Source organism: Rutidosis leptorrhynchoides, chromosome 8, assembly GCF_046630445.1.
Source record: "Rutidosis leptorrhynchoides isolate AG116_Rl617_1_P2 chromosome 8, CSIRO_AGI_Rlap_v1, whole genome shotgun sequence".
Classification (NCBI taxonomy): domain Eukaryota; kingdom Viridiplantae; phylum Streptophyta; class Magnoliopsida; order Asterales; family Asteraceae; genus Rutidosis; species Rutidosis leptorrhynchoides.
The window spans coordinates 201043723-201107500 of NC_092340.1; the positions used below are offsets into that span (position 1 = coordinate 201043723).

General features: G+C 34.2%; 2 protein-coding genes and 1 long non-coding RNA gene across 3 annotated transcripts; 1 reads left to right on the forward strand and 2 right to left on the reverse strand.

Moving 5' to 3' along the window:
• Positions 1-33633: 33633 nt before the first annotated feature.
• Positions 33634-41599, reverse strand: LOC139861585 (uncharacterized). The gene is made up of 3 exons (XR_011763819.1): positions 41527-41599; positions 34155-34223; positions 33634-33755 (listed from the first exon to the last, which is right to left on the reverse strand). It is a non-coding gene; the product is annotated as an uncharacterized lncRNA (long non-coding RNA).
• A 7057-nt stretch (positions 41600-48656) lies between these two features.
• LOC139861111 (protein THALLO) lies at positions 48657-58614 on the reverse strand. The gene is made up of 15 exons (XM_071849412.1): positions 58250-58614; positions 58009-58100; positions 53981-54071; positions 53035-53168; positions 52764-52892; positions 52558-52685; positions 52344-52431; positions 51360-51539; positions 50615-50806; positions 50283-50500; positions 50066-50186; positions 49687-49961; positions 49480-49543; positions 49327-49395; positions 48657-48925 (listed from the first exon to the last, which is right to left on the reverse strand). The coding sequence occupies exons 1-15, from the start codon at positions 58350-58352 to the stop codon at positions 48797-48799; spliced, it is 2013 nt and encodes a 670-aa protein (XP_071705513.1). The 5' UTR covers positions 58353-58614; the 3' UTR covers positions 48657-48796.
• LOC139862000 (uncharacterized) lies at positions 56470-57915 on the forward strand. The gene is made up of 3 exons (XM_071850537.1): positions 56470-56838; positions 56914-57382; positions 57906-57915. Exons 1-3 carry the CDS (start codon positions 56472-56474, stop codon positions 57913-57915), a joined length of 846 nt encoding a protein of 281 aa, XP_071706638.1. The 5' UTR covers positions 56470-56471.
• Positions 58615-63778: the final 5164 nt, after the last annotated feature.

The window sequence follows — 63778 nt, forward strand, 5'->3', positions numbered from 1 at the left end:
TTGTTACAAATTTTCACGTAGCTACAACAAGCAAATGAGTGCGTTACGAGAAGAAATGGATAGGAAGTATTCCGAACTTCAAGGTAGTAGTGGAATGGAGCGTTGTCTTAAGAACTTCATGAAGACTAAACCCCCAATGTATGACGGGAAACCAGATCCTTTGATAAGCACAACTTGGATTTCGAATGTCGAAAGGTGTTTTCGTACTATTGAATGCCCTCCCGAGAAGAGGACAAGACTCGCTACTAGTTTGTTGCGGGGTAGGGCGAAGGATTGGTTGGATGGTAAGATTGATCTTGTCGGTGGTGAAACGTTTATGGCGTTATCATGGGACGAGTTTAAGGAGGAATTCTTCGAGGAGTTCCGAACTTCAGCCGATTTATCGAAAATGCGTAATGAGTTATGAAATTTGCAACAGGGTTCTATGGATTTGAATACTCTCAAGATGACCTTTATGGCGAAGGCTCGTGTTTGCCCGGAGTATTTGGGGAATTACCATTTGTTGATGCAAGATTTCTATCGAACTTTGAATGATGACTTGAAGAATAAGATTAGCCGGGGTTATGCGAAATCGTTTTCGGAATTATTTGTCGTGGCTAGAGGTTTCGAGTCGTATTCGCGATCAAAGATGGGTGAACCTTCAAGTGAGAGAAGGGTTGTTTCTTATGGTGCTACAAGTAAGAGGACTAAGGGTTCGAGTGTGAGCACGGGTGGTACGCGGACGAGTATATCAGATTCTACCGCGTCTAGATGTTACAATTGTGGCGTGAGGGGTCACAAGTCTTGGGTATGTTTGGTGCCAAAGGGTGATGACATGGTGTGCTTCAATTGCCAAGAAGAAGGACATCGTAAGTCAAAATGTCCCAAGTTGGTGGGGACGGGTGCGGCAAGGAAACGTTAAGGTACGTTTCATTTTGATAAATATGTCCTTTGATTATTTATTAAGTACCGTTTATGTTTGAGTTGTAAAATGCCTTGTGTTGTGCATATTGTTGTTATGGGTGACGTTCCTAATGGAAGTACCCTATGGTGACATTTAATTATCGGGCGAAGGGCGTAAGACTTGTTGCAACCAAGTATTCCTTTGTATTTGGGAAATGTTTCTACCAAACCATGGAAATGGGTTTTGGTGTTCGTCGTTAAGCGCATGTTCGCTTTTAGGTTGAAGTTGATGAACCATGAGGTTCGACGGGTGAGATGAAGCCCGAGAAATCGATTGTATATCTCGATGTATGTTGGTAAAGGAGTCTACGTGACGCGACATTAGGTGCCTCTTTTATACCTACTAGCGTGGTGTTCGACTCCGATTTTGTTACGGTTACATTGTACTTAGGGTACCGAAGTGAAACCCTTAGGTACATGAGCGATCAGGTGAAATTTGACAAACTAAAGCAATTGGATGATTGTGAGGGTATGGTTTGTGTAATCGTGGTACACTTTTCGTTCGAAGTGTTTAAGGATTGATTGAAATCCTTCGTGTGCTCAAGGCTGGAGCAAGATGTGGTGATGGGTCGTGTGAACCCAATTGGTTGGTAAAGTCTACCTTTGGTAGCATTGTACGGTTGTACAAGTTGCGGTAATGGAACGTAGTTCCAAGTGGGGGAGTTACACTCCTGCACAAGGAAGTTCTAGTGTGAGATTTCGGATGACACTTTTTAGTAGATCTGAAATTTGTGTTGGGACCTAGTTTTGGTCGATTTGTGGTAGGGTACAATTTCGGTTAAATTGTACCTATGGTTTGGATTGAGTTATCACCGAGGTGGTAATGTGGTGAATCTCGTTGAGAGATAATGGACGTGTTTGACGAGCAAGGTGAGATCCCTCGGCTAAGGGATGTGCGTGTCGAATTCTCTTCTAGAGAATTATTGTTTGTGCCTATGTGCGATATAGGTGGTTCTTGCTCGATTGTGTTGGCGTTGTGTACGTGTACGTATGGTGATGGTTAATGGTATCCATTAGGATTTGCTATAGTGTAGCAGTGTGTGATGTTACACTACTCGTTAACCGAGGCCAAAAGAGCGTGTGTTGATGGTTGGTGTATTCCGTTAGAATGCACTATGGTGTAGCAGTGCGCGATGTTACACTACTCGTCGTGATGGAGGCCAAAAGAGCGTATGTGTTGGGAGTATTGTTATATCATCATGGTATAACATTATCGGGAAATGCGAGTACCGGTGGGAAATGAGAGTACCATTCCTTGTGTTGTGATTTGGGACGTGAACTATTGGTTGTGTTATACGCCGATGGTGGGGTCGTGAGGACCATGTTGTGGGAGTAGTGATGCGATAGCCGTGTTTCGCTCACATGTTATACGGGTGTGACAGTAGACGACTTTGTACACCTTGGGATTAGCGTTGCCATAGTCGTTTGGGCACTCTCAGTTTTACCCATTTGTTTGTGATGTTACGGTAGTTGCGTATTGGTCGTATTGCGCACTACAAGGGATGTTTAGTGATTTGTGTAATCCGTAAGGATTCGTGTGGTTCGATCTTCATTGTTTAGATTGTTGACGTTTAGGTTGAAGACTTGGTAGCTTTTAGCGTTGTCCTTGGTAAAGGAACGCTAAAGGGTTGATATCTCGGTTCGAGATTGGATGAGTTTTCCCGATGTGAGGGAATGAGTAAGGTTTTTCGTGCTCGGATTGTGATTTGATAAATCGCGGGTGACGATTTCGCGGTTAAAGGTGATTCATTAGGAAGAGTTACCTAGGAAAGTCGGATTGGGACTTATGTTTGAGGACCGTTGAGTGTGGTCCGTTTGGTTAAGTGGCAAGGATCACGAGGACGTGATCGATTCTAAGTGGGGGAGAGTTGTAACACCCTGTTCCAGTTTCTGTTTTGTTCAGCTAAGTGGGACGCCGTCCAGATTTGGGGGACGCCGTCCAGTAATGAAGCGTTGGACGCCGTCTAAAATGTTGGACGCCGTCCAACTTGTCTGACGGGCCAGCTGTTTAAATTTAAGATATTTAGAGGGGCAAAATGGTATTTTCATATGTGGAACGAGTTAAGGCCACAAGATCAGTTCTAGGAGCCTCATTTGCTCCATTATCACCCACACAAACACTCTCAACCTTATCTAGAGAGAGAGGAGGAGTTTTAGAGAGAGAGAGAGAGAGATTGATTTGGAGAAGAAGGAGTCGGATTCTCACCAAAGCTCGTGTTCTAAAGTTGTTCATCTCGTTCACAGCTACGTTGTGGTAGTATTGGTAAGCTCAAACTCCGAATTTCATTTGTTATATTTGATATTCAAGTTAGGGTTTTGAGCTAGATGATTGTAAAACCCTTTTAGATGATGAAATGGGTTTGTGGTGACTAGTTATTCTTGTCACTTGGCGGGTTTTGGGTTGGTTGACGATTTGGCCTTGATTAGGCTTTAATCTTGAGTTTAATCACTAGGTTTAGTGATTATGGAAGTGTTGGAACACTTTTGGGTGTGTTTGATTAACTAACCTTGAAATGGGTCAAATTAGGGTTTTGGTGTCAAAATGGGTGAGACACGTGTTTAACATTTGTGTTCGGGTTTAATTGGTGTATTAGGACCATTTTCAACTGTGCTAGTGATTATTGGTTAGTTTAGGAGCTTTTTGTGCTTGGAAGTGCTTTTGGGTCGAAATTGCACTAAGTGTCAATTGGGTTGGTTTGTAGATCCATCCTAATTGTGTTGTTATGTTTGTTTTAATGGAATAGGTACATTCCATCGGCGAGTTTCGGATGATTCGGTAGCATTCATCAAGGCAACAAAGTGAGTGTTAATATCCTATATGCATATGTATGTGTAGGATGGGTGCGGGTCGGGTGAAGTGGTTCTCGGTTATAGAGCTCACTTCACATATAGGTGGAATTGATGGACTTGTGTACATGTCCAATTAGCACGGTTGTGCGTTTTGGTTGACCACCTTTGGCGAGGTGCACACTTCGTGTGTACATTATCACATGGGCTTGTGAGTAGAATAATTATATATGTATGTATATGATTTATTTACTTGTGGGGTAAGGGTTTAAAGTTCGTTGTTGACGATACTGTACCCTAGAGTATATTGTGGTGTTGATGAGGGTTTATAGTTCGTTGTTGACGATACCTCATATGTGGGTTTAATGTTCGTTGTTGACGATACCACATTAATATAAATGTATGGAATTTAAGTTCGATGTTGACGATGCCATACGACTATGGTAGTGACGTTGGATGAGGGTTTAAAGTTCGTTGTTGATGATAACTCATATGTGGGTTTAAAGTTCGGTGTTGAGGATACCACATTAATATAGGCGAATGGGTTTTAAGTTCGATGTTGACGATACCATTCGTTGGGCTAGCCTTGAGATCTTGAATACATTTGGATGTTGTGAACATCGATGTTTGTCGTATTATTGTTATATATATATATATATATATATATATTGTCGTATTATTATTATTATTATTATATATATATATATATATATATATATATATATATATATATATATATATATATATATATATATATATATATATATATATATATATATTGTCGTATTGTTGTGATGTAGCTAACCCTCTGGGTGTAGCTTAATGGCGTTGTTTACATCGTCGTTGGTGAATTTACCTTATTGTTGATATTGTTAGCTTGTTGCTTAGTGATCGTACGGTATGCTTAGATTAGCTTGCCCTTATGCTTGGATGATCCGGTATGCGTTATTTGATATTTGTGTGGCGTGTCCATTTTATGCATATATATGTATGTAGTATATTCTCACTCACTAAGCGTTAGCTTACCCTCTCGTTGTTTACATTTTTATAGATTTGCATGGAAGCGGTGGCTCGGGTAAGCGTGGGAACTAGTGAGCTTGCGTAGTTTGCTTTAGAAGACTTGCTTTTGGATATGATTAGGATTGGGTAGCATATCCCCAGTCCCATGCTCGGTCTATGTTTTGTATAAACTAAAATGGGTCGAAATGGTCACTTTGTAGAAATATGGGTCGATGGGGGCCCGGTGTTTTAAGATTCGGTTTTATTGTGGAAAACTCTTAGGTTTAACTATTATAACATATTGTGAAAGTGTTTTGGTTTAAAAGTGTCGGCAAGCGGGTTTTTCGCCCGCATGTAATTGTAAAACTGATCAGAACTTTTTAGTGTATTTGGACGCCATCCCAGATGGCTGGACGCCGTCCAGTCCTTCAGAGCTGGACGCTGTCCAGATAGCTGGACGCCGTCCAGATGAACTGTCCCAGAAAATTTTTTTATTGGCAAGTTTTTGGATGGATAACGGGTTGGGTCGTTACAGATGTGGCTAAAGCTGCACCTGTAGTGGTAAAAACAGATGATGCAGCAGCTGTTGCTTGTTTGTTCTTGTGTGTCTCCTTAATTCTTAGCAATAGGCAGACATGTTCGGAAAGTTTTCAAGCCTTTTTTAAAAACTGTTGTTGTAAATAGATGGTGCGAGAATGTTTGTTGTCTTGAAAGATGTTGGCAAGAGCAGTCCATGCATCCGTGGCAGTGGAGTCAGTCTTCAATATTGTGTGTAGCAAGTTATTCGATATCGTGCCATAAATCCACTATAGAACAATTGTGTGAAGACCCGTCCTAATCTATCCGGACGAAGTCCATATCGATTATAAACGATTTACAACAGTTGATTTCATCGCGAGGTACTTGACCTCTATATGATACATTTTACAAACATTGCATTCGTTTTTGAAAAGACAATCTTTCATTTCATCGAAAGTTGACAACATGCATACCATTTCGTAATATATCTTACTATAATTGACTTAATAATAATCTTGATGAACTCAACCACTCGAATGCAACGTCTTTTGAAATATGTCATGAATGACTCCAAGTAATATCTCTAAGATGAGCAAATGCATAGCGGAAGATTTCTTTCGTACCTGAGAATAAACATGCCTTAAAGTGTCAACCAAAAGGTTGGTGAGTTCATTATTTTATCATAAATAATCAATTCATAATTTTAATAGACCACAAGATTTTATATTTCCATATCTCATAAACATACGTCCCATGCATAGAGACAAAAATATCATTCATATGGATTGAACACCTGGTAACCGACATTCACAATATGCATATAAGAATATCCCCATCATTCCGGGATCCTCCTTCGGACATGATATAAATTTCGAAGTACTAAAGCATCCGGTACTTTGGATGGGGCTTGTTGGGCCCGATAGATCTATCTTTAGAGTTCGCGTCAATTAGGGTGTCTGTTCCCTAATTCTTAGATTACCAGACTAAAAAGGGGCATATTCGGTTTAATAATCCAACCATAGAACGTAGTTTCGATCACTTGTGTCTATTTCGTAAAGCATTTATAAAAGCAGCACATGTATTCTCAGTCCCAAAAATATATATTGCAAAAGCATTTAAAAAGGGATTAATGAAACTCACCATACTGTATTTTGTAGTAAACATACATATGACTATATTGAACAATGCAGGGTGGGCCTCGGATTCACGAACCTATATTCAATTATGTATATTAACACATGTAATGGTAATCGAAAAAAATATATATATTATCAGCGATCATGTGTTTTATTAATATCTTAATTAGTTATATTTATTTTTATATAGATAATTAACATTTATTACTAAAGTTTTAATAGGATTAGGTTTTATGTCATAAATTTTATTTTTATAGAGAAATATTTATTTGATATATTAATAGTAGTAATAATATTAATGATAAAATAATACTAATTATGATAAAAAATTATGATAATTCTAATAATAATAAAAGTGATACTTTTAAATAATAAGAATGATAGTTTACATAAAATGTTGATTTCAATAATAATAATAATAATAAGAATGATAAATAAAAAAAATGCTTTTAGTAATAAGGATCATAATAATCATAATACTTATAATAATAATAACTATAATAATAATAATAATAATAATAATAATAATTATACATCTAAATGTTAGGAAATAATAACAATTATCATCATAATATAAATAATAATTAGTAGTAGTAGTAGTAGTAATAATAATAATAATAATAATAATAATAATAATAATAATAATAATAATAATAATAATAATAATAATAATAATAATAATAATAATAATAATAATAATAATAATAATAATAATATTAATAATAATAATAATAATAATAATAATAATAATAATAATAATAATAATAATAATAATAATAATAATAATAATAATAATAATAATAATAATAATAATAATAATAATAATTAAAACTACCTTAAAAGCTTTCCTAAAAACAATATGCCTCTGCCTAGGCTCGAACCCACAACTTCCCAATCGCCCAACACCATACTCAACCACTGCTCCGCTTATCTCTTTGTCATATTATCCCGCATTTTTATTTATTTAATATATATAAGAACCGTTTTTCATTTCTCAACATATTTGATTATCTCGTCTGCCTTAATCCCTTTCGGCCCATATACAGTTTTCAAGCCCAACAACAGAAAATACAGCCCAACACTCAATAAATCTCGGCCCAACCTGTATAAGAAAAGATATGTGCTTGTCTCGGCCTACAACTTAATACTCCATCTAGCGAAATAAAAAAAAATATGACAGCTCCAATCCTTCTGTTGGTGTTCGCTGGAAGGAAAAAGAAAAGAAAGGAACCCAGCTGGTCCACGATTAACAACAAAAAAATATTCGGTGTCTGGTAAAGTCACAAGGCAGGAGTCGACAACAAGAACATATCATTATCAATTTCGGTATCATATCATAATCATCGAACATCATCTTTATCATTATCAAACTCATCCTCAATATCATTATTAATATGTAAAGTAATTTAATCCCACCTAATTATCAACTCTTCCCACTAGTAATCTACACCACCTTTTGTTTTAGTTAATTCCCCAAGACCCTACCACGCCCAAGTAGATAATGAGTATGTCCCCAAATGATTTATCAACTTTATTATTTGTCGATCAATCAATGAAACCAGGATTAAAAACAGAATAAAGTATAGCGCTGGCCCAACAGCAATATAGATATAACCAGGCCATCGAACATGTTTCTTTTCTTTGCATTAGAATGAAATAAAAAATAAAAAAGTAGTTACAACGTATTGCAACCAGTATCCATCATCTTTCCAGCTCATCATTCCATTTGCCAACACCTCCACTCAAAATTCTGTCGGTTGCTTTGTTCTTATATTACTAAACTAGGTTGTTTAGTTCTAATAGAATATTACAACAGCTCACTCAGTTTATTCAACAAAATAAACACTGCTGTAGCAGTTTTGTTCCTGCATTTCACGATGAATTCATAAATAGAAATGAGGTTAAAATAATTAGTAGGAAAGATGAGGTTGTATATTCAACAACAAGTAACTAAAGGGTTGATTTAAGGTGAATGGTGATTATGAGGTGGTAGTGTAGTCGAAGGTTGTGGTTTAATGGTTTCATTGTTGTTAGATGGTTAGTCGACAACAACAAGAATGGAAGTGGTCTTCGACAGAAAGGAAGAAACAGGAACAAAGGAAGCAACATGTTGAGGGCAAAGTTCGTTGGTTCGAACAAACAACAAGAAGGATGGTATTGGTGGTCATGTGGTGATGAACGATGGTGACCATAGGTGGTGAGAGTAATAGCCATGAGATTACTGTTATTCGAAACAAGAAGAGTTGTCGGTTGTTAATGGTGTATGCTATTCTTCTATTTTAAAAATCGAATTTCAATGTGTAATGGGTTTTGGTTTATGACCGAAAGAAGAAAGAATAAAAAAAATAAAAAAAACGCGAATGATTTAATGGAATAGCTGAGGAAGATAATTTGGTACGATTTGTATGCTTAACTCCAAAGTATTAGTTAATCAGTTTCTTCATGTAGGGTTGATGATTTTGACAGCAAGAATCACAAGTATACAGAAAGTCAGATGCAGATAAAACTGATAATGATATATGTTTCATATGCGTATTTATGTATCTATTATATATATTAGTCTTATTTAATAATATTACTCTTTATATACTAACAATACTAATATGGTTATTATTATTGATAGTGATAAAGTGATAATAATAACTATAAAGTTTATCTCATTAATATTATTAATAATACTAATATTAATTATAATGATGATAATAATATTAATGATAATAATACCACAACAATTTATATATAGGTATATCAAATTTCATATCTGTAGATAACAATATTAATAACACATAGTTTGATTTTTAATATTAACGGTAATAACAGCCTATTATAACAGTTATATTTAATATATTAGTTTTTATATATTATGTATTGTAACTATGTATTATATAATAATGAGTATTAAATTTTTAATAGTAATATTTAATATAAATCATAATAATTAACATTATAATTTTTCTACTAGTTATAATTATAATAATGACCACAATAATATTATTAATGCTGATACAATTGATGATTATTAATGATAAAGGAATTAATAATATCTAATGACAAAATAGTTTATTAATCTATTTTAATTTATAATATAATTATTTACATATATAGTTATTTATATATAAATATTTCTATTTACGATTACTGGTTCGTGAATCGTCAAGAGCAGTCGAAAGGTAATTGCATACATGAAAACAGTTCAAAGTTAAACTAACAAACTTTGCTTATCGTGTCGGAATTAGTTAAAGATTAAATTTAAATTTGGTTGGAATTTCCAGGTCGTCACAGTACCTACCCGTTAAAGAAATTTCGTCTCGAAATTTGAGTAAGGTGGTCATAACTAACAACAGAAATGTTTTCATGATGAATATGAGTTGATAATAGAGTTTTATCATCATTGAGTAATATAGATGAAACAATTCGATTATTCGAAGAGTACGAGTGAAGCTATCTCAAAAGATTGAGATATATATTTAACTTTTGACGTAGTCCCTGTTGAATTTTTAGAAAATAAGGTGCGTCTTAACTTTTGACGTAGAGAGTTGAATTCCGGAATTCAAGGAATTTAAGACAATTTTTCGAAATCTAAAAGATTTGATTCTTTGGCGAATAAGGAAATTAAGATCTCTCGAATTAAATACGGTGATCTACCTCGATTACACTGTCTGATATTTCCATTATAAATTAAACTCATCCGTTCCATTATTCTCACCATTCCTATAATTTCTTTCTTAGTTCATACATCCAAAAGATTGCAATAATGCTTAATCCGGTTCTAATCCTTGTTCTTATTCTAACTATCGCAATGATCGTTCTTCTTTTCCAACTCCCACCGGAAGAACCTGTTTATTTCTACTATGCTCTAGGGATTATTGTATTCATAATCCTCCCGTGTCTTTATATTGCTATACGCACTGATATCCATAGTTTGTAACTTCGGTGTTGTCATTGGGCTTTATATTTTCTCTTATACTTCGAAGTCCTTGCTTCTATCTTTCTATAATCATTGTCATCCCCAGTTAATACTCCCCCTATTTTCTGCGATTTATACTCCAATTTCTATTTCGGAGCTTTGTCCCTTCGTTTTTTCTTCTTGCAATTGGACATCTCTTGTAATGGTCCAGAATTTGCAGATATATGTTTCAGAATGAACATCGTTAATGCCCTAAGAAAGAAATGATAATAGCACAATTTGACTTGTCAAATTACCAGAATTCAAGGAAAGATAGGACTATCAAGAAAAATATGTTCTTGATATGTTTATAGATTAGACAGAACGTAAGAGTCGTGTAACATGGCACATGATGACGTTATGATCTGTGAATCATCATGTTTCATTTAGAAACTCAGCATGACTTACTGTAATATAATCACGTTGATCAAGTGTCATTATATTATACTAACTCATGCTTCAGTTCCCAACATTACTTCAATAACATTCATATTTTAAGCTCGAAAGTTTACAGAATATAGAAACTAACAGTTTCTATATGATGTAATACTGATAGCACGAAGAGATTAATTATTTCAGATAAGAATAGTTATAAAAATATCTCCATAAATATGGAGGATATTTATAATGAAAGATACGATAATATCTCAGAATATCTAATATCAGAGGATGATAGAAACTATTGTCTGCAAGGGTTTAGAGTAAGGAGCAAGATATTCACTAAAGACTTTAGCAGACATTGAATCATTTAGATTCTTTGAAGTCAAACTTATTCTTTGTGATTTGTCCACGGCTTTCTTCATAGTTTCGCATAATCTGATTTTCGGTACTAAATTTTCTATTGAATGTTTCCAATATAATGATACACAGGAAGCACGAAGAGGTATATAATTTCGAACAAGAATATTTATGAAAATATCCTCAGAAATATCGAAGATATTGATGATGATATTTTGGAATTTCTAAGTTCGATGGTTGATGGAGAAAGATTTTCCACAATATTTTAACATGACTTCGGAGCAAGATATTCTCTAAAGATTTCAACGGATCCAGAATTACCTGAATCCTTTGAATATAGGGTTTAGTCCTTGTATTTGTCCTTAGTCTCCTTCATGGGTAGCTAAATCTGTTTTTCAATACCCAATTTTCTATAGAGCGTTCCAAACACTCCTTTCTTTATCATCAAACTTTTGGTCGTTTAGACCATCTACCATTTTTCTGTTTCCTCTACATTTAATGCTATGATATCTGAATCATCGGTTATTAATCCGAGTTGGTTTCAGGAAAATTGTGTTTTTAGATGATTAAACGCTGATGGTAATATGGTGGAATATGAAAGGTTCCCTGGTAACAATAAAAGAGCACGCGTATATATCAACGTTATAATAAGGTTGTTTCGTACGAAAAGTCGAAGTTGTCTTGCTGGAGCTGTGACAAAACTGGCTATCTCGAACAGCAGATGCAAAGTTATTTTTGGTGATAATAACGCTAAAGGAATTAGCACAGCTACGTGTTAAACGTTTACTCAGGTTCCGAGTGTTTTCAGGTGCATAACTATATGCATCAATCTTTCCTCCCGTAAATGAAGTGCGGTTGGTTCATCCTCTCGATTGAGGTGTTTTCAAGAATCATGAAAGTTTTAAACGCAGAATGTAATCGTGAAGATACAAATGATGTTTAAGATGAATTCAAGTGGCAACTTGAAGAATTGTTTAGTTTCATATGTTATAATCAATATTTTAATTCATTTTAATTGTCCAATGTTATTAGTCCACAGTCGATAGTCCACAGTTGACAGTCCAATAATTCATATATAGTTTAATATATAATATTCAAATTAATTAATACGTGTCGTGACCCGTATACGTCTCAGACTCGATCACAACTCAAACTATATATATTATTGTGAATCAACCTCAACCCTGTATAGAGAACTCGATCATTACTGCATATAGAGTGTCTATGGTGATTCCAAATAATATATATAGATGCGTCGATATGATATGTCAAAACCTTGTATACATGTCCCGATATTTAAAGTGCGTAAAATAAATAACAGAAAATTAAATAATGATAAATAAAGTGTGTAAAGTAAATAACAGAAATTTAATGACGATAAATAAAATTGCGAGAATGTATAAAATTGCGAGAATGTAAATTGCGATAAATAAAATGTAATCAGTTAGCTAGGATTTTGTTAGCGTGGATTCTTAACAAAATTTCTCATAGTTAATTTGTTCGTTTCTGACAAATTTTATTTTGTCCAATGTTTTCTTCATTATGCCACTTGTCGGATTCTGATAGGTCAAAATTCAAATATAAAATTGAATGAAAATGGTTATTCTTGTGATGAACGGATTTGTATAGCTGTGGTTGCAAGTAGGATAGTAAATGACTGTTGAATCAGATTCGAAGAATGTACAGTGTAACTTATTAATGCGAAATCTAAATATTCCTTGGGTATTACCTACCCGTTAAAATATTTTCACCATTAACAGTTTGTATAATAAAAATTTTAATTACAATCTTTATGAAAACATATATACATATATATTTTCTTCAGACGTAATTATGGATTTAATGAGTCAATGTGACATTAAACTCATCAGATTTACAGCTAGAACTAGAGTACATAATCTCTAAAATATTAAAGATTACATAATCACCATGAAGGACGAAGATAGTTTATGTAGAACGATTCGTAAAATGATTCGTAGAACGATGATTATGCTTGAGGTATAGATTGTGAGGTTGAGACATGTGATGATGTTGTTGTTGTTAGTACTCCTTGGTATCCATGGTGCGTATGACGTTGATGTTCGAGGTATAGATTAAGATGTTGAGGTGTGGGATACGGATGTTGATGTTGGTGGTAGTGATGGTACTGTTGACATTGGTGGTGGTACTGGTTATGCTGCTGGTGCTGCTGCTGGTGTTTGTAACCTTTGTACCATATTCTCTAAAGCTACTACCCGAGGGCGAAGCTAGTTGACTTCTTCTATTACACCGGGGTGATTTTCGGTTCGGATTAGCGAATAAATATAATCTAGAATTTGGTATAGTATATAATCGTGGCGAGATACTCTGGAAATGAGAGAAAAGATGGTGTTTCGAACAGGTTCACCGATAAGTGCTTCAGGTTCTTCGCCAATAGGGCAATGTGGCGGATGGAAAGGATCACCTTCTTCTTGTCTCCAATGATTGAGGAGGCTACGAACCCATCCCCAATTCATCCAGAATAGATGATGACTGATTGGTTGATCCATTCCGGTCACACTGCTTTCGGAGCTTGAGTGGGATTCCATTTCAGAATCCGAGTGACTTGAACTAATGACGAATTCCATTTCGTACGATTGAATAAAGAATTTTTAGATATGAAATGATTTTCTTGCTAACGGATGGTATTCTTAATTACATATAATATCCATATATATAGAACAAAAGGTTTCGTAGATTACGGAGGAATTTACGGGATACGCCAGGTAAGGTTTACAGTAACAGATACGCTAAGATATGAATCTTGTCTATACACTATTCATGCAATCAATGCAGCAAGACGTGTCGAGACTAAGAATGATAAGCAGATAAATTTCGACACAAAATGATAAGCAATACCTTTTGACATGCAGACCAGGTCGAAGTACAGACTCACTAATGCATCCTAATGACTACTAGTTAGACACACTAATGCAAGACCTGGTTCGCTACGACCACCGCTCTGATACCAACTGTGAAGACCCGTCCTAATCCATCTGGACGAAGTCCATATCGATTATAAACGATTTACAACAGTTGATTTCATCGCGAGGTACTTGACCTCTATATGATACATTTTACAAACATTGCATTCATTTTTGAAAAGACAATCTTTCATTTCATCGAAAGTTGACAACATGCATACCATTTCGTAATATATCTTACTATAATTGACTTAATAATAATCTTGATGAACTCAACGACTCGAATGCAACGTCTTTTGAAATATGTCATGAATGACTCCAAGTAATATCTCTAAGATGAGCAAATGCATAGCGGAAGATTTCTTTCGTACCTGAGAATAAACATGCCTTAAAGTGTCAACCAAAAGGTTGGTGAGTTCATTATTTTATCATAAATAATCAATTCATAATTTTAATAGACCACAAGATTTCATATTTCCATATCTCATAAACATACGTCTCATGCATAGAGACAAAAATATCATTCATATGGATTGAACACCTGGTAACCGACATTCACAATATGCATATAAGAATATCCCCATCATTCCGGGATCCTCCTTCGGACATGATATAAATTTCGAAGTACTAAAGCATCTGGTACTTTGGATGGGGCTTGTTGGGCCCGATAGATCTATCTTTAGAGTTCGCGTCAATTAGGGTGTCTGTTCCCTAATTCTTAGATTACCAGACTAAAAAGGGGCATATTCGGTTTAATAATCCAACCATAGAACGTAGTTTCGATCACTTGTGTCTATTTCGTAAAGCATTTATTGTAGTGACCCGAACTTTTCCATGTTTATATATATATTAAATGAAATTGTTATTTATATGATTAAGTGTTTCCAACATGTTAAGCAATCAAACTTGTTAAGACTTGATTAATTGAAATAGGTTTCATATAGACAATTGACCACCCAAGTTGACCGGTGATTTACGAATATTAAAACTTGTAAAAACTATATGATGACATATATATGGATATATATATATATATATATATATATATATATATATATATATATATATATATATATATATATATATATATATATATATATATATATATAGTTAACATGATACTATGATAAGTAAACATATCATTAAGTATATTAACAATGAACTACATATATAAAAACAAGACTACTAACTTAATGATTTTTAAACGAGACATATATGTAACGATTATCGTTGTAAAGACATTTAATGTATATATATCATATTAAGAGATATTCATACATGATAATATCATGATAATATAATAATTTAAAATCTCATTTGATATTATAAACATTGGGTTAACAACATTTAACAAGATCGTTAACCTAAAGGTTTCAAAACAACACTTACATGTAACGACTAACGATGACTTAACGACTCAGTTAAAATGTATTTACATGTAGTGTTTTAATATGTATTCATACACTTTTGAAAGACTTCAAGACACTTATCAAAATACTTCTACTTAACAAAAATGCTTACAATTACATCCTCGTTCAGTTTCATCAACAATTCTACTCGTATGCACCCGTATTCATACTCGTACAATACACAGCTTTTAGATGTATGTACTATTAGTATATACACTCCAATGATCAGCTCTTAGCAGCCCATGTGAGTCACCTAACACATGTGGGAACCATCATTTGGCAACTACCATAAAATATCTCATAAAATTACAAAAATATGAGTAATCATTCATGACTTATTTACATGAAAACAAAATTACATATCCTTTATATCTAATCCATACACCAACGACCAAAAACACCTACAAACACTTTCATTCTTCAATTTTCTTCATCTAATTGATCTCTCTCAAGTTCTATCTTCAAGTTCTAAGTGTTCTTCATATATTCTACAAGTTCTAGTTACATAAAATCAAGAATACTTTCAAGTTTGCTAGCTCACTTCCAATCTTGTAAGGTGATCATCCAACCTCAAGAAATCTTTGTTTCTTACAGTAGGTTATCATTCTAATACAAGGTAATAATCATATTCAAACTTTGGTTCAATTTCTATAACTATAACAATCTTATTTCAAGTGATGATCTTACTTGAACTTGTTTTCGTGTCATGATTCTGCTTCAAGAACTTCGAGCCATCCAAGGATCCGTTGAAGCTAGATCCATATTTCTCTTTTCCAGTAGGTTTATCCAAGGAACTTAAGGTAGTAATGATGTTCATAACATCATTCGATTCATACATATAAAGCTATCTTATTCGAAGGTTTAAACTTGTAATCACTAGAACATAGTTTAGTTAATTCTAAACTTGTTCGCAAACAAAAGTTAATCCTTCTAACTTGACTTTTAAAATCAACTAAACACATGTTCTATATCTATATGATATGCTAACTTAATGATTTAAAACCTGAAAACACGAAAAACGCCGTAAACCCGGATTTACGCCGTCGTAGTAACACCTCGGGCTGTTTTGGGTTAGTTAATTAAAAACTATGATAAACTTTGATTTAAAAGTTTTTATTCTGAGAAAATGATTTTTATTATGAACATGAAACTATATCCAAAAATTATGGTTAAACTCAAAGTGGAAGTATGTTTTCTAAAATGGTCATCTAGACGTCGTTCTTTCGATTGAAATGACTACCTTTACAAAAACGACTTGTAACTTATTTTTCCGACTATAAACCTATACTTTTTCTGTTTATATTCATAAAATAGAGTTCAATATGAAACCATAGCAATTTGATTCACTCAAAACGGATTTAAAATGAAGAAGTTATGGGTAAAACAAGATTGGATAATTTTTCTTATTTTAGCTACGTGAAAATTGGTAACAAATCTATTCCAACCATAACTTAATCAACTTGTATTGTATATTATGTAATCTTGAGATACCATAGACACGTATACAATGTTTCGACCTATCATGTCGACACATTTATATATATTTCGGAACAACCATAGACACTCTATATATGAATGTTGGAGTTAGCTATACAGGGTTGAGGTTGATTCCAAAATATATATAGTTTGAGTTGTGATCAATACTGAGATACGTATACACTGGGTCGTGGATTGATTCAAGATAATATTTATCGATTTATTTCTGTACATCTAACTTTGGACAACTAGTTGTAGGTTACTAACGAGGACAGCTGACTTAATAAACTTAAAACATCAAAATATATTAAAAGTGTTGTAAATATATTTTGAACATACTTTGATATATATGTATATATTGTTATAGGTTCGTGAATTAACCAGTGGCCAAGTCTTACTTCTTGACGAAGTAAAAATCTGTGAAAGTGAGTTATAGTCCCACTTTTAAAATCTAATATTTTTGGGATGAGAATACATGCAGGTTTTATAAATGATTTACAAAATAGACACAAGTACGTGAAACTACATTCTATGGTTGAATTATCGAAATCGAATATGCCCCTTTTTATTAAGTCTGGTAATCTAAGAATTAGGGAACAGACACCCTAATTGACGCGAATCCTAAAGATAGATCTATTGGGCCTAACAAACCCCATCCAAAGTACCGGATGCTTTAGTACATTGAAATTTATATCATATCCGAAGGGTGTCCCGGAATGATGGGGATATTCTTATATATGCATCTTGTTAATGTCGGTTACCAGGTGTTCACCATATGAATAATTTTTATCTCTATGTATGGGATGTGTATTGAAATATGAAATCTTGTGGTCTATTATTATGATTTGATAAATATAGGTTAAACCTATAACTCACAAACATTTTTTGTTGACGTTTTAAGCATGTTTATTCTCAGGTGATTATTAAGAGCTTCCGCTATCGCATACTTAAATAAGGACGAGATTTGGAGTCCATGCTTGTATGATATTGTGTAAAAACTGCATTCAAGAAACTTATTTTGTTGTAACATATTTGTATTGTAAACCATTATGTAATGGTCGTGTGTAAACAGGATATTTTAGATTATCATTATTTGATAATCTACGTAAAGCTTTTTAAACCTTTATTGATGAAATAAAGGTTATGGTTTGTTTTAAAATGAATGCAGTCTTTGAAAAACGTCTCATATAGAGGTCAAAACCTCGCAACGAAATCAATTAATATGGAACATTTTTAATCAATAAGAACGGGACATTTCAGTTGGTATCCGAGCGTTGGTCTTAGAGAACCAGAATTTTGCATTAGTGTGTCTTATCGAGTTTATTAGGATGCATTAGTGAGTCTGGACTTCGACCGTGTTTACTTGAAAAATGATTGCTTAACAAATTTTGTTGGAAACTATATATTTTTAACATGTGAATATTATGTGATATATTAATCTCTTAACGCGTTTGATATTATGTGATAGATGTCTACCTCTAGAACAAGTCCCATTGACTCACCTAATAATAATGAAGAGTCAAATGTAAATTGGAATGATTCGTGGACTGATTCACAAGTTCCCGAAGAGGAACCAGAAGAAGAGTCGGAACCGGAAGAAGAATCGGAACCGGAAGAAGAATCGGAACCGGATGAAGAAATAGAACCGGTGGGGGAAATAATAAAACGGTTAAGTAAAAGAAAATCCTCAACCAACCGACCAAGGTTAATTATGGTCAATGGTGTTTCCGCCAAGGAAGCAAAATATTGGGAGGATTACCAATTCTCCGATTAATCAGATTCCAACGAGAATTCCGATGATGTTATAGAAATTACCCCAACTGAATTTAAAAAGGCAAAAGAAAATAATAAGGGAAAGGGCATAAAAATAGAGAAATCTAATTCCAACCCCGATGAACTTTATATGTATCGTCAACCTCCGAAGTCCTTAAGTTGTAACAATGACCCGGGAACCTCTAAACCACCAGGTTTTTCTAAACCAATGTGGAAAACGATGGCTTGTATTAGGGGAACATCATATATCCCTAGAAACTTGGCAAAACGAACCAAAACCGAAGAAGAAGAAGAAACAAGCGAGTCGGAATAAGATAGTTGTATTTGTGTGGTGTAATAAATGTAATATAGTGTGCTTATGCTTTATGATATATGTAAAAATTGCTTGTATTAATAAGTATTTTTTTTTTATGAATCTAACTCTTGTCTATTTTACAGTATAAAAACACAAAATGGATAGACAACCCAATATTTTAAGAGACCTACCCGGAGACATGATTGATGAAATCTTGTCTAGAGTCGGTCAGAATTCTTCGGCACAACTATTTAAGGCGAGATCAGTTTGTAAGACATTCGAAGAACGTTCCAAGAATGCCTTGGTTTATAAAAGGCTTTCGTTCGAAAGATGGGGGATATCACATTGGGAAATCCATAAGTTACGATGTGTTTACTTTGACGCATATATTGCGGGGAACCCAAATGCTATTTTACGCAATGGGTTAAGAAATTATTTTGACTCAATATATCCGAATATTGGACTTCCTGATTTAGAAAAAGCGGCTAACATGCAACATAAAGAAGCATGTTATGCTTACGGATTAGTAATGTTCGCTTCTCACCAAAGTGAGAACAAGAACATCGGGCTACAACTATTAAACAAAACGTTCCCACAAGTGACGGAGTCGGTAATTGGGGTAAGAAATGAGGTTTTTAGATTGTTACGGGACTGTTAGACATTACGTAACCCTCGTCCCTTTGACGACGTTACAACACGCTGTCTTATCAACGGCCATAACGGTTATGTTCCACAAGACCAAGGATGGGAAGTAATCCTAGTAAAACCAGAATGCATGACTTGTTTCTGGACGTATGAATTACGTGTCTTTATTGCCTTTGCTGAATGACTTGTGTACTAGCTAGAATTATGTTCACAACCATCTTGTATCAAATTTATTGTGTGCTATATTTCATGCTATATGTAAAATAAGCGGTATTGTAAGTTTGTAAAATATTGTGTAAAAGTTTGAACGCGAAATATTTTTATAATCAGTTTTTCATATAGAATTTTAGTAGTTGAATTGTATATTAGCTACTAAGTATGAACTTAACGGGTAGGTACTACCCGAATTTAAACTTATAAAACGCTAATATGAAGAAAAAGCTTTTATAAATGAGTTCATATTATGCTACGAAATACTATTAACTACTCTTAATATTCTGTATGATTAACTTGTTCCATTTGACTATTTTGAAGGAAATGGCACCGACTACTCGACACACCGTGAATATGAATGAAGAGGAATTCCGTACTTTTCTAGCTTCAAACATAGCCGCAGTACAGGCTGCGCTACATACCAACAATAACCTTGGATCTAGCAGTACAGGAAATCGTGTAGGATGCACCTACAAAGAATTCACTGCCTGTAAACCTTTGGAATTTGATGGAATCGAAGCACCGATCGGATTGAAACGGTGGACCGAGAAGGTCGAATCGGTGTTTGCCATAAGTAAGTTTACTGAAGAGGACAAAGTGAAGTACGCTACGCATACCTTCACAGGTTCTGCGTTAACATGGTGGAATACCTATCTAGAGCAAGTGGGACAAGACGATGCGTACGCACTACCGTGGTCAGCATTCAAGCACTTGATGAACGAGAAGTACCGTCCCAGAACCGAGGTCAATAAGCTCAAGACAGAACTTAGAGGGTTACGAACCCAAGGATTTGATATTACCACGTACAAAAGACGATTCACAGAATTGTGCCTATTGTGTTCGGGAGCATTCGAAGATGAGGAAGAGAAGATCGACGCGTTTGTGAAAGGATTACCGGAAAGAATCCAAGAAGATATAAGTTCACACGAGCCCGCCTCCATACAACAGGCATGTAGAATGGCTCACAAACTAGTGAACCAGATTAAAGAAAGAATTAAAGAACAGACTGGTGAAGAGGCCAATATGAAGCAAGTCAAAAGAAAGTGGGAGGAAAACGGTGATAAGAATCACCAATACAACAACAACAGCAATTACAACAATAATCGCAACAATTATTCCAACAATCGCAACATCAATCGCAACTACAACAAACGGCCCAACAACAACAACAACAACAATAACAACAACAGCAACTACAACAATCATCCCAACAACAATAATAACCGCAACAACAACAACAATCAGAAGCAACTATGCCAAAGGTGTGAAAAGTATCACTCGGGGTTCTGCACCAAATTTTGCAACAAGTGTAAAAGAAATGGTCATAGCGCGGTGAAGTGTGAGGTCTACGGACCAGGGGTTAATAGAACAAAAGGAACAAATGGTGTCGGAACGAGTAATGGCGGAGCAAGTAGTATCGGAGCAAGTTATGCCAATGTAGTTTGTTATAAATGTGGAAAACCGGGCCACATTATTAGAAATTGCCCGAACCAGGAGAACATGAATGGACAAGGCCGCGGAAGAGTTTTCAATATTAATGCGGCAGAGGCACAGGAAGACCCGGAGCTTGTTACGGATACGTTTCTTATTGACAATAAATCTGCTTACGTTTTATTTGATTCGGGTGCGGATAGAAGCTATATAAGTAGAGATTTTAATGCTAAATTAAGTTGTCCATTGACGCCTTTGGATAGTAAATTTTTACTCGAATTAGCAAATGGTAAATTAATTTCAGCAGATAATATATGTCGGAATCGAGAAATTAAACTGGTTAGCGAAACATTTAAGATTGATTTGATACCAGTAGAGTTAGGGAGTTTTGAGGTGATAATCGGTATGGACTGGTTGAAAGAAGTAAAAGCAGAGATCGTTTGTTACAAAAATGCAATTCGTATTATACGAGAAAAAGGAACCTTAATGGTGTACGGAGAAAAGGGCAACACGAAACTACATCTTATTAGTAATTTGAAGGCACAAAAACTAATAAGAAAAGGTTGCTATGCTGTTCTAGCACATGTCGAGAAAGTACAAACTGAAGAAAAGAGCATCAATGATGTTCCCATTGCAAAAGAATTTCCCGATGAATTTCCGAAAGAATTACCGGGATTACCCCCACATCGATCCGTTGAATTTCCAATAGATCTTGTACCAGGAGCTGCACCAATAGCTCGTGCTCCTTACAGACTCGCACCCTGCGAGATGAAAGAACTGCAAAGCCAATTACAAGAACTTTTAGAGCGTGGTTTCATTCGACCAAGCACATCACCGTGGGGAGCTCCTGTTTTGTTTGTCAAGAAGAAGGATGGTACATTTAGGTTGTGTATTGACTACAGAGAGTTGAACAAACTTACCATCAAAAACCGTTATCCACTACCGAGAATCGACGACTTATTTGATCAACTACAAGTCTCGTCTGTTTATTCAAAGATTGACTTATGTTCCGGGTATCATCAAATGCGGGTGAAAGAAGATGATATTCCAAAGACTGCTTTCAGAACACGTTACAGTCATTACGAGTTTATGGTCATGCCGTTTGGTTTAACTAATGCACCAGCTGTGTTCATGGACCTTATGAACCGAGTGTGTGGACCATACCTTGACAATTTTGTCATTGTTTTCATTGATGACATACTTATTTACTCAAAGAATGACCAAGAACACGGTAAACATTTGAGAAAGGTGTTAGAAGTATTGAGGAAGGAAGAATTGTACGCTAAATTTTCAAAGTGTGCATTTTGGTTGGAAGAAGTTCAATTCCTCGGTCACATAGTGAACAAAAAAGGTATTAAGGTGGATCCGGCAAAGATAGAAACTGTTGAAAAGTGGGAAACTCCAAAAACTCCGAAACACATACGCCAGTTTTTAGGACTAGCTGGTTACTACAGAAGGTTCATCCAAGACTTTTCCAGAATAGCAAAACCCTTGACTGCATTAACGCATAAAGGGAAGAAATTTGAATGGAAGGATGAACAAGAGAAAGCGTTTCAGTTATTGAAGAAAAAGCTAACTACGGCACCTATATTGTCATTGCCTGAAGGGAATGATGATTTTGTGATTTATTGTGACGCATCAAAGCAAGGTCTCGGTTGTGTATTAATGCAACGAACGAAGGTGATTGCTTATGCGTCTAGACAATTGAAGATTCACGAGCAAAATTATACGACGCATGATTTGGAATTAGGCGCGGTTGTTTTTGCATTAAAGACTTGGAGGCACTACTTATATGGGGTCAAAAGTATTATATATACCGACCACAAAAGTCTTCAACACATATTTAATCAGAAATAACTGAATATGAGAAGTGTAGGTGGATTGAATTATTGAATGATTACGACTTTGAGATTCGTTACCACCCGGGGAAGGCAAATGTGGTAGCCGATGCCTTGAGCAGGAAGGACAGAGAACCCATTCGAGTAAAATCTATGAATATAATGATTCATAATAACCTTACTACTCAAATAAAGGAGGCGTAACAAGGAGTTTTAAAAGAGGGAAATTTAAAGGAAGAAATACCCAAAGGATCGGAGATGCATCTTAATATTCGGGAAGACGGAACCCGGTATAGGGCTGAAAGGATTTGGGTACCAAAATTTTTAGATATGAGAGAAATGGTACTTAGAGAAGCTCATAAAACCAGATACTCAATACATCCTGGAACGGGGAAGATGTACAAAGATCTCAAGAAACATTTTTGGTGGCCGGGTATGAAAGCCGATGTTGCTAAATACATAGGAGAATGTTTGACGTGTTCTAAGGTCAAAGCTGAGCATCAGAAACCATCAGGTCTACTTCAACAACCCGAAATCCCGGAATGGAAATGGGAAAACATTACCATGGATTTCATCACTAAATTGCCAAGGACTGCAAGTGGTTTTGATACTATTTAGGTAATAGTTGATCGTCTCACCAAATCAGCACACTTCCTGCCAATAAGAGAAGATGACAAGATGAAGAAGTTAGCACGACGGTATTTGAAGGAAGTCGTCTCCAGACATGGAATACCAATCTCTATTATCTCTGATAGGGATGGCAGATTTATTTCAAGATTCTGGCAGACATTACAGCAAGCATTAGGAACTCGTCTAGACATGAGTACTGCCTATCATCCACAAACTGATGGACAGAGCGAAAGGACGATACAAACGCTTGAAGACATGCTACGAGCATGTGTTATTGATTTCGGAAACAGTTGGGATCGACATCTACCGTTAGCAGAATTTTCCTACAACAACAGCTACCATTCAAGCATTGAGATGGCGCCGTTTGAAGCACTTTATGGTAGAAAGTGCAGGTCTCCGATTTGTTGGAGTGAAGTGGGGGATAGACAGATTACGGGTTCGGAGATTATACAAGAAACTACCGAGAAGATCATACAAATTCAACAACGGTTGAAAACCGCCCAAAGTCGACAAAAGAGCTATGCTGACATTAAAAGAAAAGATATAGAATTTGAAATTGGAGAGATGGTCATGCTTAAAGTTGCACCTTGGAAAGGCGTTGTTCGATTTGGTAAACGAGGGAAATTAAATCCAAGGTATATTGGACCATTCAAGATTATTGATCGTGTCGGACCAGTAGCTTACCGACTTGAGTTACCTCAATAACTCGCGGCTGTACATAACACTTTCCACATCTCAAATTTGAAGAAATATTTTGCTAAAGAAGATCTCACTATTCCGTTGGACGAAATCCAAATCAATGAAAAACTTCAATTCATTGAAGAACCCGTCGAAATAATGGATCGTGAGGTTAATAGACTTAAACAAAATAAGATACCGATTGTTAAGGTTCGATGGAATACTCGTAGAGGACCCGAGTTCACCTGGGAGCGTGAAGATCAGATGAAGAAGAAATACCCGCATTTATTTCCAGAAGATACGTCAACACCTCCAACTGCTTAAAATTTCGGGACGAAATTTATTTAACGGGTAGGTACTGTAGTGACCCGAACTTTTCCATGTTTATATATATATTAAATGAAATTGTTATTTACATGATTAAGTGTTTCCAACATGTTAAGCAATCAAACTTGTTAAGATTTGGTTAATTGAAATAGATTTCATATAGACAATTGACCACCCAAGTTGACCGGTGATTTATGAACGTTAAAACTTGTAAAAACTATATGATGACATATATATGGATATATATATATATAGTTAACATGATACTATGATAAGTAAACATATCATTAAGTATATTAACAATGAACTACATATAAAAAAACAAGACTACTAACTTAATGATTTTTAAACGAGACATATATGTAACGATTATCGTTGTAAAGACATTTAATGTATATATATCATATTAAGAGATATTCATACATGATAATATCATGATAATATCATAATTTAAAATCTCATTTGATATTATAAACATTGGGTTAACAACATTTAACAAGATCGTTAACCTAAAGGTTTCAAAACAACACTTACATGTAACGACTAACGATGACTTAACGACTCAGTTAAAATGTATTTACATGTAGTGTTTTAATATGTATTCATACACTTTTGAAAGACTTCAAGACACTTATCAAAATACTTCTACTTAACAAAAATGCTTACAATTACATCCTCGTTCAGTTTCATCAACAATTCTACTCGTATGCACCCGTATTCGTACTCGTACAATACACAGCTTTTAGATGTATGTACTATTAGTATATACACTCCAATGATCAGCTCTTAGCAGCCCATGTGATTCACCTAACACATGTGGGAACCATCATTTGGCAACTAGCATGAAATATCTCATAAAATTACAAAAATATGAGTAATCATTCATGACTTATTTACGTGAAAACAAAATTACATATCCTTTATATCTAATCCATACACCAACGACCAAAAATACCTACAAACACTTTCATTCTTCAATTTTATTCATCTAATTGATCTCTCTCAAGTTCTATATTCAAGTTCTAAGTGTTCTTCATATATTCTACAAGTTCTAGTTACATAAAATCAAGAATACTTTCAAGTTTGCTAGCTCACTTCCAATCTTGTAAGGTGATCATCCAACCTCAAGAAATCTTTGTTTTTTACAGTAGGTTATCATTCTAATACAAGGTAATAATCATATTCAAACTTTGTTTCAATTTCTATAACTATAACAATCTTATTTCAAGTGATGATCTTACTTGAACTTGTTTTCGTGTCATGATTCTGCTTCAAGAACTTCGAGCCATCCAAGGATCCGTTGAAGCTAGATCCATTTTTCCCTTTTCCAGTAGGTTTATCCAAGAAACTTAAGGTAGTAATGATGTTCATAACATCATTCGATTCATACATATAAAGCTATCTTATTCGAAGGTTTAAACTTGTAATCACTGGAACATAGTTTAGTTAATTCTAAACTTGTTCGCAAACAAAAGTTAATCCTTCTAACTTGACTTTTAAAATCAACTAAACACATGTTCTGTGTCTATATGATATGCTAACTTAATGATTTAAAACCTGGAAACACGAAAAACACCGTAAAACCGGATTTACGCCGTCGTAGTAACACCTCGGGCTGTTTTGGGTTAGTTAATTAAAAACTATGATAAACTTTGATTTAAAAGTTGTTATTCTGAGAAAATGATTTTTATTATGAACATGAAACTATATCCAAAAATTATGGTTAAACTCAAAGTAGAAGTATGTTTTCTAAAATGGTCATCTAGACGTCGTTCTTTCGACTGAAATGACTACCTTTACAAAAATGACTTGTAACTTATTTTTCCGACTATAAACCTATACATTTTCAGTTTATATTCATAAAATTGAGTTCAATATGAAACCATAGCAATTTGATTCACTCAAAACGGATTTAAAATGAAGAAGTTATGGGTAAAACAAGATTGGATAATTTTTCTTATTTTAGCTACGTGAAAATTGGTAACAAATCTATTCCAACCATAACTTAATCAACTTGTATTGTATATTATGTAATCTTGAGATACCATAGACACGTATACAATGTTTTGACCTATCATGTCGACACATCTATATATATTTCGGAACAACCATAGACACTCTATATGTGAATGTTGGAGTTAGCTATACAGGGTTGAGGTTGATTCCAAAATATATATAGTTTGAGTTGTGATCAATACTGAGATACGTATACACTGGGTCGTAGATTGATTCAAGATAATATTTATCAATTTATTTCTGTACATCTAACTTTGGAAAACTAGTTGTAGGTTACTAACGAGGACAGCTGACTTAATAAACTTAAAACATCAAAATATATTAAAAGTGTTGTAAATATATTTTGAACATACTTTGATATATATATATATATATATATATATATATATATATATATATATATATATATATATATATATATATATATATATATATATATATATATATATATATTGTTATAGGTTCGTGAATCAACCAGTGGCCAAGTCTTACTTCCTGACGAAGTAAAAATCTGTGAAAGTGAGTTATAGTCCCACTTTTAAAATCTAATATTTTTGGGATGAGAATACATGCAGGTTTTATAAATGATTTACAAAATAGACACAAGTACGTGAAACTACATTCTATGGTTGAATTATCAAAATCGAATATGCCCCTTTTTATTAAGTCTGGTAATCTAAGAATTAGGGAACAGACACCCTAATTGACGCGAATCCTAAAGATAGATCTATTGGGCCTAACAAACCCCATCCAAAGTACTGGATGCTTTAGTACTTCAAAATTTATATCATATCCGAAGGGTGTCCCGGAATGATGGGGATATTCTTATATATGCATCTTGTTAATGTCGGTTACCAGGTGTTCACCATATGAATGATTTTTATCTCTATGTATGGGATGTGTATTGAAATATGAAATTTTGTGGTCTATTATTATGATTTGATATATATAGGTTAAACCTATAACTCACCAACATTTTTTGTTGACGTTTTAAGCATGTTTATTCTCAGGTGATTATTAAGAGCTTCCGCTGTCGCATACTTAAATAAGGACGAGATTTGGAGTCCATGCTTGTATGATATTGTGTAAAAACTGCATTCAATAAACTTATTTTGTTGTAACATATTTGTATTGTAAACCATTATGTAATGGTCGTGTGTAAATAGGATATTTTAGATTATCATTATTTGATAATCTACGTAAAGCTTTTTAAACCTTTATTGATGAAATAAAGGTTATGGTTTGTTTTAAAATGAATGCAGTCTTTGAAAAACATCTCATATAGAGGTCAAAACCTCGCAACGAAATCAATTAATATGGAACGTTTTTAATCAATAAGAACGGGATATTTCATTTATAAAAGCAGCGCATGTATTCTCAGTCCCAAAAATATATATTGCAAAAGCATTTAAAAAGGGATTAATGAAACTCACCATACTGTATTTTGTAGTAAAAATACATATGACTATATTGAACAATGCAGGGTGGGCCTCGGATTCACGAACCTATATTCAATTATGTATATTAACACATGTAATGGTAATCGAAAAAATATATATATTATCAGTGATCATGTGTTTTATTAATATCTTAATTAGTTATATTTATTTTTATATGGATAATTAACATTTATTACTAAAGTTTTAATAGGATTAGGTTTTATGTCATAAATTTTATTTTTATATAGAAATATTTATTTGATATATTAATAGTAGTAATAATATTAATGATAAAATAATACTAATTATGATAAAAATTATGATAATTCTAATAATAATAAAAGTGATACTTTTAAATAATAAGAATGATAGTTTACATAAAATGTTGATTTCAATAATAATACTAATAAGAATGATAAATAAAAAAAATGCTTTTAGTAATAAGGATCATAATAATCATAATACTTATAATAATAATAACTATAATAATAATAATAATAATAATAATAATTATACATCTAAATGTTAGGAAATAATAACAATTATCATCATAATATAAATAATAATTAGTAGTAGTAGTAGTAGTAGTAATAATAATAATAATAATAATAATAATAATAATAATAATAATAATAATAATAATAATAATAATAATTTAAACTACCTTAAAAGCTTTCCTAAAAAAAATATGCCTCTGCCTAGGCTCCAACCCACAACTTCCCAATCGCCCAACACCATACTCAACCACTGCTCCGCTTATCTCTTTCTCATATTATCCCACATTTTTATTTATTTAATATATATAAGAACCGTTTTTCATTTCTCAACATATTTGATTATCTCGTCTGCCTTCATCCCTTTCGGCCCATATACAGTTTTCAAGCCCAACAACAGAAAATACAGCCCAACACTCAATAAATCTCGGCCCAACCTGTATAAGCAAAGATATGTGCTTGTCTTGGCCCACAACTTAATACTCCATCTAGCGAAATAAAAAAAATATGACAGCTCTAATCCTTCTGTTGGTGTTCGCTGGAAGGAAAAAGAAAAGAAAGGAACCCAGCTGGTCCACGATTAACAACAAAAAAATATTCGGTGTCTGGTAAAGTCACAAGGCAGGAGTCGACAACAAGAACATATCATTATCAATTTCGGTATCATATCATAATCATCGAACATCACCTTTATCATTATCAAACTCATCCTCAATATCATTATTAATATGTAAAGTAATTTAATCCCACCTAATTATCAACTCTTCCCACTAGTAATCTACACCACTTTTTGTTTTAGTTAATTCCCCAAGACCCTACCACACCCAAGTAGATAACGAGTATGTCCCCAAATGATTTATCAACTTTATTATTTGTCGATCAATCAATGAAACCAGGATTAAAAATAGAATAAAGTATAGCGGTGGCCCAACAGCAATATAGATATAACCAGGCCATCGAACATGTTTCTTTTCTTTGCATTAGAACGAAATAAAAAATAAAAGAAGTAGTTACAGCGTATTGCAACCAGTATCCATCATCTTTCCAGCTCATCATTCCATTTGCCAACACCTCCACTCAAAATTCTGTCGGTTGCTTTGTTCTTATATTACTAAACTAGGTTGTTTAGTTCTAATAGAAGATTACAACAGCTCACTCAGTTTATTCAACAAAATAAACACTGCCATAGCAGTTTTGTTCCTGCGTTTCACGATGAATTCATAAATAGAAATGAGGTTAAAATAATTAGTAGGAAAGATGAGGTTGTATATTCAACAACAAGTAACTAAAGGGTTGATTTAAGGTGAATGGTGATTATGAGGTGGTAGTGTAGTCGAAGGTTGTGGTTTAATGGTTTCATTGTTGTTAGAAGGTTAATCGACAACAACAAGAATGGAAGTGGTCTTCGACAGAAAGGAAGAAACAGGAACAAAGGAAGCAACATGTTGAGGGCAAAGTTCGTTGGTTCGAACAAACAACAAGAGGGATGGTATTGGTGGTCATGTGGCGATGAACGATGGTGCCCATAGGTGGTGAGAGTAATAGCCATGAGATTACTGTTATTCGAAACAAGAAGAGTTGCCGGTTGTTAATGGTGTATGCTATTCTTCTATTTTAAAAATCGAATTTCAATGTGTAATGGGTTTTGGTTTATGATCGAATGAAGAAAGAATAAAAAATAAAAATAAAAAAAACGCGAATGATTTAATGGAATAGCTGAGGAAGATAATTTGGTACGATTTGTATGCTTAACTCCAAAGTATTAGTTAATCAATTTCTTCATGTAGGGTTGATGATTTTGACAGCAAGAATCACGAGTATACAGAAAGTCAGATGCAGATAAAACTGATAATGATATATGTTTCATACGCGTATTTATGTATCTGTTATATATATTAGTGTTATTTAATAATATTACTCTTTATATACTAACAATACTAATATGGTTATTATTATTGATAGTGATAAAGTGATAATAATAACTATAAAGTTTATCTCATTAATATTATTAATAATACTAATATTAATTATAATGATGATAATAATATTAATGATAATAATACCACAACAATTTATATATAGGTATATCAAATTTCATATCTGTAGATAACAATATTAATAACACTAGTTTGATTTTTAATATTAACGGTAATAACAGCCTATTATAACAGTTATATTTAATATATTAGTTTTTATATATTATGTATTGTAACTATGTATTATATAATAATGAGTATTAAATTTTTAATAGTAATATTTAATATAAATCATAATAATTAACATTATAATTTTTCTACTAGTTATAATAATAATAATGACCACAATAATATTATTAATGCTGATACAATTGATGATTATTAATGATAAAGGAATTAATAATATCTAATGACAAAATAGTTTATTAATCTATTTTAATTTATAATATAATTATTTACATATATAGTTATTTATATATAAATATTTCTATTTACGATTACTGGTTCGTGAATCGTCGAGAGCAGTCGAAAGGTAATTGCATACATGAAAACAGTTCAAAGTTAAACTAACAAACTTTGCTTATCGTGTCGGAATTAGTTAAAGATTAAGTTTAAATTTGGTTGGAATTTCCGGGTCGTCACAAATTGTGTCCATGGACGCCCAAGTTTCAAAATCATATTCCTGAGATGATGTTGTAGATTTAGGTTTTGGAGGAATAATTTGATGGATTACTTGGTAGGCCCGGCAGTGTATCTTAAAAAGTTCTGCCCATGATGAATACTGACCTTTTTCTATCTCCAAAGTTATGGGGATGAAATTTCGGATGTTGTTGACTTTTAGGGCTTTGTGAAGGTTTTTATTATCTCTCATGGTGAGAGTACAAAAGGTACGAGAGAAAGAAAATAAGAAGAAAAGAAGTTGTTATAAGAAAAGTTATCATAGGGGTTTTTAAGAGAAGAGGTGTAGAAGATTTTAGTGTTAGAGGATCAAACCCTCTGATACCATGTAATCTGAATAATTTGTTGCCTTCTATTGATACATAATTATATATAGAGTACAATGCACCATCTAGAATCCTATCTTGTATGACTAGATGTACTTTGACTAGATATACTTTCTAAATATTAAACTATACGGATTAGTCTTGACCCTTGCAATCCTAATACATGTACAATACTGACTACGACTATTAGATTCTTCATTAAACACAGAGAAAAATAAACTAAACCCAATTGGAAGTGGGATTTAGTGGTAAAGAATGAGATTTTGTGGGGAAGAGGTAGGTGGATTTTGTGAGGATTGAGGCTATTTTTGTCTAGTAGTGACAGAAAAGACTTCAAGATTTTAAATCCATTTCCAACTCGGAGGATTTAAGAATCTCTAATGTATAGGATTTCAATTCTAGAAATCTACAAATGAACATGTCTTTTCAAGGGATTTAAATACAAATCACATGAAATCCTAATAACCAAACGCACCCTTAGGAACTTCTTAGAAGCTAGACAACTCTTCATTTTTAATTTTTAATTTGAACGGTGATATCGACATCGAATGCTTTCATTGTTCACTGACACACGCGTTAAAAGAAAAGCTAATTCGCGATGATGTTTGCAGTACCATTGAACGTTGGGAAACACCCCCAAAGACCTTTCCAAGTCGCATTGATGTTGGTAGTACCATCAAATGTTGAAAACTCCCTATTTGGAGTGACAATCAAACCTGGGTTTGCAGTACCCCAAGTTGGATCCCACCTCATACCACTCAAGTCGCTTCAGTGGTAGACAAGTCTTCATTTTAACAGGAATTAAATGTTGAGTAGTGATCTTATACAGAAAGAGGGTATGTTTGGCAAAAGTAGTTGGTAGCTAGTAGCTTGCATCTATTAACTGGTAACTGTTAGCTTTTTATATGTATTTAAGTGTTTAGGGTAGCTGAAACTGTTGAAATAAAGTGTAAAATGACAAAAAGTTAAGAGTTTTTCCTCAAACGCTGGTTCTATTAGCTTTTAGCTTTTTTCCTCTTTAAAAAAGCTTTACACTCTTGCAACCAAACGGAACTTGTACTTGATAAGAGATTTTTCATGAAAAGTAAAAGTTAAAAAACTCCAAAAAAAACTTATTGCCAAACATGCCCGAATACAAATATGATAATCCATACCATCAAATCCTAGGGGTTTAGAATACTTTTCTGAATTTATTTGACCAATTATATACGAAGAGCTCAAATATATAATACGCACATTTATCTTCTCATTTCACATTCAAAAACATATTAATTAATCACATGGCACTTGAAAACATAAAATTTAAATAGTAAATACCGTACATTTTTCTTCTCATTTCACATTTAACAACCAGTAAGTCACATGAACACACAAAATTTAAATAGAAAGTACCTCTCTGGTCCAGATTTTATGAAGCTTTTTTTATAAATCAATATAATCTATATGGCTATGGCTATGGCTATTATAAGATGCTGATTTAATATTTACAAGCTGTGTATAAGTTATATGACAGTTGCTATATTTAACGCGATATGTAACATAATCCATCAATCATAAATCATAAGTGTACTTGCATGACTGTATGGCATATGGCACATGATAGCAATTTTTGTAGCAATTTCTGCAGCACTGATATTTTTTAATTTAATTATTTGGAGTGTAGTCGTCTGAATTTTATTGCTATGTTTAAAGAGTTGTTTGGAACTTTTAATCTGATGTTATGCTAATGAAGTGTAAATATCTGGGTCTTTCTTCCGAGTTTAATGCATAACTTTGAAAGTCTTGTTATTTTCTCTATCGGTTTATTGGTCTTTTATGTAAGCATAACAAAGTAAACCCAGAAACTAGAAATTAATAATAATATTACAGATAAACTTGTTGCCTGTTGTAATGTCTTAACGAGATTTATTTAACAATAAAGTGAAGCTATTCCTCACATTAACCTTATCATCATCAGTAGTAGAAAACACAGGTCAACTTTTGAATCTGGTGCTTCGGCTAATTGTAGTTATTCCAGAACCTTCACCGCCATACACACGATCCGGTTTCTTATATTCACGTACCTGTCCTTTCCTAGCAACTTCTTTCTTCTTATGCTTCAACTGGACATAATAATAATATAATAATATTAGTATCACAAATGAAAACAATATATGTTAACAACCCTACCCTACGAAGTATATACCTTTTAAAAAAAACAAACTGCAAATAAACAAAATGCTCCCTTTATTAATCAATCAATCAAATAAGCTGATAAAAGGATACTCGAAAGACCATAATAACTGGAGGTCTCGGTTTCGAAATTGGGTCTATCATGGTTATGAATTCTCCCTAATATGTCAAGGGGCAACATTTACAATTTATTTAGATAGATAAATTATTACTGAAGCTTTCCAAAGCAGCACATGTTATCCATATAAATTTGCCAGTTTTGACCCAATACCCAAACCCTCCAATTTGCCACCTCAGATAAAAACTCAGTTTCAATGCAAGAAACCAACCTTGTATTTCTTTCTAGGATTTTTAGTTTCCTTGTTGCGCTTGCGAGTCAACCCCCTATTTTTCTCTATCTGAAGAAAGTAAGAGGTTAAGTTGTGATCATATACATACTTATGTATATGTATATTTTTAGTGCGTAAGGCCATTTAAAGGCAAAAGCATAAGACAGCTAAACCGCGGTGAATCCTAATGAGCGCGGTAGGATTACGCAGAATATTAAAGAGTGCGAAGGATTCTCGCAGTGTTTGTGCGGAATGCCTAAGTGCCCGCACATCTTACTTCCGCGTAACTCCTGAACCTATAAATAGGGAGCTTGGCCTCTCATTTTAGGTTGTTGATTCTGGAAGAATTGCTCTAGCCATATTGATCTCTCTCGTGACTTTGCCCGAGACTTGATCATTGTTTGGTTAAGGTAATTTACGAAGACTGGGACAAGGTTGTTGATCGTTTAGCACTTAACGAAATATGACAATAAAGTCCCAAAATCATAATCGACATCCATTATACCCCCTCATTGCACTCAATCCTTGATTAACCTTAATAGGATAATCTAGGATTGATCAATTGGCGCCATCTGTGGGACACAAATAGAATTGAAATGAGAAATTTGCGTTCGTTATAATCGAGCTATTAAACTCATTTTCTAATTCTAATCGTGTTATTTTCTTCATTATGTTGCAGGAATATGCAATTCGTGTAACAATAGTTGTGAGCAAAGTGAAATGACGAGGTGACAAAAGCTTGTGGCTACTAAGAAAGTTGTAAATATGAATTTGAAGGTGCATAAAGCACGCGAAACCTGTTTAAACAAAAGTTTGCCAAAAGAACTGAAAAAAGTGCAAGATGCGAGAATAATAAGCACAATACACAAGAAAAAAGGATTCAAAAAGCGAAAAGCAGTAGAAGTGTTTGAAAAATGGCAATTCGCGCCTATTGCATTCCCATTTGCGCAATATCGCGAAATGAATGACATGCCGTTAGTCATATCGTGTAAAATCGCAAATACGGGGATCACAATTATGAAAATATATGTTGATACTGGTAGTAGTATAGATTTGATATACGAGCAATGCTTTCGTCAACTACTAGAATGTATCAAAGCGGAACTAAAGCCAACCGCGATATCCTTATCTGGTTTTGCGGGTGAATCTGCCTGGCCCATGGGGCAATTATCATTAGAAATTGAATTGTGCGATGAAATAGAGGTGAAGTTGACAAGGCAAGCGCAGTTAGATTTTTATGTTATACGCGCTGCCTCGCGTTATAACATGTTATTGGGAAGATCTGCATTGCGAAGGCTTGACATAGTGCCATCTACAATACACGGAATGGTTAAATTTACTACTTGCAAGGGTGTGGCAACAATAAATTCTATGACTATGCCACCAATTTGTGCGGCTATAAGCACGCAAGACGCAGATGTTGCGCATAAAATTGAAGAAGATAATATGGTCGTTGTAAATCCTAGGTATGTTGATCAAAAAATTAAAATTGGCACTGAATTGAATGCGGAAATACGAAGGAAGATTGTGCAATTGCTTGTCCCGTATATGGATGTATTTGCTTGGAGTGAACAAGATATGACTGGGGTTCCGCGTAACGTTGCAGAACATAGATTAAATGCTAATCCTGCGTTAAAACCTATTGTGCAAAAGCACAGAGGAATGGCTCCAGATCGCATGAAGTGGTTATCTACGGAGGTTGCTAAGTTAGTTAATGCAGGAATATTGCGCGAAGTAAAATATCAAACATGGGTTGCGAACCCTGTTTTGGTGAAAAAAACCTGATGGTTCGTGGAGGATGTGTATAGACTTCAAAGACATAAACAAAGCTTGTCCAGAAGAGAACTATCCACTTCCTGAAATTGATCTTACAGTGGAATCTTTGCACGCCTATTCTTACAAGTGTTTTTTAGATGCTGCAAAAGGATACCATCAGATACCAATGGCGTTGGAAGATGAGGATAAAACAGCGTTCCATACTGGAAAAGGCATTTATTGTTATATTAAAATGCTTGTTGTCCTTAAAAATGCGGGAGCAACTTATCAGTGATTAATTGATAAAGCGTTTGAAGGACAGATAGGTCGCAATCTGGAGGCTTATGTTGATGATCTTGTTATAAAAAGCAAAACGCAAGAAAATATTTTGGTTGATATGAAAGAAACATTTGAAAGTTTGCGAAAAATCAACATGAAGTTGAATCCGTCTAAATGCAGTTTTGGGGAAAGAGAAGGCAAGTTTCTAGGATACTATGTCACTAAGCAGGGCATACTGGCAAATCCTAAGAAAATTGCTGCAATTGAAAACATGACCGCGCCTAAAACTGTTAAAGAAGTGCAAAGTTTAACTGGAAAAATCGCGGCTTTAACTAAATTTCTTTCAAAAGCAGCAGAAAGACAGTTGCCTTTCTTTCACACTCTTAAGGGGTGTTTAACACAGAAGAACTTTATCTGGACTGAAGAGGCAAATAAGGCATTTCAGGAGATGAAGCAATTTCTTGCTACATTGCCTACATTGATCGCTCCTGTTGATGGCTAAATATTGTACCTTTATATATCGGTTGTGAATGAAGCATTTGGCTCAGTACTTGTTGCGGAAAGGAACAAAATCCAAAAGCCATTTTATTTCGTTAGTAAGGCGCTTGCGGGAAGTGAAATAAATTATGCGCCGATTGAAAAATTTATTTACGCGTTAGTTTTGACGTCAAGAAGGTTGTGCAGATACTTTCAAGGTCATCCAATACATGTCTTAACTGATTTGCCGGTTAAGAATGTTTTGAGCACACCTGCGATATCTGGAAGACTTTCCAAATGGGCGATTGAGCTTGGAGCATTTGAAATATCGTATCTACCGCGTACATCTGTAAAAGGTCAAGTTTTGGCAGATTACCTTGCAGAAGTGACGGGTGAATTGGAGGTTATCCATGAAAGAACACAATTGAAGCCACCTCAGCGCGAAATCTGGGATTTATATACAGATGGTTCATCGTGTATTAAAGGAGCAGGCGCGGGATTAGTGTTGACAAATCCAAGTGGAGAAGAACACACATACGCGCTACGCATTAATTTTGATGTAACAAATAATGAGGCTGAATACGAAGCATTGCTTGCAGGATTAAATATGGTGCATAAGATGAATATTACGCAGTTGCGCGCATATGTTGATTCGCAGCTGGTGGCAAACCAATTCAATGGCTCTTTTGAAGCCCGTGAGTTGTCTATGCAGAAGTATTTAAAACTTATGCAGGAATCCGCGGAAAAATTTGAATTCTTTGAGTTATCACAAGTATCGAGAAGTCAAAATAAAAAGGCGGATGAGTTAAGCAAACTTGCTGCATTGACATTTTCGCACTTTCAAAAGCAGGTCTGGGTAGAAGAACTTCCCAATAAATCCATAGATGGAATTTATTTGTTGCGGCTATAGAAGAGGTTGAACCAAATTGGATGGGTCATATTGCCAATTATCTGCAAAATGGTGCATTGCCAGAAGATAAAAAGGAAGCTCGTTTGGTACGCAAAAGATCACCTATGTATGTGATTAAAAACGATGTGTTATATCGCAAATCGTATTTGGGACCATTAATGCGGTGTGCAGGACTCGCAGAAGCAGCAACAATTGTTGAGGAAGTGCATAGTGGATCTTGTGCTCTTCATTCAGGTTATAAAACTATTGCCGCAAAAATAATGCGAATGAGTTACTTTTGGCCTACCCTATATCGCGATGTTGCGCAAACTGTTAAAAGGTGTAAAAGCTGTCAAAGGCATGCACCACAGAATCGCAAACCAAGGCATGATATGATTCCAATTGATTCGCCATGGCCATTTTATAAATGGGCCATTGATATTGTGGGACCCTTTCCACCAGGTGCAGGGAATGTAAAGTTCCTGATTGTAGCAACTGATTATTTCACTAAATGGGTGGAAGCAAAAGCCTTACGCACAATCACTGGCGTGCAAGTGCGGAATTTTGTATGGGAATACATTGTGTGCAGATTTGGTATTCCTCGGGAGCTTGTAAGTGATAATGGAGCGCAGATTGCAAAAGATCCATTTTTAAGTTGGTGTACGGAATTGAATATTATTCAAAAATTTACATCAGTGGCACATCCGCAGGCAAATGGGTTGTGCGAGGTCACTAATCGCGAAATTGTCAGTGGTATTAAAAAGCGTTTGAATAAAAAGCGGAATGGATGGGTTGATGAACTTTCAAATGTACTATGGGCTCATCGCACTACTTTCAAGAAAAGTACGGGCGAAACACCTTTTAGCCTAGTATATGGTTCAGAAGCAATGATCCCCGCGGAATACTTTGTTGAGACGCATAGAGTTGCTAATTTTGATGAAAGTGCGAATGCAGATGGCATTTATGAAAACCTAAATTTCATTGAAGAACGCAGGCTTATGGCCGCAATACGTGAAGCAAATAATAAGCAACAAATTGCTAAGTATTACAACAAGAAAGTACGCGCGTTAACCTTTGATGTAGGAGAATGGATTTTGCGGAATAATGAAGCAAGTCGTGCTGAAAAACAAGGAAAGTTGGGACCCAATTGGGAAGGTCCATAACAAATAGTGGGAATTAATGCGGTAGGCACTTATAAACTCCAGGACATTGAAGGGCGTAATATACCTAACGCATGGCATGCTACTTTGTTGAAAAGATATTACGTGTAATCAAAAGAAATGTGCGAAATTCTATGCGCATTCTAGGGATTCATGTTAATGCGTAGCAAATAAGTTTGCACTATTATGTGAAATGAATAAAGCTCAAGTTTCTGTTCATAGCAGCAATTGCGTGTTTATGCGTAGTTTGTAATTATAATGCGTTTAATACAACACCATAAATGAAATTAAACAAGTGATGGTAAAGACCACTTGGTAGTTAATAAGAACAGTTTAGAGTGTATGCGAAAGGAAATCAGTTTGCTAACTTTTGCCCAAAGTATTAGATCTAGCCATACTTGGATGCTTTGCAATAAACACAAGTTTTTACCTAAGGATCATTTCGGCGGACTTATAAGATTCATAATGTGCAGAATAGCACGTGCATACAGGTTGTTTCGCATAAAGTAATTGTTTGTTATGTGCACAATAGTAAACAATGAAATTGCAAAGGACAATGCTAGTGATTATGAATAATATTATGAAAAGCGCTATATAAATAAACGCAATTGCAATTGATAAATAAATTTTTATTATAATACCGCGAAAAGTACAGCAAATCGAATCATTAAAATGCGCTTCCAAATGCGCTTACAAATTGCAAAATCCTATTCCTTATTGGTTAAGTCTAAATCAATAATGTCTTCGACGGGAGCATCCTTGTTTTGACTTATAGCTTCTAATTTTGGAATAGGAATAACGCGGATTCCTTCCCTGGCCAACGCGACCATTTCTTCTGCCTCTTCAAGAGGGCAGATTAACTTCTCAATATACTCCGGCATTGGTTCCGGTAGAACAGTAACCTTGCTAATCTCCTGCAAAAACTTCACCCGCTCAAGCTGTTGAAGTGCGGTGACATACGTATCAAATCGCTGAGAAACGTAAGCAGAATCCATAACTTTTTGCCCAAGTTCAGGCAGATGTTCGCGAAGTTTCGTGTAGTTAGATTTCGCAGTTGTTTTCGCGGATAAAGCTGCGGATAGCTCGGTTTGAGTTTGAAGGAGCTTGGTTTTCATCGTATCATGGGAGGCTTGAAGATTATCCATTTCAATGGCTTTCTCAGACAGTTGTTTATTCAAATCATTCACAGAATTTTTTGTTGCTTGTAATTCGGTGGTGGTGGAAGACAGTTGAGACTGAACGATTGCATGCTTGGTTTGTTCCTTTTTTAGATACTCAGAAAACTTTTCTTGGCGAGACATTGCATCAAACGCGGACGCAAATGTCATGTACATGTTCTGGGCAAAACAGTTGAATGCGTCGCTATGAGAGAGTTTGCTAAACTCAGCGAGCAAATCATGAGGAAGGGCAAGCTTCATATGCTGCCGTTGATCCAGCGCAGCTTCTGGGGAGGCGCATAAATAGCCTTGAAGGCCATCCACTTTAATTGATTTTACAGCGCTGGGTGGAGTGCGCTAAATGTCTTCGTATTTGGATAAATCAAATGTTGGTGGGGAGCTTGTCTGTGTTGATGGTGGTGGAGTAACGAATGTTTCGGCTGTAAAAAAAAGAGACAAAGAGAAAGATATATTAACATAATCAAACACTATAGGTGTTACGTAAAGCAAAAATAATAATATACGCAATTTGAACATTACCAGTCTCGGATGCAGTGGGAATAACTGAACTAGACCGCGTAAACCTCTTTGCAGGGCCTGTAAGAGGAGATGTAGTGGGTCGTTTGCTGGGAGTCGCAGTTGTTTGCTGGCTGCTGGTGGTGGGAGATTTTTGTACAAGTTTTGATGATGATCTCGATTCAGGGCTTTTTAGCCTCTCTGCGAGAAATTGTTTTGTGTCATCCTTCTTTTCAATCTCGGAAACCCTCATGATGATGATGAATGAATGTAAAGGTTATTTGTGTAGAATTAAAACAAAAAGGGATTGTACAGAGATGATCGTATTGATGGTTACTATGAGGGAGAGAGAAAGTATGATGGATAAAATGATAATCAGCTTCTATATATATGTTGAAAAAATAACCCCAACGGTATTATTACTTAACGGCTATATACGCAAACAAAAATTCAGCAAATGGAAAAACAGCCGTTGTAAAAATAAATAGTGTCTTTCCGCGAAACATTGTGCGTGAATCGTATGCACATGAAGACAAACTGCAATTTTTATTTTTTAGAGTTTATTGTCTTACATTTTTTGCAAAAATGTAACAAATAAACTGGGGGGACTTGATCATATACATACTTATGTATATGTATATTTTTAGTGCGTAAGGCCATTTAAAGGCAAAAGCATAAGACAGCTAAACCGCGGTGAATCCTAATGAGCGCGGTAGGATTACGCAGAATATTAAAGAGTGCGAAGGATTCTCGCAGTGTTTGTGCGGAATGCCTAAGTACCCGCACATCTTACTTCCACGTAACTCCTGAACCTATAAATAGGGAGCTTGGCCTTTCATTTTAGGTTGTTGATTCTGGAAGAATTGCTCTAGCCATATTGATCTCTCTCGTGACTTTGCCCGAGACTTGATCATTGTTTGGTTAAGGTAATTTACGAAGACCGGGACATGGTTGTTGATCGTTTAGCACTTAACGAAATATGACAATAAGGTCCCAAAACCATAATCGACATCCATTATACCCCCTCATTGCACTCAATCCTTGATTAACCTTAATAGGATAATTTAGGATTGATCAAGTTGTGTCCAACGATAATAATAATAATAAAGTACACACAAATGCCACACTAAATTAATTACCTCGTGATTAATGTGACGTTTCCCTTCAAGAGTTTCTGGGACTGTAATAACTGAAGGAGCACTTCTACAAAACCAACAGTAGAAAATTTTCCACCGTTCAAAAATAAATTTTCTAACTTTGCCGCCACATTAGCAAATGCTTTTCATCATATGAATGTCATGTTTGTCAATTAGTTGTTCATATTTGGAATAAATGATTTTTATAACTTAGAAAAACCATAAAAATGATAAAATTTGAAAAATACAAAGGATTTCAAAGGCAAATAAGAATAGAGATATGTGCTTTATTTTAAACATCTTGTGGTCTTCTATTTCTTATTTATACAGCTAAATGGCGAACAATCGCTTTATCAACTCTGAAACCAACATTCCCTGCAACTACTGGACTGCAATACTAGAGAGGCATACACTGTGGCCTGCTCTAAGCTCAACTGCCAGTGTGCCTGTGACAGATCTGGAGCTACTGAATAGAACTATTAGGTTTGTAGAAGCTACACAACCTACTGTTGCAAATCCAGAGGGTACACAAGCTCGATTTGAATTTGAGCTAAGAGGAGTTCAAGGGATGAGGAGTATTACAAAAACTGATTTCAGGAGGATATTTCAGCTTCCTCTTGTTCAAAATGCTCCTGCTTTCCCTGCTACTCAGCAGATGATGTCTTCAATTTTTGATCTTGGTTATGTTGGAGCTACCAATGGTCCAGTGGCTAAGTTTCAGAAGAAATACCTGCACTCAAGGTGGTATGTAATCTTCTCAATCATCAACAGATGCTTGTTGATGACAAGGAGTGGTTCAGATAGCTTGACGGTGCCAATGTTGAGGCTGTTCTACTCATTCACTAGAGTAGAGACTCCTGACTATGCAGAGCTTCTATGGGATTTGGTTCAGGCTCAAGTTGATAAGCCAAGGGGTTCATACATCCCTTGTGAAAGGTTTTTCTGTATCTTTATCCATGATGCTATAAATGCTTGCAGAAATGCAAATATATTTGTACCAGGTACACATGGATTACAGATGAAAAGATTTGGGGAGCTGAAGATGAATACCCCGATGGTATCTGACAATCAATTCACTGCGCCGATTCCAAATTGGCTTGTAGGGCTTGCTGCACCCCAAGACGCTCGAATGCGTTCATATTTTGAGGCTGTAGGAATACCTCTTCCGAACCCGGTACAACAAGCACAAGTTGAACCCGCCGCGGTTCCAGCCCCAGAGGTTATAGAGGAACATGTAGTACAACCACCCGGGCTAGCTAATCCTCCACTTAGGGTGAACCTCAAACGTTCTAGGGTAGCACACCATGCTCAACCCGTGAGGATCGGGGAACCTAGATCATCTAGGATTGAACCAACCCTTTCAACAACACCTGACGTGAGCAGTGACACTGATTCTTCAGCAACTGAATCATCTCCTGAACATTCTCCTAAGAGAACTCGATTTATGCCTGATGAGATGATTCGGAATCCGCCAACCCAAGGAGTAACTAGATCTAGGACTTCGACACCTATCATCAGCCAAACAGTTACTCCAACCATTGGTGATACGGACCAAGACCTAGAGCCGATTAGGTTACCCTCACCCATTTCCGTATCACATCCAATAATAACAGTAAGCCCTACGCTAAATGAAGCGCAAGCTTCAGTAGGCAAGAGAGCTAAACGCACGGATGGTAAAAAGACCAATAAACCCATCCAATCTAAACATGACTTAATTATAAATCCTACACAGCAAGATGCTTCGGCATCTAAGGAAGTAAAGTCTTCCTCTGCAGTAAAGTCTGCGTTGACTCAATCGATTGAAGAAACTCAATCATTGAAGTCCAGAACGGCCGAAGGGGATCCGAAAAGTCTTGAAAAGGCACCCTGCGTATCGGCTGGAAATCCTCCTGTACCTCAACGTACAACAGGGCCTCGAGGTCCGGCTTATTTTGATGAGGGAGATCTGCCGCGTCCCATGGAAATGAGTCAACACGACAATCCTTCGGGATATTTATCAGACTTCCAGCAGACTGATCCCTTGGTTCATGAAAGTGATCCATTGGTTCAAACCACTTCTCTTTCGGATTCTGAATCTCAGGGTCTGGAGGAAGAGTCGTTAACTGAAAGAGATGTACCACCTCATGGTATATCAATGATTTCAGGAGTCGGAGATAGCAATATCTCTGCTAGATCTAAACCGACGGGTAGTTCAACTACTTTGTCAGAGTCCCATGAGACTAAAGTCATGGAGGCGGATGCTTCGAAAGAAACTTCGCCGGCGACAACTCCAGTTGTTGCCCAACCTCCATCAGAAGGGGATATCACGAATCTGACTAGTAGTATGTACAGCCCTACATATAAGAATAATACCGCACGTATATCCTTACCTGTCCTCACGAAAAATCAAACACTTCCACCAACATCGCCTTCAACAGTTGCTGCTGATGCTGATGTTGTTCGTGGTTACACCGTTGTTTCACTAACTGGGTCACCTTCTCGGATTTCGAATAGATATGGATTAAGATATCTCTCTGACAATGAGGTGGAGGAACTATATCTTGCTGAGTTTGCTATACGAACTGATCTTGATAAAGTTCGCGAGACTATGATGATTTATCTTGAGCAAGCAAGGATAGCATATCCTTTATCTCCATGCAAGTCACCTGGACCAAATCACATGCGTGATCATGATGATTTCGATACCGACAATCTTCATGAAGAGTAGAATAGACAAAGTGGTTATCGGTCCAGTGGTTTTCAAAGATCAACTTATGAAACCGGTGCATCTAGTCAACATAAGGATCAAGATGTTGTTGATATATCTGATTCTGAAAGTGTTGAAATTGAAGAAATCCAGTGTGAAAGTTTTCTAGATGAATCGGAAGGTCAGAGAGAGGGTGACTCAGGGATGCTTATGATTATGGATTCAGCTGATCAAGTAGAGAATAAGTCAGCTCAAGAAGACAATCAAAACTTTGATAATATTGAAGATATTTTGAAGGGGTTGTCGAGTGTCGCCAATGAATTCAATGATCATCAATTTGTTCACTTGTCATCTCCAACTGATGAATTTGGGATACACTTTGAAAAGGAGATTTTCTCTAACGGCAAGGAAGATACTACGACTCCTCCTGATCTGAATGTTCCATTTCAAATTGCAGAGATTGTTCTTGAGCGTGATGCTGATTTCCAACTAAGTGAGGAAGAAGAGAAGATGATTCTTCGTTCACCATTCATTGAACAACAAGCGTATAGAATCTATGGTGATTATGATCTCGTCCTTTCTGCATCAATGAGTGTTCTGGGTGCATGGAAATATCATAAGAATCCGGAATATCTCAAAGCTTATCTGAGTGTTCGCGACAAATTTAAATTGAAGAATGAAGAAAAACTTCGAGAGCAGCGGAATTCAGAGATCAAAAGCATAAATAAGGTTTTGCTTATTAATAAGGATGGAGTGAAGATGCCAGTGAGTTTCAGGTAACAAGAATGGATGATGAGGATTATCAGTTCTCTGAAGCAGATTTTGATAAACTGAAGATGGACGACATTATTTTCATCTACAATTACTTGATTAACGTGAATGAATCTGCAACAACTTATCATGCTATTGCGATGAAGGCAGTCTACAGATTTATTCTTGACTCGATGAGATGGATGTCTGTTCACGATTTTCAGATGGGGTTAGAATCTAGACACAAAAAGCTCGAAATCAAATCGCCAAATCAAGTAATCGAAGAGCTAAGATATATGTCCTTACTTGAAGTGAGTGATTGTCCATATGGATTTACATTTGTCAATTCTCATTATACAAAGATCTTCATCAGTGTCTCAGATTTCAGAAGATACTCAGACGGAACGTTGATGTATGCTTTCAAATATTTGAGATGGAGATTAATCAATAACTGCTATTCAACTGAAGATAATGAGATTGTTAAATACATTCTCACAAGATTGAAAAGTCGTCTAAAGTCAAGAGTGAACATACGAAGATATGAGAATCTCAAGGGATTCAAATCCAAAGTTCACTTCAGAGGAACAAAGTTCCTTTAGTTGTTTTAAATATGATTATATTGTAAAGTTCACATTTAACACTAAGGGGGAGATTGTTAAGACCCCGAAGTTGTATAGTGTTAATGTGAAATAAGCTTAAATGATGGTTCCTTACAAGAGGGCTATATAAAGAACCTAAGTAGTCCTAATTAGATAGCCATTGCATTGTAACTGAGTTCTAGAAGCTGTGGAATGTAAATCTTATTGATTCTCTCTCATACCGAGTCTCCTTTACACTTACCGAATCTCATTCTAACTTGTCTTTTCTTCTAATCTCCACATGATCTGACCTATCAACATGGCACTTGAAAACATAAAATTTAAATGGTAAATACCGTACATTTTTCTTCTCATTTCACATTCGACAACCAGTAAGTTACATGAACACACAAAATTTAAATAGCAAGTACCTCTCTGGTCCAGATTTTATGAAGCTTTTTCTATAAATCAATATAATCTATATGGCTATGGCTATGACTATTATACGATGCTGATTTAATATTTACAAGCTGTGTATCTATTACTACCTAAATATTGACACCTTGTGTCATAAATTATCTACATTAAATTCTATTTAAATTATCTATTATTACCTATATAATCTATAAAAAAAATACATATAAATTCAGTTTAAAAAAAAAAAAAAACCTTCATAAATAAATATTAATAATCTTAAAAGTGACCCCAAGAGTCATAACTCATAAATAAGCTTATTTAATCATGTTAGTGTATTAAATAGAATTCCTATTAAATTAGATTAAATAAATGAAATAAAATAATATATCTATATATAAAAAATGAATAATAAATAAGCTTACTTAATCATGTGTTAATGTATTAAATACAATTTTTAAATTAAATTAAATAATTGTAACAAAATAATATATATATATATATATATATATATATATATATATATATATATATATATATATATATATATATATATATATATATATATATATATATATATGAATATAAGATTTAATATTAATTTTATGAACCGGATTAAATCAATATTAGTAACTTACATATAATATATATTTATTATTTATTCAATATCAATTAAATGATAAATAAAGAATTAAATAGTAGTAAAATAAATAATAAATATATGGTAAACCAAAAATGAACAATAAATATACGAACCTTTCATCTTCTTACTAAATTAATTTTTTTTTACTAGCCTATAAATATGTATGTCATCTTCACTTTTCAATAGGAATCATACAATGAGAATATCACATCATATTATTACTAAAAGATGGATATTCAAGATATCTATAATGAGGTAAATATATGTAATATATATTCAAATATGTACATGTATATATATACGTAGATAAATGTACATATATAACATTGATTTAGTCATGAAGTATATATTTTCGGAATATATATATATATATATATATATATATATATATATATATATATATATATATACTGTAATTTGTTTTGTATCCTACATCTCCACTTTTCAGTAGCAATCATACAATGAGAAGATCACGCCATATTACTAAAAGATGAATATTCAAGTTATGTATCATGAGGTAAATATGTGTAATCTATATTTTCTTTTATGATTTAAAATATTATTTAATATATATATATATATATATATATATATATATATATATATATATATATATATATATATATATATATATATATATATATATATGTGTGTGTGTGTGTGTGTGTGTATGTGTGTGTGTGTGTGTGTATATTCGAATATGTATATGTGTGTGTGTGTGTGTGTGTATATATATATATTCAATAATATATTATATCATAAATAATATATATATATATATATATATATATATATATATATATATATATATATATATATATATTAATTATAACTTTTGAGTTTCTCATTAAATTGTTATCATTCATCACTTATATCATTTTATATGTTTATATGAATAAAACATCACTTTATATTTAAATATACGGATCATCAAAAGTCTCTCATTGATTATTTTAATAATATATGTAGTATGTAAATTATTTACGATTTAAAATATTATTTAATATATATATATATATATATATATATATATATATATATATATATATATATGTGTGTGTGTGTGTGTGTGTGTGTGTGTGTGTGTGTGTGTGTAATATTGATATATAATTATATATACATATATATATAATTAAATATAATGCGTGTTTGTTTGTTTTTGTAGCTACTGAAGAAACACTGAATTAAAAAAAATGTCAAATGTAGACTTGCCAAGAAGACACGTGGTTGGCTCTATGTTGGATGAATTCGTTCGAAGATTATTTTTTTTAATGTTTATAATGTGATTATTATATTGTATAATTGTATTTATACATTTAAGTTAATTTAAATTTCTTATATAAATTTTCTTACAATTCTATCCTTTTAATTATTAAATAGTATAGTATAAAAATATATATGTTAAAAAAGTTCAAATCAATTACCAGGATCCTTAACCCAATACCCTAAACAAATTATGTATTCATTCGCTTTTTGGAGATTCGTAGAAGATTAGCATACATTTTGTCTACGTCGGCACTTAGTAACCTATTTTGATGTTCGTGGAAGTTTTTGCTTATTTATTACGATTATTATGGACTCTTTGTTAAGAACTCTTTGTTTCATATGGTCGTTATTATATATGTCCTCCCAATAAGAACTATTACGTACGAGACAACCACATACTTTACTTTAAAATAAAAAATGCAAAGCGTAAAAATATCCGTGCAACGCACGGGCAATGCTTCTAGTAAGTTATATGACAGTTGCTATATTTAACGCGATATTTAATAATCCATCAATCATAAATCATAAGAGTACTTGCACGACTGTATGGCATATGCCACAGGATAGCAATTTTTGTAGTAATTTCTGCAGCAATGATATTTTTCAATTTAATTATTTGGAGTATAGTCGTCTGAATTTTATTGCTATGTTTAAAGAGTTGTTTGGAACTTTTAATCTGATGCTATGCTAATGAAGTGTAAATATCTGGGTCTTTCTTCCGAGTTTAATGCATAACTTTGGAAGTCTTATTATTTTCTCTATCGGTTTATTGGTCTTTTATGTAAGCATAACAAAGTAAACCCAGAAACTAGAAATTAATAATAATATTACAGATAAACTTGTTGCCTGTTGTAATGTCTTAACGAGATTTATTTAACAATAAAGTGAAGTTATTCAATTAACTTTATTATCATCATCAGAAGTAGAAAACACAGGTCAACTTTTGAATCTGGTGCTTCGGCTAATTGTAGTTATTCCAGAACCTTCACCGCCATACACACGATCCGGTTTCTTATGTTCACGTACCTGTCCTTTCCTAGCAACTTCTTTCTTCTTATGCTTCAACTGCACATAATAATAATATAATAATATTAGTATCACAAATGAAAACAATATATGTTAACAACCCTACCCTACGGAGTATATACCTTTAAAAAAAAAACAAACTGCAAATAAACAAAATGCTCCCTTTATTAATCAATCAATCAAATAAGCTGATAAAAGGATACTCGAAAGACCATAATAACTGGAGGTCTCGGTTTCGAAATTGGGTCTATCCTGGTTATGAATTCTCCCTAATATGTCAAGGGGGCAATATTTACAATTTATTTAGATAGATAAATTATTACTGAAGCTATCCAAAGCAGCACATGTTATCCATATAAATTTGCCAGTTTTGACCCAATACCCAAACCCTTCAATTTGCCACCTCAGATGAAAACTCAGTTTCAATGCAACAAACCAACCTTGTATTTCTTTCTAGGATTTTTAGTTTCCTTGTTGCGCTTGCGAGTCAACCCCCTATTTTTCTCCATCTGAAGAAAGTAGAGGTTAAGTTGTGTCCAACGATAATAATAATAATAATAAAGTACACACAAATGCCACACTAAATTAATTACCTCGTGATTAATGTGACGTTTCCCTTCAAGAGTTTCTGGGACTGTAATAACTGAAGGAGCACTTCTACAAAACCAACAGTAGAAAATTTTCCACCGTTCAAAAATAAATAAAGAAAAATAAATTTTCTAACTTTTCCGCCACATTAGCAAATGCTTTTCATCATATTGAACTCCCTATAAATAAATGATGAAGAAAAGATGGAATACCTGGAATACATTTGTGCTTTAACAGCTAGTTTGGCATCACGCTTTTTTTTGGTTTTTTTGTAAACATCACTATCTGAATTATCAGTCTCGTCGTCTTCGTTTTTGTCACTATCTCCATCACTTTCAACAGTAGCACGCACGTTTTCTTCAATAAGATCATTATCATTATCATCGGCAGATTGAATTCCCGCACTGGCCAAAACCCGCATTTCATGTTTTCTCCGCCTTTCTCCAATGTCATCTCGCTGTGGTAAATCGTCATCTCCAGATATAACCTTCAACAAAAAAAAAAAAAGAAAAAAAAAACATGCAAATATTTAGGCAATTGTATAGCAATTATAAAGTGTCACAACAGAGCACTTTATATAAAGACTCTTACTTTTGGTTTCTTCTTTTGAGTTACAAGCTGAGACAGTCTATTTGAAGACATCATATTGGATTTATTATTATTTTCAATATCAAAAGCATCGTCATCATAATCATCAAGTGCCTCTAGCTTTCTGCATTATTTAACAAGTAGACGCCGTGGTAATTAAACATAGTAGTATCTTAACATGACATTTTGGAACGGAAACAAATGATTTAAAATATTATACCCGTTTAATGGTTTCATATTCTTCTTCATAAGCCCCCCATTGGTTTTTGGTGCATCCAAGTTAAATACACCTTTCTGCTTCAGTTTCTCCTCGAGTGCAGCTCTTACTTTCAACATTTCAACACTTTGTAAACCTAATTTCTCACTTTGACCACGCTTACGTTTTCCTCCATTACCATGATCCAGTGTTACTTGCAACGTGGATCCCTCTTTATTAGGCTATTATGCATGGAATAAAAATATTTCAAGATGCTTAAAAAATAAATAAGATTAATATTATTATTATGCCTTGAAGCATATATTTAAGATTGCAGAAAGTATCATGATACTAACATCTATTTGAGTTCCAGTGGTAGTAGTCTGGGAATTATTTTTTAAAGAAATCGGGTCAATAGCTGCTGCTGCTGCTGCTATCTCGTTCTTGGGCGAAGGAGAATCCACCATTGTTGTTGTAGTAGTCTTAGGACGTTTCTTGAGAAAATCTTCAACGTCAAAACATAGATGATTCTCATCAAGTGATTTCATCTGTCAATGAAAAACACATTTAAAAAATCAGCTTGTAATTCAAAAGGATGATACATATAGATGCCACCAAGTATGTAATTTGTTTAAGTTATCATTGCCCACCCATCTGTATACACTAACTTGTAGGCCATCTAATAATGTATTTGGTTTCACTTTACCAATTCCAATAAAATGACAAAAATAGTCCTCTTTACAGAAATAGAGTTATGTGTACGATATTAAATGTGTAACATCTGCCCCCTTCTGAGAGTGATTTTTCCTTTTCATTTTGCAACTACATAGAAAAACATAATAGGTATGAGTTTATGACACATACATCTCATGACTTTCATCATTTTAAACTTTTTTTTTAAAAAGTCCTTTTGTCATTATACAAAATTTCGATATGTTTCTTTTAAAGGAATTGATAGATTGATAGAAAGAAAACAAATATGTACAATAGAGTCCACATAAATTATCTATAATTCCATAATTATAGGTTATTACTAGTAGTAAATAAGACATGTGAATGTTAAGTTAACATACTGAATGGTGATTGATTAGACAAACTAACCTGGTCTAACATGTTTTTAATCTCGACAAGGCGAGCAAGAACCGGGTGATCACGGACAGGATGACCTTCTGACTTGAGAAGAAGGTGAAATGTAATAGCTTGAGTATATGACAATAAAAGTTGCTTCTTCAGCTCCATATAATGTATGCCACTTGTATTTAACATCTTCTCTTCTTTAAGCTACACAGTAGTTGAGGTCAGATAAGTGATTTTGTATTAATAACTGGCAAAAGATACAAGTCATTAAGCAACTTATTATCAATTTTAGGTATTTTAATCTTTGATTAGTTTTGATGTTTCCTTGGTCTACATTAGAGTCATGGTTGCAAAACTCGGCCGAGTACTCGGTGAGAAATCGGCAGAATGGAGAAAGCGAGAAATCGGCCACAAACTCGGTCAACCTTGGTCAACACCGGTCAAACCTGCAAAATTTTCATTTTTTATTGTTTCTCACCTTTTTCATATTCTTGGGGGCTGGAAAATGAAATTTGATAGCTAAAATTGAAAGTTAGTGCTCGCAATTTGAGTTAAGAAAGAAGAAGTCAAGGAAGAAAGAGTTAAAAATGTAAAAAAAAAAAAAAAAAAAGGGATGAGACTAACATATATAGGCTCTATAAGTTAATAAATCATTATTATAAACTAAAATATATATATATATATATATATATATATATATATATATATATATATATATATATATATATTATTAGAAAACTAAAAAGAGAACGAAAGCCAACATCCGAGTTCTCCCCGATTCGCCGAGAACTCCTCAAAAACCTCCTGCCAAGTTCTCCCTGAGTCGCGAGTTTTACAACATTGATTAGGGTCCAATTATTTACAATGACGTAATCCCTATTTCTAGTTGAATTATTTCTAATGACAACATACTGTATCATGGTGTGAATCTGTAATTCAATAGTTTTCACCATCTATCTATTATCATTGTTACATAGACACAAATCAAAGGGAGCCACTTAAGCTAACCTTGCTTAAAACTGGATCAACTTTGGTCTCAAGCTGCTCAACTGCTTCATTTAGCTCTGATAACAAACCAACTAACTCTGGAGCTGAACTGTGGAACCAAAATTTATTTATTGTAAGTATTTAACACACCATTAAAATTCATAGCAATAACAACCGAATGTAAGAAGAAAAAAATATTATCGACAACAAAGTGAATTTAATCAAATGAACTCACTGGTATACAATATCCATCTGTTCTTCTTTTGATAAAGCATTTGGATCCTTCATTACCACCTCAATGTCATTTTGGACATCATGGTCCTGTAAATTAGCTTTAGATCGTGCTTTTCCCTTACTCAAATTCTATTCAAATAACACGTTGTTAGAAATCATCAATCATCAATCTACCGTATTTTATACTACAAGATATTGGATGCATACCTCAAATGTAGGTTCTTCTTCACTGTCATCTTCATTGTCATCATCAAGTCCATGGTCTTCATTTGAATATAACTTCAATTTTTCTTTTTGTAGCCTCAAGACCTCTTCCTCATCCTCACTTGATTCATCCTTAGGAAGATATACAAGACATACATTTAAAAAGTAGTTTAAAAATAAAAAATTCTTTAAGAGGTCGGGAACATAGTTATATTAACTCAACCAAAAGTTGTATAAATTACAAGATCCATATATAACTCAATGGAATGCTTACCTGATTATTATCATAATATAAGCTTTTGGTCGGACCCCATGCAACAGACTTATGCTCTTCCTCTTCGGCATCATCTTGTGTTTCATCCGCAGCCCCACCAACTTTTGCCTTTAAACTTTTTTGTTGTTTCTTAACTATAGATAAACAAGAGAGTCGACATGATGGTTAGCCACTACAGAATTCCTTGACTAATTAGGTCCAACTAAAACAAAACATTAAAAATAGCACAGACAAAATCGGTAATCAGAATATTGGTCACCATAGATGCCAAATCATAAATCTAACCAAGAACCACCAACTGAATATACAAATCAAATCGTATGTCAGCACATAAATCTGTTTCAACTCTCAATTAATTTACTTAGTGTGACAAACGTAAAGCACAAGCATATACAAAATAAACAATATTGAACACCACAACAAACGCTTTAACAATGCAATAAGCTACATAAATGAGTGATACATGACAAGGATGTAAAACTAGAACAATAACAAATGCAAACCTAGACACTTACTAGAGGCGTAAAATACAAAAAGTAACACAATAACCATGTGTATACATGTATAAAGTATAGTGATCTTGTAATCAATAAAAATGATTACATACATGTCAAAATACAAAAGGTATACTAGTTAGTGTTGGCATAAATATTTAAACCGTCAATCTTGAAACATAGCTTCTTAAGTTTTGGTGTTTTCGTTTTAATATATGTGCTTGGGAAAGAAATGCTAATATGAAACATATGGTTTCAACCAAATAAAGCTAAACTTATCACCAAAGAACTCTGATTATCAAGATCTCTTTTTTTTTTTTCTCTATTTGAACTCTCTTTCTTTTGAAAACACACCACTATCATTATCACTTACGAATTTGACTTAAATGATTATACCAAAAGCAAAAGAGTAATTTAAAGCTATAATGCTGAACCAGAAAGTTTGAGCTTACTTTTTGCTGCCAACCCAGTGTCATCCTCAGAGTCATCATCTTCATCTTCATCTTCATCTTCATCATCATCATCATCATCATCACTACCATCCTACACACAGTTAAATAACAATAACAATAACAATAACAATAACAATAACAATAACTGGGCTTTTAGATTCTTCAAAGAGTAAAGTTGCTGATGATTCTAACTGGGCTTTCAAAAAGAAAAAAAGAAAACAGATCAGAGGATCTTGGCTCGTGTTGAATTGTTAAAGATCTGGAATTATTTTGTTGTGTTTTGGATCGATTGAAGGCTCACAAAGTTAGATCAACACTTTGCTCTGTGATTTGCTCAAATGATCCGGAGACCTCTGTAAGCTAGTAAGAAGATAAATAAAAAGGGTTCACATATTTCCTTGAATTATGTTGTTGTTTATTGAGATATCTAGGGATAGGAAGGTTTGGTTGATGTTAATGAACTAAGATCTGAGCTCAATTTGAAGTGTGAACATCAAAATACTGAAAGCACATATTTGAGATGTATGTAGCACTATGAAATGACGAACAGTAGCAGATACTGTGCGTAGCTATGTCGCATGCCGCTGTGAAGTTTCATTGTCCCTTTGTGGGTCTTAATGGCTGTCAAAATGGGAGTGGAAATGGGCTAGTTAGAAGTTCTCTTATCAAGCATCTTAGTGATCGTCATTGTGGTATCGATGCGCGGGATATCACTCGACACTCTCTTACTTCTAATTTGGGTGTTTATACTGAGGCTGATGTTACTTTTAGGCGTATGGGAATTTGGTTATGTGGTGTTTGCTACAAAACACACACGGTACGTGCTAAGTGCCGTCATGGTAGGGGCCCGGATGTGCCGCCCCCCGATGAGGGAAATGGTGTTGTTCGTTTTGTGCTTCATAATTTTTCCAAGCCACTAGCTCCCTCTTCTCCTGCTCGACTTTGTATTGAGGATGGTTCAGTGCGTGATCATTACGATGGTTTTGACGTGGCTCTCCTTGATCGGTTGTTCTCTAAGGGGTTTCGCACGGGTAAGTCTATCCCTCCCAAGTGTCGTTTGGGGTTTTCTCGGGTTTTGAAAGGTGCTCTTGATAAGGTGATCTCTAAGCCTGATGACATTTCTAGTTGGGTCTCTTTGTTGGTGTTACCCCTTTGTACCCTTAAAACCTTTCGGCCACGGAGTAGTCGCGAGTCTAGGTCTTCGGTAAAGCGTCGGCATCAGGAAGAGAATATTTCCCGTGCTATTTGCTCTTGGGGGACAGCGGGTGGAAGTTTACAGCTTGTGAGGGAGTATTTGGCTGAGGATTCTCCTATGTTGTCAGTGGTTGATGATGAGGTCCTTGATTTGGAAGAGCGTAATATTAAGCAGTGTCGTAGGAAGATTTGTGATGGCCATTACACTGCTGCAGCTCGTGTTCTTTCTTCATCAGGCGTTGCTCCTTATAATGACGCCACACTGGCGGACTTGCTGTCTAAGCACCCTTCTTCTATAGCTCCATCCTTGCCTGATATGACGGTTGATCACCTTCACCTCGTTACGACTTCTGCTGTTATTTTGGGCCAGATTAAAAGTTTTCCTCGGGGCACTTCATGTGGTAGGGATGGTTTACGTGCACAACACCTTATGGATTGCTTGAGTGGTGCTGCTGTGGCAGTTTCGGATGAGTTGGTTGGCTCTATTACCGGGGTCGTTAATCTCTTTCTAGCTGGAAGGTGCCCTATGGAATTAGGAGAGTATATAGCTAGTGCTCCCCTCACACCGCTTGTCAAGCCTGGCGGTGGTCTTCGTCCTATAGCTGTGGGTACTGTTTGGCGACGTCTTGTTTCGAAGGTTGGCGCTGCTATGGTTGGCCAGTCTTTGGGAAGTTACTTCGATGGTCTTCAATTTGGTGTTGGTGTTTCTTCAGGTGGTGAGGCAATTCTTCATGCTGTGAATCGGTTGATTGAGGATCGTGGCTCTGATGTTGGCCTCTCTATGTTATTAGTTGATTTTCAAAATGCCTTCAATCTAGTTGATCGTACGGTCATGTTACGTGAAGTTCGCCGCCTTTGTCCGAGCATTTCTCGGTGGGTTGAATTTTGCTACTCTAATCCAGCCAGATTGTATTATGGGAACCACACCTTATGGTCTTCTCAGGGGGTGCAACAGGGTGATCCCCTTGGTCCGCTGCTTTTTGCTTTGGTCTTACAACCCTTGGTTTCTAAAATCAGAGATAATTATGAGGTTTGTCTTCAGGCGTGGTATTTGGATGATGGCACTATTATTGGGGACACTTTGGTGGTGGGGAAGGTTTTGCATTTGATTATGGAGGATGGGCCTCGCTTTGGGCTACATCTCAACGTTGAAAAAACAGAAATTTTCTGGCCTACGGAGGACCCTCGCAGCAGGCAAGTAGGTGTCTTTCCTCCTAATATTGCTCGGCCTTTAAATGGTGTTAAGTTGCTAGGGGTCCCCGCAACTTCCGATCTTGGTTTTAGTAGTGAACTGGTGATGCAAAGGGTGACCAAGTCCATTGCGCTTATGGATAAGGTTGCTAAGCTTGATGATCCTCAGTGTGAGTTGTTGTTGCTTAGGGCATGTACGGGAGTTTCTAAACTCTACTTTACCTTGCGTACTTGTCCTCCTAGTATATTTAAGGCGGCTCAACGCGCTTTCGATGAAGCCCTTCGATCTTCTTTGGAGCGTATTGTTACTGCTTCAGGGCCTGGGTTTGGTGATTGGCAGTGGCGGCTTGCCACCTTGCCATTTGCATTTGGAGGGCTTGGTGTTTATTCTGCGGGAGATGTTCGTCATTATGCTTTTCTGGCTTCTCGATTACAGTCTGCTGGGTTGCAGACCAAGCTCTTACGTCATACGGGTATTGTTGGTCTTGGTCGTGATTTTGAAGATGCATTGCGTCTGTTTAATAATACGGTTGGGTTTGATATTTTAGGTAATCCGAGTGAGGTCGCTGCCCCAATACTCATGAAGAAATTGGCAGATGTTTATTTCACAAAGGTTACCGCTTCTGCAGAATCCACTTTTTCGTTATCTCCCCGACAATCGGCCTTATGGAAATCACAGCAGGGTGATCACACATCTGCTTGGCTAAGGGCAGTCCCTATTTTGGGGTTGGGTCAGACGATGAACGCAAAGACTTACCGATGTGTGTTGTGCTACCGGTTAGGTGTTCCTTTGTTCTCTATCTCGACGGCATGCTCTGCCTGTTCAAGGGTTTTTACTGGGGATATTTTCGGGGATCACGCCGTGTCTTGTGCTGGTATGGTGGGTATTAAGCATCGACATAATATTGTTCGGGATTCCCTTGTTGATGTTTGTTATCGATCTGGGATTTCAGCGAGAAAGGAGGTTGACATTGGGTTGTCTGGAGGGAACGACAGGGCCCTCAGACCTGCTGATGTGTTACTTTATTCCTGGGATTGTGGTCGCGATGTTTGTGTTGACTTGACAGGGTCTTCTCCTTTGACGCTGTCTGGGCTTTCTGACTTTGTCCCTGGACGTGCTGTGGTTGATGCGGCTCGTCGGAAGCGGGTCAAGTACGAATCTAGCTGTCAGGCGATTGGTTATGGTTTCATTCCTTTCTCATTTTCTTCCCTGGGGGAATTAGAGAAGGAGGCTGTTTCTTTGCTAAAGCGGGTTCAGAAGAGTTCGATGGCGCAAGAAATTAGTGCCGGTGCTGCTGCTCATATTTTTACTAGGATAGGTTTTGCTATTGCTAGAGGTGTGGGGGCCCAGATTGTCTCTAGGCTTCCCACTAATTTTTTGTAAGTTTTAAATCTTTTAAGTTTTTTTTATAATAATAATAATAATAATAATAATAATAATAATAATAATAATAATAATAATACAAAATCAAAATTGGTGATAAAGCTGCACAACTAAGGTGTAGCAAAGCCTGCATATCAGCTGAATTTAAATAAACAGAAGTCCATAAAATGCAATTTGACCTAAAAATCAACAAAATGAACTTTTGAGAACTAAGGGATTATGTAATTCTGTAACTGTAATTAAAACAAAACATAATAACCTCGATTTCGAAAACGTGTTGGTCATTATCTTCATCAGAATCTCCAATATCATTATCAAAGTCCAGTGGAACTATGTCTCTTTGCTTATGAACTGAAATACGTAATAAACAAATATTTAAATATACAAAAAATTAAAAAAAATTTAAAAAAAATGAAAGGCATAAACTTGATTATTATTATACAATTATTATAAAACAGTATATATACAGTAGTTGTTAAAACTAAACTTGATAAACTTACAAACATCAATTTCGTCATCCATATCAGAATCGGAAAAATCAAGTTGAGATTTCTGAGGGGGGGTTTTCTTATTGCTGAATCGGCCATTAGATCCTTTCGCCATTATTACCTGCCACAAAGAGATTGAAAAAGAGGAGCGGCGGGCAGCAAAGTGTTGGTTGTTTCTTCAAAGGGCAGAGCTGATGTAATAAACCCACTGTTAAGGGTTTTAGGCTTATTCTTATTCTTATCTTATTATGTGTTTCAATTTTACAAAAATCGTCCCTTCAATAACGTTGTGCTCGTCGGATGACACGCCCCGTCGATGGACTACGGCTGTGTAAAGTCTAAAGGGTGGTGAATACTGATGTAGGGTTTTTTATTTAGGGATGAAATTATTTGGGCTGTTAAATGGGCTTTTGTTGTAATGTTCGAGTGAGCAGTTAGTTAATAATGAAGACGGTTATGTTCAACAACATTTAAATTTGTAATTTGTAACGAGGAGAGGTGCAAGTTTTTTTTTTTTTTTTTTTTTTTTTACTTTTTGAAAGATTAGGTTGTGTTAATTTTTTATATTTGTTTTTGTGTTATATTAATTTGTTTAATATTATGTATATGCAAAAACATGTAAAATAATAATAAATAATATTAATAACGCCAAACCCTATTTTTTTTTTAAAAAAACCCCGACGGCTATCTATACAGTCAGCGAACATTTTATCACCAATTTTGTATGTATTCGTCAAACAAATCGAGAGTAGTTTCATACGTCATTTGACGTATGTCGGATGTGCACTTTTGTATAGACCTGTGCATGGTACGGTTTCGTCCCAAACTAATTCGGTTCGGTTCCTTCCCGAGTCTCATATTAATGAAGAAAGCCATACCGAGAACCGTACCAAATAATTTCGGTTCGGTTCGGTTTCATGATTTTCGGTTCAGTTCTCGGGAAAGAACCATACAACTTGAGTACACTCATCATGGACTGATGGAATTGCGAGTACAGCAGGTCTACTTTTCAAGAGAGGTAGCAAAAGCATCTATTTTCATTTTGACATACAAAATATACTGTATCATCCTATAGGTGTTTTTAAAAAAAAAAAACAAAAACAAACTATTATTATATATAATACTAACAGAGTACACAATAAAGCACAACTACATGAAGAAATGGAGAAGTGTATGCAATGATCTCAAAGATACAAAAGACGAATGAAAACATCAACTTAAAGTGTTACTCTTTCTATTTGATGGTTTAGCAAACACAACATAAAAAAATACAATAAGAAGACAATAATAGCAGAGACTATTTGTTAAATTATAGATGGATAAAATGTAAATATTTCGGTCTGGTCCGTTTTCCTTTTTCGGGTTTGGTCCGTCCCGTACCGAGGACCGAAAAATATAAAATTTAAGGACCATGGAGCGTACCGAAACTCCTCGGCCCGGTTCGGTTCCGGTACGGTTCGGTTCAGTCCTTGGTAGTTTTGTCAAACTTTAACGACCAAGTTGAAATGTCCCGTTCATATCGATTATAAACGTTTCATATTAATTGATTCCGTTGCGAGGTTTGGCCTCTATATGAGACGTTTTTCAAAGATTGCATTCGATTTTAAAACAAACCATAACCTTTATTTTATCGATAAAGATTTAAAAAGCATAAGGTAGATTATCAAGTAATGATAATCTAAAATGTAGCGTTTACACATGACCATTACATAATGGTTTACAATAATATTACACAACAATTTAAGTCCCCGAATGCAGTTTTTAAACAATATATTACAAGCATGCTGACTCCAAATCTTGTCCTTAATTTTGCATGCAACTGCGGAAGCTCTTAATAATCACCTGAGAATAACATGCTTAAAACATCAACAAAAATGTTGGTGAGTTATAGGTTTATATATATATATATATATATATATATATATATATATATATATATATATATATATATATATATATATATATATATATATATATCAAATTGTAATAATGGACCACAAGATTTCATTTTTCATAAACATCCATCTCATATCAGGCATTTCGCAAACTTCATATAGATAAAAAATCATTCATATAGTGAACACCTGGTAACCGACATTAACAAGATGCATACAGAATATCCCCATCATTCCGGGACTCTCATCGGATATGATAATAACTCGAAGTACTAAAGCATTCCAAATTTCAGAATGGGGGGTGTTAGTTCCCGTAGATCTACCTTTAGGATTCGAGTCAATTAGGGGCCAGTTCCCTAATTTTTAGGTTACCAAGCTAAAAAGGGGCATATTCGATTCGATAATCCAACATAGAATGTAGTTTCGATTACTTTTGTCTATTTTGTAAAATATTTATAAAACTGCATGTATTCTCATCCCAAAAATATTAGATTTTAAAAATGGGACTATAACTCACTTTCACGGATTCTCAATTCGTCGGAAAATAAGACTTGGCCACCGCTCGATTCACGAACCTATAACAAATATATAAATATATTAAGGTATGATAGAAATACTTTCACATCATATTTTATTTACGTGTTGACGATTTAAGTTGTTAAGTTAGCAGTCTAACGTTAGTAGTCCACAATTAGTAGTCCACAGTTAGTAGTACATAAATAAATCGATATAGTATATTGTCTTAATATTTTCAAGACCCATATTATACATATTATCTCGAATCAATCCATGACCCATTGTATACATGTCTCAGACTCGATCACAACCCATGGTATATATATTATTTTTGAATCAACATCGACCCATTATATGCTAACTCGAGCATTACCGCATATAGTGTCTTATGGGTTATTCAAAATAATATATATAGATTATGTCAATATGATATGGTGTCTATGGTCTATCAAGACATGTATAATACAAGCTAAGATATAATTAGTATAGATTTTGTTATAAAAATTTTCGTAGCTAAAACTAGTAATTCTATCCAATTTTGTTTTACCCATAATTTCTTCGTTATAAATCCGTTTTGAGTGAATCAAATTGCTATGGTTTTGTATCGAACTAAAATTTATGAAAATAAACAGAAAAAGTGATGGTTTATAGTCGTAGTTACAGGTTACAAGTCATTTTTGAAAGAGATAGTCATTTCAGTCGAAAGAACGACGTCTTGATGACCATTTTGAAAAACATACTTCTACTTTGAGTTTAACCAAGATTTTTGGATATAGTTTCATGTTCATATAAAATATCATTTTTCCAGAAGAACAACTTTCAAATCAAAGATTATCATAGTTTTAATTATTCAACCCAAAACCGCCCCCGATTTTACTACGACGACGTATGTCCGGTTTTACGGTGTTCTTCGTGTTTCCAAGTTTTAAATCATTAAGTTAGCATATCATATAGATATAACACATGTGTTAAGTTATTTTTATAAGTCAAGCTAGAAGGATTAACTTTGTTTGCGAACTAGTTTAGAATTAACTAAACTATGTTCTAGTGATTACAAGTTATATTCTTCGAATAATATAGTTATATATATATGAATCGAATGATGTTATGAACATCGTTACTACCTCAAGTATAGTTAACAAATCTACTGAAAATGATGAAAAAATAACTTGAGCTTAAATGGATCTTTGATGGCTTGGAAGTTCTTGAAGTAGAATCATGACACGAAAATAAATTCAAGTAAGATTACTACTTGAATTAAGATAGTTATAGTTATAGAAATCGAATCAAAGTTTGAATATGAATATTACCTTGAATTAGAAAGATAACCTACTGTAAATAACAAAGGTTTCTTGATCTTAGATGATTGCTTGGAATGGATTAGAAAGCTTGGAAGTAGACTTGCAAACTTGAAAGTGTTCTTGAAGTTTTCTTGAGTAGTTGTTTTGTAAGTTGATTTATGTTTGGATTTTTGAGCTAGATTAATGTAGATTTTGATGAAGATGATGAATAACACTTAGAACATCAAGAGAGAACAAGAGAGAGATCAAATGGATGAAATAAAGTTGCAAAATGAAAGTGCATGTGTGTGTGATGAAAAATGTGAGTATGCATGTGTATATATGCAATTTGTAGTTTGATTTTTAGTGTAATAATTCAAGCTAGTTGCCAAATATTTGGTTCCACATGTCTCTTAATCATTTAGGGCTGCTAAGGAGCAGATTTTTATTGGTATAGATCAATAGTAAATACATCTAAAAGCTGCGTACAATACGAGTACAACAACTGTATGAATACGAGAAGAATTGTTGATGAAAACGAATGGGAATGTAAATGTAATCATTTTTGTTAAGTATAAGTATTTTGATATATTTCATTAAGCCTTTCAAAAGTGTATTAATACATCTTAATACAATACATATATATACATTTTAATTAAGTCGTTAACTCACCGTTAGTCGTTAAATGTATGTGTTGTTACGAAACTTATAAGTTAACGATCTTGTTTAATGTAATCAACCCATTATTATTATATCCAATGAGATGTTAAATTGTTATATTATCATGATAACATGGTGTATGAATATATCTTAATACGATATATATACATTAAAATGTTATTACAACGATAATCGTTACACATATAACTCGTTTCGAAATCCTTAAGTTAGTAGTCATGTTTTACATATGTAGTTCATTGTTAACACACTTAATGATATATTTAATTATCATTTTATCATGTTAAACATAGTGTATTAATATCTTATTACGATACATATGTATTTATTTTAATTCAGACGTTGTTATAACGATAATCGTTATATATATCGTTTTGATTTCTTTAATTCAGTAGTTTCATTTTATGCATATAACTCTTTGTTAATATACTTTGTGAGATACTTACTTGTCATAATATTATGACAACCCGGAAATTTCCGGCTAAATTTATACGTAATCCTTATGTGATTCTGACACGATAATCAAAGTCAGTTAAACTGAACCTCAAAATTTTTAAACTGATTTCAATTATCCTTCGACTACTTCTGACGATTCACGAATAACCGGTTATAAAAAGATATGTAAATATATATGCGTGTGTATATACATCATTTACAATCATTATTATTATCAGTATTATAATTATTATTATTAATAATTATCATTATCATTAATATTTAATATAATTACTAATATTATATAGCTATCATTATTAATAATGATAATTTAACATTTTTATTAAAATTATTATTGTTATTATTATTATTATTATTAATATTAACATATTATTATTAATATCATTATTAAACTTGATATTAATTATTATTATTATCATTATAATTGTTATGATTATTAATTCTATTATATTATTATTAGTATTTTTACTACTCTTAATAATATTAAAAGTATTATTATTATTATTATTATTATTAATATAATAATTATTATTAGTATTATTATTATTAATATTAATTATTAATATCAATTAAAAATAATAATAAAAGTCAAAAACTATGTACTGATTATAAAAATCTATTTTTTTATTTCTTTTCCTTCTGATCTTGACTTCTGCGATCCATAATCCTATTTTTATATATCTGCTTTTTATTTTTTTTCTTCCATCGTGATATAT

Coding starts and splice junctions, on each gene's coding strand:
- LOC139862000 (XM_071850537.1), top strand. CDS start 56,472: ATGCAAAGGGTGACCAAGTCCATTGCGCTTATGGATAAGGTTGCTAAG. Junction 56,839..56,913: donor CAAGCTCTTACGTCATACGG/GTATTGTTGGTC, acceptor TTGATATTTTAG/GTAATCCGAGTGAGGTCGCT.
- LOC139861111 (XM_071849412.1), bottom strand. CDS start 58,352: ATGGCGAAAGGATCTAATGGCCGATTCAGCAATAAGAAAACCCCCCCT. Junction 52,893..53,034: donor TATATTATGATAATAATCAG/GTAAGCATTCCA, acceptor TATCTTCCTAAG/GATGAATCAAGTGAGGATGA. Junction 50,501..50,614: donor CCACTGGAACTCAAATAGAT/GTTAGTATCATG, acceptor CATGCATAATAG/CCTAATAAAGAGGGATCCAC.